Raw genomic sequence first — 71,696 nt, forward strand, 5'->3', positions numbered from 1 at the left:
TGAGTCTACTCCGCCGATACCTTCCATTTCAGCCGAGTCACAGTCTTCTGGATCTACTATCAACCTCTCCCCCACTGAACTACAGGACATCATAGCTTAGGCTATTCGTATGGCTGGTAATGCATCTCTTTCCACTCTCTCAGTTTTACTAAGTATGTCTCACATTTGGTTTTTTTATTCTGCCTGTTGCAATCACATGACACCTCACTCATCCTTATTCTCTAAACTTGACCTTGCACCACATCCTCTTAATATTCATATAGCCAATGGTTCCACCATGCATGGAAATAGTCTAGGTTCTATTTCGACCTCCAACCTTTTTGTTCCTGGGTCTTCCCTACACCTGACCTATCCTATAATTTATTCTCTGTAGGACAATTAGCTGAACTAGGATATCACCTTATTTTTTACTATTCTGGGTGTACTGTGCAGGATCCGAGGACGGGATAAGAGCTTAGGACCGATCCTAGAGTTGGGTGTATGTTTCCTATGGACAATCTTCATCTTTCACCAGTTACTCCTGTTTCTGTTGCTGCTGCAGTTACTGTGGTTTCTTCCTTACCTTCTCTCACACTTTGGCATTCTCATCTTGGTTATGCATCCGCTTCTCGAGTACAACAGTTAGCTTCTAAAGGTCTATTAGGTTTTGTGTTCAAAGACAATTTTGGTTGTACTTCATGCCAATTAGGAAAACAGCCAGCTTTGCATTTCAATAATAATGAATCTATCTCTAATAGTATTTTTGAGTTAATTTATTCTAATATTTGAGGACCTTCTCCTGTTGCTAGTATTGGTAGATCTCAATATTTTGTTATTTTTATTGATGATTATTCTCGTTATGGTTGGATTTTTCCTATAAAATCTCATTTTGAAATTTTACCAATCTACAATAACTTTGTAAAAATTGTTGAAACACAATTCTCCAAACGTATCAAAAATTTTTGATCTAATAATGCTCTTGAATATACTCAATATGCTTTTCAAGTTCTGTTGCATTACTATGACACTGTACATCATCTAACTTGTCCAAGTACCTCTCAGCAAAATTGTCGAGCCGAACAAAAACTTCATCATATTCTTGACACTGTTCGTGCTCTTCTTCTTTCTGCCAAAGTTCATGCCCCATTTTAGGGTGAAGTTGCTCTTGATGTTGTTCATGCTATTAATCACATTCCAAGTACTGTCATCCATAATCAAACTCTATATGTGCTCCTTTTTGGATCACCCCTTTACTATCATCACTTTCGCTCCTTCGATTTTGCTTGTTTCGTTCTTCTTCAACCTCATGAGCATGACAAACTTGATCCTTGATCTCAACTTTGTTGTTTTCTTGGCTATGGCAAAACTTAAAAGGGGTATCGGTATTATGATCCTATCTCTCATCATCTTCGTGTTTCCCGTAATGTTATCTTCTGGGAACACCGCTTATTTGTTGAACTCTCTCACTTTCGTTCTTCCTTGACTACCTCCTCTGTTTTAGAAATCTTTCCAGATGAGTCACATGTTCCTTTTACAAATACTCTTGATCCTCCTTCAGACTTCTCTATCCAACCTCCAGATATTTTTTATGCTTCTCCTAAACAGGTGGAAGATGAACAGGTTGATGATGAGTTAGCCCACTTTGAGCTTAGGTCCCTTGCTCCTGCTTCGCTTGAAGATCTTCCACAAGACATTCTACCTTGTCACTCAACCCGAGTAAGATCTATTCTTGCACATTTACTTGACTATCATTGTTACACTGCCCTTACTATACTCCACGAGCCTCACACCTATCGTGAGGCCTTCATTGACCATTTATGGCAGATTGTAATGAAAGAAGAACTTGATGTATTATCCAAAAACCATACTTGGGATTTGGCTATTCTCCCTCCTGGACAGTCTGTGGTTGGTTGTAAGTGGATCTACATGATCAAGACTCGCTTTGATCGGTCCATTAATCGTTATAAGACTCGTCTTGTTGCAAAAGGTTTTACACAAAAGTATGGGATTGATTATGAAGAGACCTTTGCTCCAGTTGCTCGTTTCTCATCTGTTCATGCCCTCTTAGCTATTGCCGCTACTAGTAAATGTGACATTTTTCAAATGAATGTTAAAAATGTCTTCTTTAATGGAGATTTAAGTGAAGAAGTTTATATGCAACCTCCTTCTGGTCTCTCTGTTGAATCAAACAAGGTTTGTCGCCTTCGACTTGCACTTTATGGCCTTAAACAAGCCCCACGAGCTTAGTTTGCCAAGTTCAGCTTCACCATTTTTCACTTGGGTTACACTGCCAGTCCTTATGATTTTGCCTTATTTCTTCATCGCACTGACAAAGGCACCATTTTGCTTCTCCTATATGTGGATGATATGATCATAACTAGCGATGACCTTAGTAGCATTCAAGAACTCAAGGATTTTCTCAGTTAATAGTTTGAGATGAAAGATCTTGGACATCTTAGCTATTTCTTGGGTCTTGAAATCACTCATTTCACAGATGGTATTTATATTACTCAAGTCAAGTATGCTTCTGAACTTTTGTCTTGAGTTGGACTCACTGATAGTAAGACTGTTGGCACTCCAGTTGAACTTAATGCACATTTGACTCCTTCGGGGGGGAGGGGGGAACCATTGTCTAATCCTTCTCTTTACAAATGATTAATTGGCAGCCTAGTTTATCTCACTATTACTCGTCTAAACATTTCCTACGCTATTCATCAGATGAGCTAGTATCTGTCTACTCCATAATCGACTCACTATGCTGCTGTTCTGTGTATTTTTCGATACTTGAAAGGTACTCTTTTCCATGGCCTTTTCTACTCAGCTTAGTCTCCTTTTGTCCTCCGTGCATTTTCTGATGTTGATTAGGCAAGAGATCCTGCTGATCACAGGTCCACCACTGGTTATTGCTTTCTCCTTGGTTCTTCTTTGATTTCTTGGCGAAGCAAAAAAACAAACCCTTGTGGCCCGCTCCAATACTGAAGCAAAATATCGTGCCCTTACTAATACAACATCTAAGCTCCTTTGGCTACAATGGCTTCTTAAGGACTTAGGTGTGTCCACATCCTCTACTACTCCTCTTTATTGTGACAACCAAAGTGTCATTCATATTACTCACAATAATATCTTCCATGAACGGACTAAACACATTGAGATTTATTATCATTTTATCTGTTATCATATTGTCCATAGTGTTCTCAAGCTCTTCTCAGTCTCCTCCAAATATCAACTTACAGATATTTTCACCAAGTCACATCCTAAGGGACGCCTTTGTGCTTTAGTTAACAACCTCAAGTTGGTCTCACACCCACCTTGAGTTTGAGGGAGACTGTTAACGTGTATAGTGTTATGCGCTTTATGCCCACTTAGATTTCTTGTATAACACACATACTTGCACTACATTCTTACTTGTACTGTACACATCTACCTCTTATATAAAGGCATTCATGTATATTCTTTTACTATAAAATACAATACTATTGAATTCAATATTTCTAACAGTGCCAGAGTCTAGATACATGTCCAAGCTTGGCTAAAACCCTAACAATTTAAGAAAATTGACAAGTTTCACCATTTATTTTTCTTATTTAGTATATCTATCTGGAACTAATGATGTAATCTAATATAATTCACAAAACCAGATTCCTGTATCCAGATATCAGATAATGATAGATTGGAAAGGCCAGATTCTTGACTGGGAATGGCTTCCGCAATTAAATGACTGAAAATTTAGGTCATATTCAACGATTTAGGACTTGAAGATGCCTTGAATTCTTCACAATCAATAACACCATCTCCATTGATGTCTGCTTGGGCCCATAGATTTTTCATATCTTGGAAACTCAGTCCATAAGGATGACCAATTAAATTAACCTGTATAACATCTGATCATAGTGAGTTTATCTTATAACTAAAATTTACATCTCATATGGCAAAGTTGATAAAATAAAGTACCTGGCGCAATGCTTCACGGAGAGCAGAAATTGTAATAAAATCACCATGGTTGTCACCTTTGAGAAAGGCAAATGCATCATCTTCAGCCAGTGAAGCTTTTCGAAGCAGATACTGGAAACCCAAAAAAAAATCCGCATATTAGTCGATGAAAGCTCTGTAACTGTATTTGCTAAACAAAGATAACCATATCATGTGTACTCTCCAAACTCAATTTTTCAGAATTGGCTCCCTGTCCCTTAGTTTAAATCACATCCGAGTGACAAAAGACCAAAAATTGTAAACTGGAGAGTATATATTCAATCACTTGACTCTTCTCATCAACAAGAAGCAGAGCTGATGTTCCACACACAATTCTCATGGACCATTGGACAAACATATTGGGCTATGGTCATGATCAAAAAACATGTTATATATAATATTTGTTGCATTGATCACTTATTACACATTCACTAATGAGCTGTACAATAAGTACCACTCTACCAAATCTACGAGTCAAACAGGGGAACTAAACCAGCTCAATCCAACCAAGACTAGAGCAAATATTCTACAGGCCATAAAAACAGCTTTTATGGCAAAATTTACTCGTATAAAGCTGAAATTTGCAAAGAACAGGAAAAAGGAGTGGGGCAAGGGGTGGTAAAGATAGAAGACGCCACCAGTTTTCAAGAATAACACCACTTATATGTCACACCTGATAGCAGGGAATCGATAAGCCTTTTAGAGAAAAATGAACTCGAGACCACAAAAAATTATTGTTACTGAGAAATCAATACCATGTAAAGTTTTAGATCATATTGGTGGATGGATGGCATATAGGAAATCTGTAGTCAGCAGATACCATTCTGAAATTACTTTATTTAAGTGTTTCGAAATCATAAATATGGTATTGTGGAGAAAGTTAAATGTTCACTCTATATATCTTTTCCTTTGTTTTTTTCTTTTTGTTCCCCAGTCTAAATTTATTTGTCCTTCAGGCAGGAAATAGGCATAAGAAACATTTAGAATATACATATTTACCCTAATGTCAATTAATGGGAAGTGAAAATGTAGCCATATTTTACTAAATAATAAATATTACTCACCTTTTTTATACTGAAAACTGCTTCAGCCCAACTTGTTCTTAATGGTTTGCGCGACTTGTTAGGATTACAAAGCCAAATGAAATCAACACCACAGATATTTCCCCTATGATTGCGGTGGCTAACCCACTGCAGGACATTAAGAAAGAAATAGATATAAAAAATATAGTAATTGATTAGCTTTATTTGTTTGGGAAATGAGTGGCCAGGGCACTAAAATAGTAAAATAAAATTGTAACTTGATGGCAACAAACCTTGTGAGCATCTGCATCACTCTCAGTATATTTATGGGCATCATCATATGATGATACAAATCCCTGTGACCCAAGAAACCGATTCAGTGGGCCTTGGTCGATTTCATCAATTGGGCCTAGAGATTTTGCTGTCCATGCTAACAGGCTTTGGGGCTGACTTTGTAGCTAGAGTTTATTTTAGCTATCCCCATTTTCCTGGTTCAGCGCATAAAAGTGGGCCATATTCGCTGTCTTTTTTGGGCTTTTATATCAATTTGTTGTCCAAAAAATTGCCTCTAACATGATTCGAATTCGATGCTGATATCAACCAAACCCAACTCTGGGGAATTACTACCTAATAATTTGCCTCAAAGCACATGGGAGCTAGCGGGGAGTTGGTTTCCGCTTGGATGTGTCTGAAACCTAGTTCCCATGCGAATTCCAAGCCCCAACGGATGGCCCAAAGTTCAGCAATTATTTTAGCTGTGACACCAAATTTACGACATAACAGAAATAAATTAGTACATTACAAACACCAGTATTTATATCACATGCTCAAGAGCCCCTGGTACAGTCATTTGCATGGAATAAAAGGTTATGGAATAAAGGTAGAATTTAGAGCCCCTGGTACAGTTATGGAATAAAAGGTTTTATATATATATATATATATATATATATACACACATATAATATTTTAAGTGAAGATTAGAATTCTAAACGTTTTCGGTGGAAATACTAAAAATTCTACTTGACCTAAAAGTCATTTGCATGGAATAAAACATTTTAAGGATTCTTTAAATAAGATTTTAATATACAAATTAAGAGGTACTACTTTAATTCAAAAGCTTAAATCAATAAATTGTTAGGAACAAATAAACTTTATTTGACAGTCAAAATAAATAAATAAATAAACTTTATCCATGGTTTATGAAATGTGAACAATAGAATATAGAGAACAGAAAAGATCAACACACAAATAGAAGAATTACGTGGTTCACCTAAAATTAAGGTTATGTTCACAAAGTTGCTCTAGTTTTATTATGACAGCTACAAATGGACTTACAATAATCATCAACACGTACATATACATACATGTACTACATATACATACATGTACTTGTGATGTGTTCTATACCATTAGCATTATCGCCCACCAATGGAACCAGTTATTTTTTCATTTTCTATTTTGGACCTTATAATTAATTCAAATTAAAGAATTAGAAATTAGAATCCACCCAATAAAAGTTAAAACCATCGGCACCATCTTTTTTTGCAAAGCCCACTTTAGGCCAGATGCATGATCGGCCCTAATAATTCATCTAAAATTGGTGGGTTATAAATTAATTATGTGAATGAACTTCTGTTAACTCAATAAGGTTGGGAGAGAGTTTTCTAAATAAGAGAAGGGAGGTATTAAGGACGAACTTTATTTGACGTAATTTTGGGACCTTCCAATTTCTAAGTGTTTAAATAATTTTTTTTTTTTAAAAGTATAGGGTATTTTAACATCAGAATGATTAATAAGATAATAAGTTAAGTATAAGTTAGAGTTTTATGTGGTTAATAACTAATAAGTACTTTTTAAATGAGGAGTTAGTGTTTTAATCAAACTAGTTGTTGACTTTAATATTTTGTTAAAAAATCTTTTTTTTTTTTAATTTATAAACTAGTAATATTCACGGCTTGATGAAGATTTATATATAAGCTATTTTTTTTAATTAATTCAAACAAAAATACTAAATAAAAATTAATAATAAATTCTAAAATAAGTAAGTAATTTTAATAAAAAAATCATTTTAAGTTGCGATTGTTTAGAGTTTGGACATTATCAATGTTTATCTATTTTTATATTTTAAAATTCTCTTTGTACTTTGTGTTAATTTCTTAATATAAGATATGGAATGAGTTTGATTATTCCTATTTGGGTTATGTCGTAGCCAACACAAATAATAATAAACAAAATACTTCCTCAATACAAATTTTTTTTTTTCCTAGTGATAGTCTAACTAAATAAATCAACATGCTCACAAATTAAATATAGTAATCAAAACCCAAAATCAAAACATACACACATGAGTTCAAAAATTAAGAATATAAAAAAAAATTAAAAACTTACATAAGAGAATCAAGAACTTAAATGGTGTCCATTGTTTTGCTTCTTTATAGTAAACTTCCTTTGGCATAATATCCTTCATGCAAATTCAGAAGTAAAGAATAATAAGTAAGATGAATTTATTAAATTAAAAAAAAAAAAAAAAAAAGCGTGATGAACAATAAGCGTAAGTTGCATCTTGGGAAAACAAAGTGAAAAAAAAATACAAAAACATGGGGTGTATTATGTGGAATTTAATTATATGGATGACTTTATTGGTTAAGAGTGATTAAATCGAAAAGTCATGACTAAACATACATACATACATATACATATATATGTTCCGAAAATTTTGATAATAGACTATTAGTTGGAGTAGAATTTAAATTTCTAAAATTTAGATGATAAAGTTTTATCTAAGTTAAATTATTGTTAAATCTTATCTCTTAGTCAAGAGTCTTTTAACTTAATGTCCTGATAAAATATTAATTTAATAAGACGCAACTTGAGTGGAAAAAAAAATGTGAGTTGTATGGTATTTAAGTTTAGAAAATTTTGATGATAGACTTTTAGTTTTATTTAAATTAAACAGTTGTTAAATGTTGTCCATTAATTTAAGAAAATATATTATAAATTAATTTACTAATTAATTATTCTTAAAATGTTGATAATAGACTTTTAGTTGGAGTTTATGTCAAAAGTTCTTTTTTTTTTTTTTTTTTGAGAAAGAAATGTAGATTGTTGTTTGGGATTCAAGTTTAGAATTTCTGATAATAGACTTTTAGTTTGAATAGAATTTAAATTTGTTGAAGTTTAATGATAAATTTTATCTAAATTAAATATTTGTTAAATATTATCCCTTAATTTGAGGAAATATATTATAACAAATAATATAAATTAATTTACTAATTAGTTGTTCTTAAGATGTTGATAAAAGTTAAAACCATTAGCACCATCTTTTTTTGCGAAGCCAACTTTAGGCTAGCATGATTGGCCCTAATACTTCATCTAAATTTGGTCGGTTATAAATTAATTATGTGAATGAACTTTTGTTAACTCAATAAGTTTGGGAGAGAGTTGGCAACCTCCTCCAACGACGAAGTTTAAAGTAAACTTCGATGGGGCTGTATTTAAAGAAGAAAAAAGAGCGGGGTTGGGTGTAGTGATACGAAACCACCAAGGTCAGGTCATCGCATCTTTTTTTGAGAATGTAGCGCTCCCACCGTCCATCATGGATGTTGAAGCTATAGCAACTGTCCGAGCGGTGTCTTTTGCAGCTGAGTTAGGCGTGTCTTCTATCATCATTGAGGGAGATTCTAAAGTAGTTATCAAAGCCATGAGGAGCGAATAGGAATCACTGTCAACATATGGTCATCTGATTGCTGTAGTAAGACAGATTATGGATGGCTTCAATAGCTTGAGTTTCACGCACACTCGTGGGCAGGGTAATAATTTGGTACATAACTTTGCTAGACATGTTAGCGGTTATCTTGTGTGGATGGAGAATGTTCCACCACAGTTATAAAATGTACTTCAAGCCGATTTTGGCTAGTTTGATTTAATGAAAGCTTATGATCTTGTTTCTCAAAAAAAAAAAAAAAAAAAAAAAGGTTGGGAGAGAGTTTTCTGAATAAGAAAATGGAGGTATTAAGGACGAAATTTATATGCCGTAAATTTGGGACTTTCCAATTTCTATGCGTTTAAATAATTTTTTTTAAAAGTATAGGGTATTTTAACATTAGAATGATTAATAAGATAATAAGCTAAGTATAAGTTAGAGTTTTATGTGGTTAATAAGTACTTTTTTAAGTGAGGAGTTAGTGTTTTAAGCAATCTAGTTGTTGACTTTAATATTTTGTTAAAGAATCATTTGCTTTTTAATTTATAAAATAGTATTATTCTTGCATGATACACGGCTTAATGAAAATTCATATGTAAGCTATTTTTTAAAATTAATTAAAACAAAATTATTAAATAAAAATTAATAAAAAATTCAAAAATAAGTAAGTAATTTTAATAAAAAAAATTATTTTAAGTTCCGACTGTTTAGAGTTTGGACATCATCAGTTTTTATCTATTTTTATATTTTAAAAATTCTCTTTTTTCTTTGTGTTAATTTTTTAGCCCTCGTTTGGGAGGAGGAAATGGAATGAAATAGAAATGAATGAAAAGAATAATTTTAAAATATTATTCCCTTCCCTTGTTTGGAAGTTTTTAATGGAGGGAATAGAAAGTCAATTCCCTTATTTGGGAGTTTAAGTGAGAGCGAATGAAATGGGTAAGAAAAAACACTTATTCCTCTCCATTCCTTTAAAATCTCAAATTTTCATTTCCCCTGAAATTGAGAGGAATGATAGGAAATGGAATTAGATTTAATGATTTTTTTTTTACTAAAACTCCCAAAATACCCTATATATTCAGCCATTTATTTTAAAATAGGGGTCTAATAGTAATATTGTCATAAAATGATTATAATTCATTCCCTCTGTGTTATTCCCAAACAAGATTACTTACATTCTATTCATTTTCATTCATTTATTTTAAAACATCCAATCAAGGTTACTTAATTCTATTCTATTCTGTTCTTTTTCTTTCCTTTTCCTTGCTTAAATACATTCTATTTCATTCCATTCCTTTCCATTTCTTATGATCATTTCATTCCATTCCATTCCATTCCCTTATGGACTCCTAAACGAAGCCTTAATATGAGATATGGAATAAGTTTGATTATTCCTATTTAGATTATGTCATAGCCAACACAAATAATAATAAACAAAATAGTTCCTCAATATAGATTTTTTTTTCCTAATGATAATCTAATTAAATAAATCAACATACTCACAAATTAAATATAACAATCAAAGCCCAAAATCCAAACATACACAAAAGAGTTCAAAAATTGAGAATAAAAAAAAAAATTACATAAGAGAATCAAGAACTTAAATGGTGTCCATTATTTTTCTTCTTTATAGTAAACTTCCTTTGGCATAATATCCTTCACACAAATTCAGAATTAAAGAATAATAAGTAAAATGAATTTATTAAATTAAAATAATAAGTGTAGGGGTAATAGGCCCAATAGAACATGTCTATGTACATATTGGGCTAGGGGCCCAATCTGATGACATTAAGTAGTTCGAGGACGAGTAATTACTTTCATGAGAATCCGTGTTAGTAAGTGAAGAGGTGAAGTGTGATCATGATCATCCAAAAGGGCGGTCTGAGGAGAAATGCTTCCTCGGCTAGGCAAAACCGAGGTCAGAGGATGCGGTCTACCATCAAGAGTAACATTCCAGACTATTCCATGAATAAGGATAAGTATCAGGAAGAAACTAGACAAAGGAAAGCTATGAAATTTCTAAGGAAAAACTACTACCACCACATTGAATGCTCTGTAGCTAACCCTTTGGCCGCATTAATGAGGAAGTGATACTTGAACCGTAGTTTTCATCCTTACAGCTACTATCCAAAGATTTCAGGAAAATGCTAATGGGACAAGGATCCACACCAGCAATCTGATCTGCATGTGGAGGGTAGAGATGAAAGGAGAAGAAAGTATAAAATAGAAAAGAGACCCTGAGAGAGGGGATTGGAGAATTGAGAAAAAAACACTGTAGCAATCAAAACTGTATTTGAAACCAACTTCAAGTAATATATACAAGAACTGATCTTCTCGGACTGTGCCGATGACGATTTTCCTTAGATAAATCCAGTCTATTTTTGCTTTATTGTCTACTGGATCCATTGTAACCGTGACCCAACTCATTAGAACCTAGTTTTCCAATCCACTCTCTACAAATTCATTGTACTAGGCTCTTTGGACCTAAATCCTTTTATCATTTGGGCTTAGGATTCAAACTGCGTCCTTACAATAAGCATGATGAACAATAAGCGTAAGTTGCATCCTGGGAAAAAAAAACTGAAAAAAAATACAAAAACATGGGGTGTATTATGTGGAATTTATATGGACGACTTCATTGGTTAAGAGTGATTATATCGAAAAGTCATTACTTAACATATATATATATATATATAGACTATTAGTTGGAGTAGAATTTAAATTTCTAAAATTTATATTCTAAAGTTTTATCTAAATTATATTATTTTTAAATCTTATCTCTTAGTCAAGAGCCTGTTAGCTTAATATCCAAATATAAAATATTACTTTAATAAGACGCAACTTGAGGATAAAAAAAGAAAAATGTGAGTTGTGTGGTATTTAATTTTGGAAAATTTTGATGATAGACTTTTAGTTTTATTTAAATTAAAAAGTTATTAAATGTTGTCCCTTAATTTGAGAAAATATATCATAAAAATAATATAAATTAATTTACTAATTAATTATTCTTAAAATTTTGATAATAAACTTTTAGTTGGAGTTTATGTCAAAAGGGTTTTTTTTTTCTTTTTTTTTTTTGAGAAAGAAAATGTAGGTTGTTGTTTGGGATTCAAGTTTAGAATTTCTGATAATAGACTTTTAGTTTGAATAGAATTTAAATTTGTTAAAGTTTAATGATAAGTTTTATCTAAATTAAATATTTGTTAAATATTATCCCTTAATTTGAAGAAATATATTATAACAAATAATATTAATTAATTTACTAATTAGTTGTTCTTAAGATGTTGATAATAGACTTTTAATTAGAGTAGAAGTCAAAAGGTTGTTTATATATTTAGAAATGAGTTTTTTTTTTTTTTTTTTTTTTGAGATTTAAGTTTAGAATTTTTTATAATAGACTTTTAGTTTGAATATAATTTAAAATTGATGAGTTTAAATGATATGTCTGATCTAAATTAAACAACTGCTAAATAGGATCCTTTAATTTGAGGAATTATATCATAAAAAATAATATAAATTTAATTTATTAATTATTTGTTCTTAAAATATTGATAATAGACTTTTTTTTTTTTTTTAGAAGGTGATAATAGACTTAGTTAGAGTAGAAGTCAAAATGTGGTTTTTTTAAGAAAGAAAAACGTTGGTTGTTGTTTGAGATTAAAGTTTAGAATTTTTTATAATAAACTTTTAGTTTGAATTAAATTTAAATTTGTTGAAATATAAATGATAAACTTTTACCTAAAGTAAACAATTGTTAAATATTATCCCTTAATTTGAGTAAATATATCCTAACAAATAAGGGAAGGGAGGTGTTGTGGAGAGGGGCATGTTGGAGAGTGGAGAATGGAGAATCTATTAAGATATGGGATTACCCATGGCTGCCAAGTTTAGAGCATCCTAGGGTCTTATCTCCAGTCATTGATGGCCTACATGAAGCTACAATAAACTACCTCATCAACCCAATAAATAGAAGCCGGGACAAGGATGTTGTGGCTGGTTTCTTTGCTCCTTTGGAAGCTGACCTCATACTGAAAATCCTACTTAGCCCCACCAATGTTGAAGACAAACTCATATGGCCCAATGTTCCTAACGGAGTGTATACGGTGAAGTCAGGTTACAGGTTCCTTGTTCAAGAAAAAGTTGGTCCACAGCCTTCTCATCAGGTTCAAGCTGATTCTCCAAACATTTAGCATCGAATATGGGGGCTCTCGATGCCGAATAAAGTAAAAAATTTCCTATGGAGGGCGTGTAAGGAATTACCAGTGAAGACCAATCTGATGCGCCGAAAAGTCTTGGCTGAAGATATTTGCTGCCACTGTAATTTGAAAGCAGAGGGCGGATTCCATGCGCTGTGGGACTGTGCTGCACTTTCGGCCATTTGGGAAGCTGACACGTAATGGCTGCTTTGCAGGTCAAAAAAATTCTCAAACTTCTTTGAGTTGGCATGTTTTGTGTTGGAGAATGGTAGAAACCCGGAGCTTTTTGCAGCTTTGGTGTGGACGATCTGGTCTCAGCGCAACCAGCTTAGAACAAGCAACAAACCATATCCACTCACACAAGTCACACCGGCGGCCAAACAGATGCTCCAAGACTTCAAGCAGGTACAACCAGCTATTTCTATCCTTCTGCCACGGCCTTAAAGGCAACCAGTTAAGTGGGAGCCTCCTCCTTCGCCACACCTTAAGATCAATTTTGATGGAGCGGTATTTAAGGACAAGGGAGAAGCTGGAATGGGAGTGGTTTTCTGTGACTCTCAAGGGAAGGTAATTGCCTCCTTAGCAGAAAAAATTCAACTCTCACCCTCATCTGATGAAGTGGAAGCACTAGCAGCAGTCCGAGCCATCACACTAGTAATGGATCTCAACCTACCCTCTTTTATTGTTGAGGGAAATTCAGAGGTGGTCATTTCAGCCTTAAGAAAGGAGGAGGAATCCTTTTCTTCTTTTGGCCATTTAATTTCCTCTATTAAGCACTATTTATATTCATGCAATTGTATTTCCTTTTCTCACACCAGTAGATCGGGTAACTCAGTAGCTCATTCTTCAGCAAAACTTGCGAGAGATATTGATGAGTTCTCTGTGTGGATGGAGAATGTTCCACCACAAGTCAATGATGTACTTTTAGCCGATTTTGGCTGATTTCAATAATTTAATTCAGATGTAGGTTTCTCAAAAAAAAAAAAAAAATCACTAATTAATGAGAGTAACCACTTCGCACAATATGGCTTCTAAGTTCAATTTTTATTATATAGTATATGATATTATAACTAAAATATTTCTTAAAAAAAAAAATTCCAGTAAGTTCTAAAAAGTATTTGTTATTTAAAAGAAGAAGTATTAAATAATAGTTTCTTAAAAAAAAGGCCTGTTTTTTTTTTTTTTTTTTTTTTTTTTTTTTTTTTTTGTGTTTGGAGAGAATATTATACGGAAACTAAAATAAACAAAAACAGAATTTCAAACGGAAACAAAAAAAAAAAAAAAAAAAAAAAAGAGTAAATTTACTAACCTTTTCTAATTAATGGAGTATTTTATGAGTTGTTTTTCGTTTACTTTTTGTTCAAGAAGGGTCAATTGGCATGGGGTTTGTGCAGGTGATACACCCGATACTCTTCACTAATCTACACATATAATAATAGGTGAAGTTGGGAGAAATTAAAATTAAAATTCTAAATTAGAGTTCCAATTTTGTGTCATATGTCCTAAATTATTTATTCTTAAAGAATTTTATTTCTTAATTTTAGAATCAAATGTGGGACCATATTATAAATATTCATCCAAATGAATTATTAAGTACAAGTATAAGTGCTTGTGGAGTGTGGGGGGTAAGGGCCGGGGTTCAAGTCTCCAAGAGGGAGCTTCACACATATATACACTTAGATTAGGCTAGAATAGAATTCTACCTTGTATAAAAAAAAATAAAATAAAAAGTGCTTCACAATAATAATAAATAAATAAACATGGACAATTTACATTTTATATCTAATAATATCCTTACAAAATTTTTTAAAGAGTTAACAAAATATAAAAATGACTATTATTAGTATTTAAATTATATATATATATATATATATGAATTATATTATACATATAATTGTTTATCTATAAATATATCCATGCATATGTATGGAGTTATAAGTTAGTTATCCTAATATGTTGATACCCATGAAAAGTTTAGACCACTGTTACTCATCTTTAATTTCAATTTCAGTATAGTACATACAAAGTAGGATTTAATATACATTTCAAAATTCAAATTATATTTGTCTAATTTGATGCATATTTATCATTGTGCCTCCTCTCCACTAATTATCTATGGCTTCTTCTCATTAAAAAAAAAAAAAAAAATTATCTATGGCCTCTTCTCAAAATAATTATCCATGGCTATCTTCAACTACTATTACTCACATTCCATTTTAATTTAAGTAACCGTAATAACAAAATAAGATTTAATATACATTTCAAAACTCAAATTGTGTTGACTAATTTGATTCATATTCTAATTGCCTCAATTTATTCATACCCATCACAATTCTCACTCTTCCATTTCAATTTTAGGTATAACAAAGTCAGAATTTCAAAAGTACAAAGTTTAACTACAAAATTAGTTATAATTTAAGGCTACAACCTTATTCAATATCTTTTTACTAAAGATGAATTTTGACAAATCTACCATTGGATTACATCTTATACTCTCTATGCTTGTAAAATTTTTAGAAAATTAAAAATCAATAGCTATGCTATCAATAAATTATTTAAATTGCAAGTTTTTGTAGTTTAAAATTATGTATAAAATATAAGTTTATAAATTATAGTAAATAATTCGATTCATAATTCTATTACTGTGACGAGTCTAATCGTTTCATATTTAAAACATTATTGATTTTTTTGGCTTGTTATATATATATATATATATATATATATATATATATATATATGTTAATAATTATATAAAATAACGGGATAGATAACCATGCCCCGTATAAAATAGTTTGTTAACCCTATAGAACAATAATATACTTGTGTACTTTATTAGTGATTATGTTGAATGGTCGATTATAATATGCTGTAATAAAGATGATGTAGGGACACGATTTTTAACGACCCAAGAATGACATTGGGCTCGTATGTAAAGGGCCCGAACAATATAATTTGTAGAGCATGGGCTTGAAAGGCTGGACCTTGGTCACCGGACAGTGGTCTGGTCATGATTTTTATGGAAGCTTATACGAAGGTAGGCTTGGCCTGAATAGCTAAGCCTTACATCGATGCAGCTTGGAGGGTTTAAGTCCTCGGACGAAGTCCGAGGAGCATCATATCCTTCCCATTCTCCCTTTTTGTAGGATTTTATCCTCCTTTTCTCCGGGGATCCCCTCCCCCTTGGCTTTCTTTCCCTTTTATACCAATGTTTACTTCCCGTTTTGTGTCCACGTGTCAGTTTTGCTTTTTTGGGGTATTGACTCATCCTATCAATCCATACATCAGAGTGGTTGGGGGTGGTTGGGAAAAGTTAAATAGCATGGTCTAGAGTATGGGCCTGTCAGACGCAGGACTCCATATTACGGTGTTGGCAGCTTTCTCCCTTGTACTGTCTCTGTACTGAGTTTGTCCTTTTCTTTAGGCGTTTCGTGAGGTGTTGAGCGTGAGGTCGTCCTTGGCCACATCCTTGGGCTTTTTTGGGGCTTTCATCATGCGTCCTCAGCAATAAGTTTCCTCGGCCTGGGTCTTGGGCCCTGAATGTAAAGTGGATTGGGACCTCAAATTTCCCGGCCCCACAATAGCCCTTCAAAATCCTACTGCCCGACCTTATGGTTGGGGAGGAGGGTTTTGGTAATGTTAGGCCCAAACCATGACTTGCCCAGCTCCACACTTCATTAATGTCGGGGTTTCTCTATTTGCATGGGGGGCGCGCCAAATTGTGAGACATCCCTCTAGATTTTCTCACGCGGCGTCTTTGACGTTTCAGTGTTCGAGGCGCGCCATTAATATGTCTCCTTCACGAGGCTATCCAAACTTTATGGTTGCAGATGGCGCCGGGAGTTGGGCAAAAACCGTCTCGTCTGTAGCATTTCTTGGGAACCTGTGTAGATTAAATGTCTCCAGTTTTGCCTTTTATATAAGAAGTAGGATAGGAGGTTATTCCCTTCACGTACAAAATCCTTTAGCCCCTCCAAATTCTCAACCCTTCAGCTGTGCTCCTAGTCTTCACACCCAGTGCAATCAACCCTTAGAGCAATATGTTTGGGGCACGAGTGGGTATGAAGGAACCACACCCGCTCCAGAAACAATGGGTCTCTCCGAATCTTCGGATGGCGCGGTCAGGGCAGAGAAGACAAAGACTAAAGACAGTTCTCCATTCTCACAAGGTGGGAGCGGGTCCTTCGCCTCTTTCAGTCAAAATCCGAAGCAGGTACTGGTCGCGTCAGACTTTCGGTGCGACAGCAATGGGATTTCCCGTCATCAGAACTAGCCGCTCTATCACGAGCGCTGCTAACGTGGAGGCTCATCAATACTCCGCTCCCTGCACCTTTTCTTCAAAGGTGCAGGCCTCACGTTAGGTTCTTTTGCTGCCTGAGTTATGGGCATGTAAAAGTATTGAGGAATGGTTTCCTTAAACAACATTTTGGAACTGCTGCATCCCTCTTCTCTGCACCTCTTCTTCTGCTTTTCCTTTGTATTTTTTCTCTTTGCTTATGCAGTTAGCTTCTAGTATTGGCTTACTTAAGCTCCTTTATTGTACGTCGTACGTTGTACTAGTTATTTGTCTTAATAAAAGATGATTATGTTTCATTCTAAATATGTTTCTTTTCTACAGTACTTACTTTATGAATGGATGTATTTCATGTGTATTTTTATTTAACGACACTCGGATTAAGAAACCTCATATCAAAAAGCAATTAATTTGAACCTATTGAAACTATCAAATATAATAATACCAGCTCATAGCAGATTAAACTTATGAGACTAACCGAGATAACAACTGAGTGTACCGTAACGCGCGTGAGGTAGTTGCCCGAGAATGAGAAACCCAAAATAAACCATCCGAGAAGGTTGCCGAGTAGTGTGGAACTTTGGCCGTGTTTTCAATAACACCTGGCCTCTGATCCGAGGACCGAGGTATGATTGTACCGGGTTGTGTCCAAAACTTGTATTCTTTCCTTTAAGTAGTTGGTTTTCCTATAGGCTTGATTCCGAGGACCATACAAGGTCTTGGTTCTGTCCAAAACTTGTAGTTTTTCTTTGTAGTAGTTGGTTTCCCCATAGGCTTTAGTCCGAGGACCATACAAGGCCATGGTTCTGTCCAAAACTTGTATTCTTTCTTTTTAGTAGTTGGTTTCCCCACAGGCTTGAGTCCGAGAACCATACAAGGCCTTGGTTCTGTCCAAAACTTGTAGTTTTTCTTTTAAGTAGTTGGTTTCCCCACAGGCTTGAGTCCGAGGACCATACAAGGCCTTGGTTCTGTCCAAAACTTGTAGTCTTTCTTTTTAGTAGTTGGTTTCCCCACAGGCTTGAGTCCGAGGACCATACAAGGCCTTGGTTCTGTCCAAAACTTGTAGTCTTTCTTTGTAGTAGTTGGTTTCCCCATAGACTTGAGTCTGAGGACCATACAAGGCCTTGGTTCTGTCCAAAACTTGTAGTTTTTCTTTGTAGTAGTTGGTTTCCCCATAGGCTTGAGTCCGAGGACCATACAAGACCTTGGTTCTGTCCAAAACTTGTAGTTTTTCTTTGTAGTAGTTGGTTTCCCCATAGGCTTGAGTCTGAGAACCATACAAGGCCTTGGTTCTGTCCAAAACTTGTAGTTTTTCTTTGTAGTAGTTGGTTTCCCCATAGGCTTGAGTCCGAGGACCATACAAGGCCTTGGTTCTGTCCAAAATTTGTAGTTTTTCTTTGTAGTAGTTGGTTTCTCCATAGGCTTGAGTCCGAGGACCATACAAGGTCTTGGTTCTGTCCAAAACTTGTAGTTTTTCTTTGTAGTAGTTGGTTTTCCCATAGGCTTGAGTCCGAGGACCATACAAGGCCTTGGTTCTGTCCAAAACTTGTATTCTTTTTTTTTTTTTTTCGAAGATTAGCCCCTCGACCAAGGTGGGGGGCGTTAGCTTGATGTTGGAAGCCCCTAGAGCTGCCCATGCCGTTGACACTGCGAGGCGTAGCCCCTAGCGGAAATTTATGTCGGAACAACAACAGCGTGTTGTTGGAAATGAAGGAGCCTTCGCAGACCCTTGCTTGACAGAGACTTGACTCCACCGCCACTGGTGCCAACGCGCAAGCCTCCCCACAGACGGCGCTAATTGTAGGGACACGATTTTTAACGACCCAAGAATGACATTGGGCTCATATGTAAAGGGCCCGAACAATATAATTTATAGAACGTGGGCTTGAAAGGCTGGACCTTGGTCACCAGACAGCGGTCTGGTCATGATTTTTATGGAAGCTCATACGAAGGTAGGCTTGGCCTGAATAGCTAAGCCTTACATCGATGCAGCTTGGAGGGTTTAAGTCCTCGGACGAAGTCCGAGGAGCATCATATCCTTCCCATTCTCCCTTTTTGTAGGATTTTATCCTCCTTTTCTCCGGGGATCCCCTCCCCCTTGGCTTTCTTTCCCTTTTATACCAGTGTTTACTTCCGGTTTTGTGTCCACGTGTCAGTTTTGCTTTTTTGGGGTATTGACTCGTCCTATCAATCCATACATCAGAGTGGTTGGGGGTGGTTGGGAAAAGTTAAATAGCATGGTCTAGAGTATGGGCCTGTCAGACGCAGGGCTCCATATTACGGTGTTGGCAGCTTTCTCTCTTGTACTGTCCCTGTACTGAGTTTATCCTTTTCTTCAGGCGTTTTGTGAGGTGTTGAGCGTGAGGTCGTCCTCGGCCACATCCATGGGCTTTTTTGGGGCTTTCATCATGCGTCTTCGGCAATAAGGCTCCTCGGCCTGGGTCTTGGGCCCTGAATGTAAAGTGGGCTGGGACCTCAAATTTCCCGACCCCACAGATGATAATTATTATTTTTGCTTTAATGTCCATTTTAAAAATTTTCTCATATAAATTTTTTTTCCTAAATTCAATTTCTTTCTTAATAAATTTGAATGAAAATTCCTTTGGAATTACTATTTAAAATCATATCCATGCTGCAGGATGGTGCAAAGTAGAGCGAGTCGGGTGAATTGTGCGAATTGAACAAATTGTTGCACAGTCCTATATGTAATTATTAATGGGATTTCCTTGATATGCTCAAATACTTTATATTATTTATTTTGTATGACAATCAAAATAATATAGACACTTTTTAAATAATATAAAAATTAAATTGATCACGTGTTAAAATCAATATTGTGTCTTTGTTCATTTAAATATCAAAACAAAATAGCAAAAAATCAAAGCTATCCCTTTCTCTTAATCAATCTTCTTTTTCTTCATAGCATCCTCTTAAATAGGCTATATAGCCATAAGTTTCAAATGAACTTTTTTTCAAGAATCAAATTTCAAAGTCACCTACAATTTACAAATATGAAGTGGAGTACATCACAGCTTACAACAATTCTTGTAGGTAAGCATTCAAATCAAGTACAAAACAATACCGTCAAAAGAATTTAGGTTAAGTGCTGGATTATGAAATTTCAATATGTCTTGATTTCAAGAAAGGTGTTGCAAGCAGTAGTGCTATATGCAAGATTCGGGTAGTTGTTGATGTTAGGTTCTAAGACTTTAGGAACTAAATGTATTAGAACTTCAATGTGTAATGTGTTAGCAAACCATGATCAAAACTTAAAGTCTAAATTTAGGCTGCTTAAAGTGTATTTATTTGTAAAGTTGGAATCGAGTAATTGCAAGATTTATGTGTCTAAATTTGCAAGGCTCGATCGATCGAAAATTAGGCTCAATCGATCGAACCTCAGGCAGATTAATTTTCTGCAAATTTTTTCCAACTCAGCCCAAGCCTGGTATGACATGTAGGGTTTTATATTTTATTCCAAGTATAAAAGGAAAAACCCTAGCCACGTTTTAGAAATTGTTGATATGCTGTGTGTTGAATCTCTTATGAGATCTAGAGATGTTTACCTTCATACATACTTAGAGTTATCAAAATTCATATCAAGAACTTGGTGATCGCTTCAGTTGCTGCATAAAGAATTTAAAGGAGATTTGAAACCTTTGAGTGGAGTCTCAAAGTCACAAGTAGGAGAACTTGTGATTGCAGTGGATCAAGGAAAGAAGCTAGTAGTCTGTAGACTCGGAGCTGTCACGTGGTCGTGATAGTAAGTTTTCTACACGAGGTAGCAATAGGATGTTAGTGGTCTAAGTTTTATTGTACAAATTTCAATTCTTTTATAGTGGATCTGTTTTACCTTAAGGATAGCTAGGTTAAATCATTCCTAGGTTTTTTACCGGTTTGGTTTTTCTGGGTTATCATATTGTGCATTCTTTATATTTTCGCATTATTTACATAATATGATTTGAATGTGTTAACCTAGATCTAAATAATTTATCTAAGTAATCACTTGGCTAAATAATTAGGTTAAACAACTTGTGTTTTAAGGGGTCTAAAAAGGTACAGTTGACCATTAGCAATACCTTTGGCATTAGAACATGAGGATGCCATTGCTCCTTCATCACCATGGTAAGTTAGGTTAATGTTGTTGAGCTCAATCTTCTCATAAGGTTTGCCTTTGCTACATTCAAAAGTAACTGCAATTTTTGAGCTAGAGATTCTCCTAATATTTCTGTACTTAACATCAGAAATCTGAATTTAGGAGTCACCTTATAGATTAAAAAGGATTACCAACATGGTAAATCAAATTTTATATAACATATATTTAACATAACCAAAAACCTATGTGGAAAACGCAAGCACACATGCATAAGCATAACAATATTTGAACAAGAGTTAGGTACCTTTTCACAATTGCGAGATGGTCAATATTGTTGATCAATAATGATGGGGTTGTTGACATTATCCATGATGATGTCTTCAAAGGTAAGATTGAAAACATTGCTTGTATAAGACGTAGCCCATGTTTTGACCCTCAATCCATTTTGAGTTTCAATGAAAGTGCAATTAGTCACTATTATTCCACTAACATCTTCTTCATTAGGTCCCCCACCAAGGCTTCCAACACTGATTCCATGACCCAGGCCACACATTACGTTCCTAATGTTTATGTTTTAAGAACCAGGACTCATTGATACACAATCATCTCAGGTGGCTATTGTTGAATCCAAGATTTGAATATTACTTGATGAACCAATATGTATTCCATCGATATTGGGACTATCTTTTGGTGCTATTATATGAGTTTGATCAAATTTCATATCTTTGCATGCAAAAACGTTCACGTGGGCATTCTTGCTGTTGATTGAAGTTAGTTGAGTAAACCTTGAATTGGTGACAAAATCAAATCTCAACGACTGAAAAGCATAAGAAAAACATACAATGTGAATAATATGCATTTAAAATAGAATTACAATTTAAAAGTGTTCAAATTAAATTTTGTGGTTTATTTGACTTATATTTTAAAAAAATGGGAATTTTTTTAAATAAGTTTATTAGTTGTAAATAAAAAATGTGCCAGTAAGTTAATAAATCAAATATATACCTAAAAATAAATATACTAAATAAGTCAACCTCTAAACATATTATGAAAAAGAAAGTAAATTGTATAATTTTATTGAAGAGGAAAAAAATGTTTTTCTATTATTTATTTTTAAGGAACATAATCTAAGTACAAGGAAAAAAAAAGTAGATTATAAAATTTTGAAATTATTTGACCTATACAAAAGTCTATTAGATGGAAGCATATTAAAAGAGAAGACTACGAATGACTCGTGACAAATGGTCCAAGCACATGATCATGGCTACTCCATTTTGTAACCCAATTTAAGATGAATTTGTTGGAATAATAACTTACAATGGGAAGAGCTTTGCAATTTGGATCTTTACTGCAAGTATTGTCATCCCAAGCAGAGAGACCTAAGCCATCCAATTTTCCACCACCCCTAAGTACCAACTAGTCTATGTATTGGAAGGTAATCCAATGGTTAACATTTGTAAAGTTGTGATTTCCAACTATGTTGTGTTGGCTTTAATTCCATCCCAAATTTGATTGTAATTTCTTCAATCATTTTCCCTGTATATATCTGGGATTAATTGAAAGGGATGAGTGTGAGAGATCGGTGAAGATTCAAGTTTCAAAGGATGAACAAGTGGATTTCGCAACTGGCTCAAGATTGTCTCGCGAGAAGTTTACCTGCGAAAAGAGCCACGTGTAGAGCACATGACTGGAAGATGAAAAGTTGTGTCAAGCTATATTTTTCACCAGTGTCTCGCAGGTAAGGCCAACCCGCAAAGGACCTACGAAACTTTCTGTTTGGCAAAAAGTTATGTTTTGTTTTACCATGTCTTTACCCACACTATATAAACCCTTATTACCCACAAATTGTAAAGAGTGCTTTTCAGATAGAAAACTCTAGAAAAATACACTTGAGAGTTAGAGATTGTCATAACCACAATTATCTACACATTTCCTTGTGGTTTTCCTTAACTCCTACCTCTCCATCTCTATATTCTTGAGAGGTTGCTAACCCAAACACTTACCACACCCATTATGAGTGTAAAGTGAGATTTTGGTGCTACTGGGAAGTATTAGAAGGAGTCATTCATTGGCGGATGCAATTAGGCTGAATTGTGGGATCCGAAAAACTAGAGAAGACAAGGCTCCGAGAAGTCAACTGGTAGCAAGAGCTTGGAGTGTTTAAGTACATGGGGTAGACTAAACTTGGAGGGTCTTTTGTTATTCATGTACTCCAACTTTATTTTCTAGTGGATCGATTTCAACTTAGAGGGTCACGGAGAGGTTTTTCGTTAAGTTCTTCGGTTTCATCTTCGATAACACATCTCGGTGTTATCTTGTGTTTGCAACTCTCTTCCCTACTCTTTAAGCTTTTCTTTTATTATTGATAATGGATGAATATGGCTTAGGGTAGTGATAACAGTTCTTTGCGCTTATTTACTCTTATTCCGCACTTAGTATAAGTTAGAGTAAAAGCTATCTAGCCGTAATTTTTAATTGGGAATCTAAACAAGCTCTTGTGTTTTTGCACAAATCTGAGCTTTCAATTGGTATCAGAGCCAACTTCATACGTTCAAGTCACAGAAGTGTCATTGTGAGGGAGGGATTATTGGGGGGGCCACAATTTGACTCCCTACAACCACTCTAAAAATAGGCCTGCGTGGCGTGATGTCAAATGCCATAAAAAATTTGAGTGTATTTTTCTCATCACCAATTGGTTTTAAGGTGGAATGACATAGCTCACGGTCCAACAAATGGTATCAGAGCAGGTACACTTATCAAATTTCATTATCCTAGTATGATCCTAGACCCCTTGTTTTGCTATGGATATGGCAATGGCAAAGGCCAACATGAATTGTAGTTCATGTGTTTGTGATAATGACTCTATGAGCATCTTTGGAGATTGTCCTAGCAATGAGCTCTTAGAGTTATTCAAGTCTAAGAAACATGCTAGAATATTCATACACATTCTGAAATGCCTAGAGCATAGGAATCATGAGCTTCATAATAGCTTGTGTGAGTCTAATTCCTTAATTGCAAAATATAAGAGAAGGAATAGACATTTGTGTAATAAACTTAATGGTCTAAAAAGAAAACTTCACTCATCCATGAATAATGTAAAAGAAGATGAGTCTTGCTTTGAAAATCAAGAATGTTTGTCTCATGCTTGTCTCTTTGTGCATACCGCATTGAAAGTGTTTAATTCATGTTTGTGGTATCTTGACAGTGGGTGTTCAAGGCACATGACCGGCGATAAATCACTCTTTAAGATCCTTAAGGAGAAGGAGGATGGTTCTGTGACATTTGGAGATGGCAACCACTCACAAGTCCTAGGAAAGGGAACTATTGATATTCTGGGACTTCCTTTGTTAACCGATGTTCTTTACATAAAAGAGTTGAAAGCAAACTTGCTAAGTATCACCCAAATATGTGATGAAGACTTTCTAGTTCAATTTTCCAAGAAAGGGTGTCTAATTCTCAGTGAAGAAGGTGTACAAATATTGAAGGGACTAAGGACCATCGATAATTGCTATGGCATAATTATGAAGCCAAATGTATCATGTCAAAGTGCCCAAGTTAATCTGCTAGAGTTATGGCACCAACATTTTGGACATGCCAATTACAAGCAAGTGGCAAAAGTTTCAAAGCTTGAAGTCATGATTGGTTTGCCGAAATTTGAAAAGATCGAGAAAAATGTTTGTGGCCCATGTCAATTGGGAAAAAAACTAAATCAACCCATCCCAAAGTAAATGTTGTTGCTACATCTTGTCCATTGGAGTTGCTTCATGTTGATCTAATGGGTCCAACGAGAATGGAAAGCATAGGTGGAAAAAGATACATGGTGGTTGTGGTTGATGATTTCTTAAGGTACTCTTGGGTGGAATTCCTTAGAGAAAAGTCCGAGGCATGCGAAAAGATGGAAAAACTATGCAAGAAGCTTCAAAACGAAAAGGGAGTTCACATCATCAATATTAGAAGTGACCATGGGAAAGAGTTTAAGAATGCTAAATTTGAAGCATTTTGCAATGAGCATGGTATCAAGAAGGAAGTCTTAGCCCCAGAGATTCCACAACAAAATGGGGTTGTTGAAAGGAAGAATCGGGTGATCCAAAAGATGGCGAGAGTTATGCTTCTCAACAAAGACATTCCACAAAAATTTTGGGCTGAAGCGGTGAACACATCATGCCACATTGGGAATAGAATTATCTTCCGAGTGGGAACAAAGAAAACGTCATATGAGATTTGGAAAGAAAATAAGCCTAAGATGAAATACTTCCGAGTATTTGGAAATGAATGCTTCATTCTCAATGATAGGGAAAATCTTGGGAAGTTTGATGCCAAGAGTGACGAAGGGATTTTCCTAGGATACTCCGTATACAGCCGGGCATATAGAGTGTACAACAAGCGCACAAAGACGATGATGGAATCAATAAATGTAGTTATAGATGACGTCATACCAAAAAAGAGTGCTAGTGAGGATGGAGAAGCTCCAAGCCTTAAGAAGAATGATGGCAATGGTAACATGTCACAAAGTGATGATGGTGAGAGACAATCACTAGAAAAGGAATCTGCTCCTACCGCATCGAGAAGGGAGACTAGATCAACTCAAGGGTCATTAAATCCACTCACTCCTCTAGAAGTTCAGCCTTCAATCTCTCGTGATGAAGAACCCTCCACTTCTAAGAAACCCTCATCAAGAGTGATTCTCAATCATCCCAAAAGCAACATGATTGGTGATTTGGATGAAGGGCTTTGTTTGAGAAGAGGATCGAGCTATAGTGTGAATCATGTGACGTATCATTGCTACCTTGCTCAATTTGAACCAAAGAAAGTGGAAGAAGTTTTGAAAGATGAAAATTGGGTAGAATCCATGCACCAAGAGTTACATCAACCTGTTAGAAATGATGTATGAGAGTTGGTTCCAAGGCCCAAAGACACGCACGTGATTGGCACCAAGTGGATCTTCAAGAACAAGACCAATGAGGATGGTGAAGTTGTTTGAAACAAATCTAGATTGATGGCTCAAAGATATACTCAAGTTGAAGGTGTAGACTTTGATGAGTCATTCACTCTGGTAGCAAGACTTGAGTCAATCTGAATTCTTCTTTCCATAGCATGTATTATGAATTTCAAGCTATATTAAATGGATGTGAATAGTGCACTTTTGAACGGATTCTACATGAAGAAGTGTTTGTTGAGCAACCAAAGGGGTTCCAAGATCCACATTTTCTGGACCATGTTCTAAGATTGAAGAAAACTTTATATGGGCTGAAGCAAGCACCAAGAGCATGGTATGATCGTCTCACGTCATATCTTTTAGATCATGGCTTCAAGAGAGGTTAAGCTGATTGGACGCTTTTTGTCAAACGAGATAAGAAATCTCTCCTTGTTACTCAAGTATATGTGGATGACATTGTATTCGGTTCAACAATTGATGACCTTGCTTAAGAATTTTCAGAAGAAATGAAGAAGGAATTCGAAATGAGCATGGTGGAGGAGCTAAACTACTTCCTAAGTCTTCAATTAAAACAATGTAAAGATGGGATATTCATATCTCAAGAGAAGTATGCCGAAAATCTCGTAAAGAGATTCGGTTTAGACTCCAAGAAACATGCATCCACTCCAATGAGTTCCTCAGTAAAACTAAGCTCCGATCCAGCCGGTGTGGAAGTAGATCCATCCCTTTGCAGGAGCATGATCGGCAGTCTCCTCTACCTCACTGAAGTAGGTCGGACATAGCCTTTAGTGTCGGGGTATGTGCTTGTTTTCAAGCAGCACCCAAAGAGTCCCATATGATAGTGATCAAAAGAATCATTCGCTATGTCAATGGAACATCCGACTATGGGATTTAGTACTTAAGAGACTCAAATGACTGTCTAGCTGGATACTCGAATGCTGATTAGGCCGGGTGTGTTGATGATAGAAAAAGCACTTCAGGAGGTTGCTTCTACCTTGGAAACAATTTGTGTCATGGATGAGCAAGAAGCAAAATTTAGTGTCTTTATCAACTACTGAAGTTGAGTACATTGCAGCGGGTAGTTGTTGTGCTCAACTCTTGTGGATGAAAAAGTTTCTTCCTAATTATGGGATCTCTCAAGACACCATGTGCTTCTTCTGTGACAACACTAGAGCCATTAATCTATCCAAGAACCCTATTTAACACTTAAAGTCAAAACATATCAAAATTTGATGTCATTTCAGTCGAGACTTGGTGGAGGAGAAAATTGTATTGCTGGAATTTATTAACACTGACAATCAAAAGGTTGATATTTGCACTAAACCCTTTGATGGTCCACGGTTTGAATCTCTTCGTAAGACCATTAGTGTCGGTATCATCTCTTGACTCATATCTCTTGTGTGACCTACTCTTGTTTATTGGTTCATCCTTGTTAAAAAGGTCTCACATGTTATCATGTTTCTTTTTCAAGCCTTTGTTTGTTTTCCTTGTTTTTGTTGATCTTACTTTATTTGTTTTGTTTTTTAGTGTGTTGAAAAATTCAAAAACCCATAAAAAGTGAAAAATCTCAAAAAGTTTGTTCGCTTATGTTGTGTATATCACATGTGAATTTGGCCTAGTACCTCCATACTAATGACGTAGTGCATTTATGAGCTTAGCTTATTATGTGTGCACATTCTTTAAGTGTGAGCGACATCTAGAAATCTACATTTGAATGTTGTAAATAGATCTTCAAGTTTGCCATGAATGATTGGTCAATAGTTTTGCTTGATCTTGATACATGCGTAGACTTGTTCTATATATCTCCTCACTTTTTTTTTTTTTTTTTTTCAAAAGAGCTCTCTAAATGTCAATCTCTAAAAGGAGAAAGAGCTGAAAAAGCCTTACTTCGAAAACTAGTTTGACTAGAAAAATGTAGAGAAAATTTGTATTAAAATGTATGGTGACAAAAGCCAAAGGCTTATTTGTCAAAGAAATATCAAAAAAGTTCATGGCATCGTTTCTCAAGAAATTAAGTTGTGTTTGATCAAAAGTATGAAAAATAGAAGCCAAATAAAAAGCTTTCAATCAAGGACTCTTCCACCCAATACATTTTACACTATGGTTTCTCTACTTTTATAATGAATTTTCATAGATAAAAATGGAATAAAATTAACAATATAGTTAAGGACACAACAAAACTTCACTGCAATTTTACAATAATATTCCTAAATTTGCTTACCACCTCACACATGTGCTCACTACAATTTGCAATTTATTATTATTATTTTTTAGTGGCCCATATGTGAAGTGATAATCTAATTTAGGAATGTTAGGGAAACACTATGCATTTTTATATTAAACCCATGTTTTCAACCACTACCACTTGATTGTTATGGTTTCTCTGCTTTTAATAATGAATTTTCTTAGATAAAAATGTGATAAAATTAACAATAAAATTAGGGTCACAACAAAACTCCACAACAATTTTGCTACAATATTAATCTTAAATTATCCTACCACCACACATGAGATCACCACAATTTGACATTTAGATTTCTATTTTATTAATAGCCCATGTGTGAGTTGTGTGAGGTAATAGGTTAAATTGGAGATATTGTGAATTTGTTGTAAATTAATTTGTGTTATGTCCTATAAGGACTCTAAAATCTAAATAAATTATCTAGTACATATGAAGGACCACCTCATCAATGTCTAGCGGTTCTCCCACTCAATTACTATAATGCCATGTGTACAATAGAGCCCCATGGATGATTAGGGTCTTTCAATGAAGTGGCTTAAGGTTCATCCTATTGTGAGGACTATATGTCTCAAACTTAAAAGGTTCCCGATAAGCAGCAATGCACAAATGGTATGTGAATGAAAAATGGAGAGAGTCAATGAATATCCTAGGGTTCTTATATGGAGTATGGACCTACTATAACAAGCCTTTGACACATTGCAAATTATGAGGCTACATTCAAGACATGTTTCTTGTCTCTACACTTTCCATAACAAGCCTAGACGTATTGCATGCATTACCTATAGAGTTCAAAGTTCAAACCTTCAAATACAGGAGTGTTGGAGATTCTATGAATTGATCATTAGATCTTTATAAATATATATATATATATATATATATATATATTAACTATACAACAGTATTTCAAACATATGAAGTTCTTTTTATGATTTTTTTTTTTTTTTTTATCCTCAAGCCCAAGCATCAATTAGATTTTAGTGTAGACGCGTGAAATTTGAACCCTATATCCATTATTTGCCAACTTTTGATTTTACCGGTTGAACTAACTGAAACCTGCAAGTTGGTCATTTGATTAAAGAATATTTGAGAATTAGAATATGCGCATGCACCTCATATAATTGAATTTTAACATTAAAATTTGGAATATTTTGACCAAATTTAATCGACAATAATTTCAGTGTAACTTTGAGAGAGATTATGATCAAATTATTTGAGACGACAACTAAAATGGTGTCTTTTTTTATATTTATGTATTAATTGAATTAATATTTTTATATTATAATATATTTAATTTAAAGTTTATTTTTCTTGCATTTTGAGATGCAATTGACTAATTAAATTTTTATATTCAAATTATTTTAACATCTCTTTTTCAATCGATAATATAGCTAATCCAATTAATCTTTCTTGGGATATTGTCAATCTTAGATATAATTTTATTAATTTTAATTTTGAAAAAATTAGATATGATCTAAATTTTGTGTTGTATTTTGTTTATTACTAATAACAAATTTTTCCATTGATCATTTTTTAGACTCAATTAATTTTTCATTTTTAAGTTTTTTATATCTAGATGCATATTTTTTAGTAGGCGTTTCTAATCAAGCAATATTTACAAATAAAAGAAACACCATCTATAATATATTTATAATAACTAGAATGAAAAGTAATTTTCAAGTGTAGACTATAGAGCAATAGAACCTGGTATTTATAATATAAAGTTCTATTGCAACCTCATCGAATAATATGTATCTAGCAATCTCATCCTACATGTATAAAGACATATTCATTTTATTATTCAATGAATTAACAGTAATAAAAATAATATATATTTATTCTAAATATCCATTATGGTACTGGTATGTGCAAGAAAAAAAAAAGTGTGCTACAACATGTGTGGTATTCTTCACTCACATATGTATAATGTTTTATTATGTAACTTAAAGGATAGCCACAACTCATTTTTAAAACATGTCTATTCCTAAGAATATTTTTTTTTCTTATGATGAAAAGGAGACCAAACAATTGAGTGATGATTTAAAATGAATACCTATTCCATTCATAAATCTATTATTATGTTCTATACTTCCATGAGTAATGCTATAGACGTAACAATTTTCACAATAGTTGAATTGATAAGTTTGTACAGATTTTTATCTGAGCCTACTATGGGCATCAATTTTTTATCAACTAATAATAACTTGTTATCTTAATAATTTGTGTAATTTTTTGTGTCTCTAAACTTATACCGGTGTTCCATACGTGCACTTATTATCTTTTAACTTCTATTGGTCCTTTCACAAAGCCACCAATATGTAGTGACAAGTGACAACGCCCATTCTTTACCATTTCTCCACCGAAAACCTTGAGTCATGATTTAATTGTCTATGATTGCAATCAAAGACTTAGCAAGTTCCACACGAGACCGAGCTCTTGCTGGCTAATTTTGATAGCGACCAGTCCTGAAATATGGCTAGATTTGAGCTGTGTAATTTTTATTTTGTAGCCTGTGTGAAAGCAACTTCTGATGAGAGTAAATGTGAATTAGGAGCTATAGAAAGCTATGTGTGTATATATATGGAAGGGGCATGTGCTTACCAGCGACTTTCAGGGGAAGTACCATGGTCTTTTAGCTTCGAAGTGTATCTGAACTTGATTTTTTTTTTTTTTTCATATGCTCTTTTCAAGTAACCAGATTTTGAGGGAATGAACCATTACCAAAAGCTCGGTTTTAATTTGCTTGCCAAAATGACAAAGACTACTGACTACCAGCTCATTTTGTATAAGAAGCTTGATTTACAAACAATTAAACTAGAAATCTAGGGGCGAATAGGGCTTAGATTATGGCCGCATTCCAACATTTAATCAACCCTTTGGGTGTAAATTAAGGCATTTACATTTGGTACCTACTTTGCTTCTCTCTCTTTTTCTCCTTAGTTTTGGCGTTTGTCTATGGTGACTGCAGTTTCTCATTAATTCGCAAGTAACCAAGAAAAAATATTTTCATTGGAAAAATTAATGGCTACTACAGTGCATGTGCATAAACCTAATTAGATAGGACATAAACGTAATGTTAAACTCAGCAAAAAAGAAAAAGAAAAAAAAGAGATACGAGTATTGTTGTAAAGCCCGATTTTAATGAACACCAAATAACCTATAGTTATATGAGGCAAAAGCTTTATTTCACACTTTATTCATAGAATCCATTAGTAAACATACGCACATTATATCAAAAAAAAAAGTACACATGCACTGAATCCCCAAAATACAATTTATTTATCAAGTCATTAATTATATATAGTATTGAAAAGGGAATCAATTCTTCAATATTATATATTAAAATGCCATAAAATACAATTTTTCATTCTAATAGGAAGAAGACTATTAAATTTCTATAACAAACAAAATCATGTAAGCTATTGATAATTAGTAATTGATATATTTACTCTTTTTTTTTCTTGTTGCTAATAATCGATTCATATTACTTAAGAACTCTTAATAACATTACATTTATAAGACACTTGAGTATTGTAAATTGGAAAATAATTCACTGTAAGTATATTGTTTGAGCAACCACCAACATGTGGTATTTTATTGTATTATGAATAAAATAACGAACCTCATGCTCCAATTATTGGACCATCCTCTAATTATGCATAGTTACACAGTGCATATACGCAGAATTCTCCTTTTTTGCATCGATTGTTACATTTCCCACAATGCCTCTTATCGTAAGTCACATCCACACATTTACCTCCGCAACATGTCTCGGTATACTTGCATTTCTTCTTGCATGCACCGCAGTTGTTCTTGTCAATGGACAAGTCTATGCACTTGTTGTTGCAACAGGTGGAGTTTTTGCCTCCTACAGTGTTGCATATTTCTTTGTCTTTGTGGCAATGGTCAGCTGCATTTGGGTTCTTCTCAGCAAGGAAGCGACTTAGTCTTTTGGAAGGAAATATTAGTTTCTTTTCCTTAAAGGGAAGCTCCTCTTTATGATAAATGTATGAAGTACTCTCGGTGTCTGGAAATGGTGGTTTTTCCTCCACTTCACCAATGCTCTTCATAGTCACTGTGATGGATAAAGCCATGGTTATGGCTATAATGATGATCACCTTCACAAGTTCCATGGTTGTGTGTGTGTGTGTGTGTGAGAGAGAGAGAGAGAGAGAGGGATAGTGGTTTTGGGCTTGAGAAGGTGGTCTTATTCTTTATGCTTTGTTTCTTGGAAGAGAGAGAGCTTTGGTAGCAAATGTGGGGTGGAAGACTTTGGGGTTTATAAACTTTATAGTAGGAATAAAAGGAGGGTTGACGCGGACAAAGTGGTAAAAGGTGAGAGAAGCTCTTTGGGATGTGCCAGTGTGCCACACGAAGAGTATACTCGAATTATAGGCTAAGTCCTTAATAAAGTTCACTATTTTGGGCACTCCTAACTTTGATTTTTAGGTCCTTCTCTTAATAAAATGACTATCCTAGCCTATAATTTTATATATATATATATATATATATATATAAATGGACAAAACTTAGGTACAATATCTTAGGTGATATTCCTTAGATTTCTCACTTAAGATTAAACCATATGGCTACTTAACTAAAAAATACATTTTTATCCCATAAGAAAAAATCTACATGGCAAAATCTTAAAAGGAGAACCTAAGGAACAACACCTAAATACTGTACTTAAGTTTTACTACATATATATGATTTAACCTAACGTTTACCTTAGAATAAGTGTTTCTTACTATCAAATTAAGATATCAATGAATTTCTTATATACATATATATAATATGATATGATTTAACGTAACATTCACTACATAATAAGTGTTTCTTATCATCAAATTAAAATATCAATGAATTTCTTATTGATACAATGAAGATTTAACTCAAATCACTTCTGTTGAACTAGCTGAAACTTACTTATGCTCTTCTTTAAATAATGTTTCATTTCATCTAAATAAATGCGTATGCATATTGACCTCCAGCTATATGAAAGTCAAAGGGTGATTATGACCTTTTAGCAATGAAGGGGTGCCCCATTGATTGAAATCTAATGTATGTCCAAATGGCTGAACTGAAGAAATTTAGGCATGCTGTTAGGGGAAGCAAAGGGGGTCGGTCCTTGAAGGAAACTACAATTAAGCAATCACACCCTGAACATCCTACTACGTGACATGTTTACTTAGTTAAACAAAACTTGAGCTCAAAGGTAGGCATATGTTACTATGTACAAATAATCTCACTTTTTTTATTCAGCAAATAAGTCATGCAAGTAAACTAGCCCTGAAGAATTAATATTTTCACGTTTTTTGTGCATCAAGTATGAATATGATACCAACAACTCTATGATAGAATGCCACATGTCACCATATTATACGCAGAGTTTGACTCAATTTTTGATATATTTTGTAAGCCCACGTTCTAAGCTTAATTTATGTTTTGGCGTGTACAATTTCGAGGATGTTGTGTTTTACAATCATGGAGGGCTCTTCCTTTCTTTTCTTTTTTTTAATCTTTTACATTTACATATAAGAAAATTAGATGATATTTAGTCAAATTAGTTTTTACTCAGCGTGAACATATCAAAAAAAAAATGGTAAGGCAGAAATGATAACTGATAAGTGATAACGGAGCCTACCTCTACTTTAAAAAATGACGGAACAAGGTGAGGCAGCGCGCTCTTCCCAAATGGCTAAATCCTAAATCTACGTCTCCAGCTCACAATAGATTTGAACCATGGCAGTAAATATAACATGTGGTCTAATTTTCCGATACAAAGAAATAGTTAGAGGACAAAATTTAGTTATAAAATTAATTGTAATTTAAAGTTACAACATTTTTTTTTAAGAGAAAAATGTTACAACTTTACTTCATAAAATAAACATTACTAACAATAAATTGTCTTATCATCTGGCCAAACACACACACATAATTAAGGGAACAATAATTTTTTTGTTTTTTTTGTTTTTTGTTGTTTTTTTGTTTTTTTTTTATAAGATAGAATTTCTACTCTATCCTAATCTAAGTGTATATAAATGTGAAGCTCCCTTCTAGAGACTTAAACCCCGGCCTTTGCCCCCCACACCTCACAAGTATTTATATTTGTGGAGCAACCACCGTACCAAGGGTGCACGGTGATTTTAAGATAGTTTTGACCTATGGCGTCCGCTCTTGATGATAGCTCATTATCATCAAACCATGACACTAATCAATTTTTAGTGTAGGCGGAAATTGAATCCCAAATCACTTATACAACCATCAGAGACTTTACCAGTTGAGCTAACTGAAACCCACAAGGGAACAATAATTTTAAAATACCCATTATTAAGGAAAAAAGTTTACCACCAGATTATTTTAGAAGAAAATTCTACCCACTACAAGCAAAAGACTATTTAAGTGTACTTTTAGTCACATGAATAATTTATGAATCATATAATTTATTTAAATAATATTCATAGATGATCTTATGAATCACAATGTAGGTAATTAATTTGAGGAGATCCCTCTTAATTAGTTTGGAGAAAAATTGTTCTTACTTTAAATTCATAAATCATTAATATAGAAGTGCAAGCAAAACTTTTCATTGCTTATGCATAATTTCCTAATCGGGTTTCTTTTTTGTGTGATAATTTGATAGTTATAATGGGAATGAGAGATTTTTTTTCTTTTTAATACAAAATAAAAATTCTACTCTAGTTTAATCTATGTATGTATGTGTGTAAAGCTCCCTCCTCAAAACTTAAACAATTTTCCCTGAGAATGGGAGATTTAAACATTGAATGTCTCCATTAAAAACACTAAAAAATGTCAGTTAAGTTATAAGACTCTTAACAATTAATCTCTTGTTAGAATTTGTTTAACATTAAAAATATTTTTAGCGATAAAAATGCACTAGTTATTTCCATATGTTGCTTATAATTATCAAAAAGCAAATACTCTAAGTTGCTTACTAACAAGTTTTTCTTTTTGCTACATACATCACGATGATTCTGAACTGCACTCTGTTAACTACCAGCTATTCCTAGCTACACATCAAAATCCTGATAAACAAAAAGTGCCTCCTCTGATGGTGAAAACACTAAAAGTCAATCATGACGACCATGGGTCCAGTTTGGCTTCCAATTGGTGACTATAGCTTGCATTTGACGACTATAATGAGATCCCATTTTTATATTCCTTAGTGGAATGCCAAATGTACAGGGAAAACTGGAATGGAATGGAGTACAATTGCAGTCTCACATAAGAGGAATATTCAGGTCAATTCTTGTGCACATTTCACCACTTTTGATCTTATTACGCTTGGAGAAGTACAGATTCTCCTTCTAGCGTTGGAGAAATTATAATTTCTCCACATCACTTGTCCACTTTTGATCTTATAATTTCTCCTAGCGTTGGATGTAGATGAGAACTGTTTAGACAATTTGCGTGCAGATCTGAGATCTTAATCAACTGAATAGCTTTTTTTTTTTTTTTTTTTAGAAACAATCAATTGAATAGCTGATAAGTCGATGTGATTTTCATGATCTTGAGAAGACAAATCCCACATAACTATGCTGAATCTCAACAAACTAAACAATCATAATTTATTATTAGCTTTTTTTTTTTAATTCTATTTTTAATCTTACGAGGCAATTAAAGTTGTCAAACATCCACATTAATTACCTATCTTGGTTGATTCAATTATTTTTTTGAAATTGGGAAAAAAATAGTTTTGATAATCCAATTATTTTATTTATTATAGTATAAATTAATACCTCATCCAATGAGGAACTCACACGACAGAACCTCAATCTATCTTATTTTTACACGGTGTGATTTCACTGATTTGAGCTAAAACACAGGTAAATTGCAATATCCATTCTAAACTGTTACTTAAGTTGCGATGTACTCCTATAATTTTTTATTTATTTTTTAATAATTCAGTAGTTGCAAGGGGTGAAAGAATTAGAATCTTGATGTCATGAACACATGAAGAAGTACCAATTAGTTGAGTTACAAGATTTTTGACATACCCCTTTTATAATTTGAACTTGAGCAATCCACCCCTTAATATTGACACTTCAAATTCTAGATAGCTCATTATAATCAATTGTTTTTAAATTATGAGTAAAGGTGATTCTTATAATAAAAATAAAAGGAAAAAAGAAGAAAAGGTGCTTAAAAAATAATTGACGATTGTATAGAGCTCCTGAGTTATTCTTCTTCCTCATACTAGTACTAGTTACTCTACTTTTAATTTGAAGGCAATTGAAAAATGTGGTGAGTTATTTGAAAATTAATACCACCTCAGTTTTCCATTAGGTCATGTATGATAAAAGTTAACAGAAGTAGAAAAATTGATATAAACTGGAATGTGTATTATCCAAAAAAAGAGAGATATAAATTGGAATGTGTACAAACTTTTAGAAATGAAAATGAACTTTGTAGAAATTTTAGGGATGAAAATAATATTTTAACCAATTTTTTTAATAAAATGTTATATTTATACTTGATAGGAGGCAAAAGAATCTATAAATCCAATCCAAGATAGGGCAAACTAATCTTAGCTCCCATATTAAATGAGTTTTTGCTACCCCCCTTTTTCTCTCGTTTGGCTCAGCCTTTGACTATACCAAGTGTTACTTTAATGACACATTCCCTAATACTTAATCAAAATAACTTTCTTATAAATCAAAATAAATGAAAACCATATTGAAAATACCTAACCGAAACTTTAAGTAAAATCCCACCTCAAAATTAACCCATCACCCATTGTTATTACAAAGTCTATTATTTTGTTAAGAGTATTGTAATCTATTGACATTGTCCGATTTTTCCCATGAGAACAATTGAGTTTCAAATTCCTTCACTTTCACTCGTTGTAACTTGTAAGCACACAAAAAAAGAAAAGAAAAAAGAAAAGAGAGAGAGAGAGAGAGAGAGAGAGAGAGAGAGAGAAGTATGTAATTTTAACTAATTAATGTTGAAATTACAATTTAAGAGGTCCCCGCAACATGAAAAATATTAAAGCTTGAGAGCTAAGCAAATTATAAGAGAGAGCGAGGTAGGTTTTAAATTACATACATAAAATGATGTCATTATTCATTACCACTCGCCATCACTGGAATCCCAAAAAATATTAATGATATGTTTGGATGACAAGATTAGGGTACATGGATTTGAATTTAAGTAATTAAAATCAAAATACCTTGTTTAAATCATTTACAAAGAATCAAGGATTTGAATTTGACAAATCCAACAAGTATTTTTTTTTTTTTTTTAAAGAGAAAATGTGGATTTCATTCAAGAAGAGAAATTGAAATACAACAAAGAGAAAGTACAAGACAGCCAACAAATTCATAAATTAGGGAGGGTGTTGATGGTGTAGTTGTTGGAGCAATTGAGGGAAATTCCCTCCAGACCTGTGAGGTTCCAGTTGACCTTGTAAAAGGAGCAAGATCATGAGCTGCTCTATTGTGTTCCCTTTCAAGTGATGAAATTTCCAATTGCAAAAGGAGCGGAGAGAGTTGAGGATCCCTTGGAGGATGTGACCGAATTCTCCATAAAGTATTTTAAATTTTAAAATTCTTGAATTTCAAATAATTTCTTAATCCATAGAATTTTAGAAATTCCTTTAACATACTTAAATATTTATGAATTTCGAATTAAAACATTTCAAATTTATCACTTTAAAATTAAAATTAAAATTTAAGTATCCAAACGCAACTAAAAAAGTCACCATATAAATCTTACTAATTTTTAACAATATAATAATAAATAAATTTAAGAATCAGAAAACTCAAATTCGCTTCCCGTGTTCATATTTCTGCGTCCACGTTTTGCTTCCAGCGTTTTCTTTGTTTTTTTTTTTTTTTTTTTTTTTTTTTCTTTTGTCCGCATATGTTGACTTTAGGGAACAAAATACACTGTTATGAACAGTGTATATATTGTTCATGTACTGTATATATACTGTTTATATATTAAAAAATATTAAAAATGGGTCTCACGATACTATTCACACATTTAAAAATTATTTTACTACAGTGTTTTCAGTTTTCAGTTTCAGCAACAATAATCTCAATCCAAACGGACCCACGGTATTGTTTCTTTTGTACGAATTTTTTTTGTAAATAACAATAAATATTAAAAAATTTAGTTAATTGTCACATTTCAAAACAATTTTGAAAACTAGCATCTCGAGTGTCTAAAACTCGAGTTCAAAGATAAAACTCGAGTTTTTAAGTCTCGATTTGTAAGTGAATTAACTTAAAGTGGGAAAAAAATCAGGCTGAAAATCGAGTTTTAAAAACTCGATTTCCATTAATTGAGAAAAAACGCTGCTATAGGTCAGTAAAACGTCACTATAGGTCTTAAAAACGCCACTATAGGACCCCCTAAACCTATACTTTAAAAAAATTTTTGCAGAAAAACGCCGCTATAGGGATTTAAAACGTCACTGTAAGGCTTAAAAACGCCACTATAGGTAAAATTTTTTTCATGGAAATCGAGTTTTAAAGACTCGAGATCTATGTGGCATTTTCACAATCGCAAGTCGAGTCTTTTGGACTCGAGTTATAATATGGATCTCGAGTTTCTAAAACTCGAGATGTTAGTTTTCTTAATTGTTTGAAAACGTGCCTAACTTACTATTTTGAATGGCTGAAGGAATCTAATATGCACAATACCTCCTTTTGTACTTCTTGCCAAAACCTCCTTTGGGATCTCCATCTTTCCCACTGAAAAAATCACAGGCTTTTCCATCCATGGAGTTCAGACCCCGCAATTACATTGCCGAACGACAGTCCCACGCGCTTCCTCGCCTACGCGCCCAAAACCATCCTCTCTCCGCTCCATCCTCACCTCTCCTTAGCCAGGTCCAACTCACTGTCTCTCAAATTTTCCGTTTCTTTTTCGTTGTCCTTAAGCACTTGTTTGGATGCTAAGAAAATCTAGGGGAAACAAAAAAAAAAAAACCTGTTGCAACCGAAATTTTTAAATTTAGATTAATTCAGTCTCTGCAGCCAGTACGCCCAATTGGCTTAGTATTTTGGCGCCAGATTCTGACCATTATTTCGTTTTCTCATGAATAAATTTCTCAGCAACCAAACAGAGCATACATTATTTTTCGTTAACTACAATTATATACGTGCTACTTAAGATACATAACAAAATTGATATTAAACCAAGTAATTTTTTTTTTTTTTTTTTTTAATTTGGCTATGGCTAGGTGGTGAAATTGTTAAATCATGAGTATTCAATTGCACCAAATAGGACATGGATGTGGTACTGTTTAATATGCATTCTATAGACTAAGCCATGAGTTTGGGGGTTACAGTAAGACTGCCTACTAATCACCGCTCTCAAACCCCGCAAAAGTGGGAGATGGGTACACAACCTTTTTAGACTAAGCTATGAGATGCATTGCAGTTGTGTCGGAATATTTGAGATATATGTATATATGTGCACTTGTGCCCACGCATGTGCGTGGGTGCCTATTTATGCATGCGCTCGCATGTTTGTCTATGTGCGTGCATATGTGCTAAGACTACCTACCAATCATCTCTCCCAGACCCTGTAGAATTGGGAGTCAGATACAATCTTTTCGGACTTAGCAAAAAGATGCATCGCAATTGTGTTGGATATTTGAGATATATGTATATATGTGCACATGTGCCCACACATGCACATAGGTGCCTATTTATGCATGTGCTCACATGTTTGTTTGTGTGCGTGCGTGTGTGCTAAGACTACCTATCAATCACCTGTCCCAAACCTTGCAGAAGTGGGAGCTGGATACAACCTTTTTAAACCAAGCCATGAGATGCATTGCAGTTGTGTTGGAATATTTGAGATATGTACATAGCTGTACACATGCCCATACATGTGTGCGGGTGCCTATTTATGCATACGCTCACATGTTTGTGTGTGCTCATGCGTGCGTGCCTGTTTATGTTTGTATGTTGTGTTGGAATATGTGAGGTGTATGTATGTATGTGTATTTATTTATGTATTGCATGCCTGTCTTTTCTGATCTTAAGGTGAATTTTGAGGTGTTACATTCAATGCATCATCATGTTATAAATGTATTGATTTGTGGATTGAGTTTGGTCAACAAAGTGTAATTTTCTCTTGACAAAGTTCAATTATGTCTTGTAATAGGTTGATGTTTTGGATCATGGAAACAATGACTTTTTCGACCCACTGAGGAGATCAGATAATAATGCGACAGTTTCTAAAGATGATTTTCAAGATCATGAAAATACTTCTAGTGAAACTTCTACTCAACTCCCGACAAAGGAATGGATGTCTTTCAAGAGATTCTTAATGCAGAGATTTCCTGTCTCCAAAATGGTTTCAATTTCTTCAGTAAGTATACGAATAATTTCCCTTGGATTTTTCAACTTCCTAGTTGATACTTATATGTCTTGCAGTTTTTGCTGAAGACCGAGGACATGTCAAGTGTTTTTAAGCCTTGCATACTTGTGTTTTGGTGGTGCACTGATGTCTATATCATCAATTTTAACTTTGTACAGTTTTCATTATAAAATATTGCTTGATTATGGTTTCTTTGATGAAAGTTACTCAATTTATTACTGGCCAATTTAGGTTTCAGAACCATTAACGATACTGAGGTATATAAAATTATAGTCACGTTTTACCTATAAAAATAAAGTTATAGTCACGTTTTGTTGCCATAAGGGCTTTATTTATTTATTTTTTAATCATTTGATGTTTTATGCTAGGATTTATAAAGACTACTATAGTGCTGAGGTAACGTATTACTAAATATTATTCTTTGGTTAAAGGAGTGCATTTAAATTTATTACTACTCATCAAAAGATTTGGATTATATTAAAATGGCTGTTCATAATGATAGTCTAGATGTTGGTTTCACCTTCTAGTCATTTCTAGCATAAATTTAAATAGAATCCTGAAATGTTTGAAGCATTGTTGATGCATGGGAGACTACTTATAAAAAAAATTGTTGATGCATAGAGACAATGCACTTAGATGGTACTTTTTTTTCGTAGTTCCAAAAAGGCCAATGTTAAAGAGTTTACCTGAATTCAAGTTTCCGGTCTTTGTTGGGCTGTAATGGTTCAGTTCATCTAGTTTTAATATTAATGAGTTGACCATCAATCATTATAATACTTTCTTTTATGGCTTCCTAGTTAAGCATGATCTTCCTAGCATTATTGAATCAAAAATTCTGGCAAGAATATGTTAGGAAAACTACAACTCGAAAATGTTGTGGTGAAGTAGGGAATACATATGGTTGTCCTGAACAGTTTAATCAGCTGTATTATAGGGTTGAGAAGGATATCTATATGGGTCAAGATCAAGTTACACTTGGTGTAACTCTTTATTTCTGCTGCATCATTTAATAACTTTTTCTTGGACAAATATATTGAAAACTCATCATGGGTTACATGTTTTCTTTGTTCTTAATATGCATGCAAAATCTGTATTACCAATCCATAAACTCATTTTATTATATAATTTAAAAAAAAAAATTGGAATGTAAATTTTTTATAGATTAGATAGTTATTGATCTTTGATCATATTGATAGTTTGCAAGCATGGAGGGAGGATATAAGGAGACAATGTAGTCTAACAGTAGATTTGTAAAAAAAAAAAAAGGTTATTAAATGGTGTAACATTCACAAAGGTTTTGGTAATTTAAATTTGGACCTATACCTCTGTGTGTGTGTGTATGTGTATAGTTATCAGATTTTGTAGTAGAGCTGCTGTTTTTTCTCTTCAAATTTTCTTCTTCTAAGACATAACATTTTCTCCCTTTTAAATTTATTTACAGATATCCAATGTGATAATGAAAGGTGCAAAGGGTATGGTGGCTTGCTCTCCTCTGTTTTTTTTTAGTTGATATTGTTAGAATTATGATTAAATTATTAAATTTACCATTTCTAAACAACTTAACTTTTGGGGGAATTGGTAAATTATCATGGTATTAGAGCAGCAGGTCTTGACTTTGATCCCTATCTGCACTCTACCTCCTATTTAAAATGTTAAAACTCCCACGTTTTAGGCTTCACTTATTAAGGGGGAGTTTGGACTCACACATGTGGGGGAGTTTTAGAATTATGGTTAAAAGATTAAATTCACCAATTCCAAACAGCTTAAGCTTTTGGAACAAATAGTAATTTAAAATATATCAAGTTTTATCAATGGCAAGAATGCTTTGTTTATTTTAGTTCGAATTGCTTAAATTTTTGTCAGGAGCAACCATATTACTTTTAATTGCAGTTTTTTGATGATGCCAATTTGCAGCATATGATAAATCTTCAACAAATATGCATCTAGAGGAACTAGAAGATCCGGAAAAATATGCTGAAGAAGGTGTCAAGGTCATCACTCGGCAAGAGTATGTCTCTCGATTGCATGAGCTCAAAGATGAAATTAATCGTTCTTGGCGTGCTAATGACCGTGTAACATCTTTGAAGTTATCTATAAAGGTGAGTTTAATATGATATGGTAAACTTTTTGTATATATAATTTTTTTATGCCTTTTTTGATTATTGAGAATTTGTGGGAATGATCAAGCATCTTTTTGTTATATATCTCTTGTTCTATAATATATTTATTAAGAAATCTGTAGCAGTGGCATATTATTTATTCACTAAGAAACAGTTGGTGAAGTTAATTTAGCCATGCTTCATTCTCACTTTGGCTGAATGTTTCCAATTAATTGGTATATGAACTTGATCTATGATGCCTCATATTGATTACTATTTGAGTGTGTGTGTTGTGGGTGTGTATTGAGCATATATTGGGTCAATCTAGTCTTTATATATAACTACAAGGAGTTTCAACTATGACTACATTAGTCCATTTGGGTATAATGCAAATGTAGTCAGCATTTTTGCTTGCGTTGTTACAAATGGTATCAGAGCAAACATGGTAACCTCGTGTGGGCTTGAAGACATTCCACAACGTGGGGGAGATTGTGATGCCTCAATTTAAAATTGAGTTGGTTGAGTGTGTGTTGTGTGGATGTGTGCTGAGTCTTGCAACGAGCATATACTGGGTCGATTTGGGCTTATAAACAACTACAAGGAGCCTCAGCTATGATTAGACTTGTCCTACCCATTGTTACCTATTAAGTTAATATCTTTTTCCTTACATTACCAAAGGAGAGTGAAATAAAAAATAAATGATATGTCATTAAGTGATATCACATTCCTTCTTTCTGCAGGTTGCTAGGCTTTTGATGGATACATCAATTTTACAATTTTATCCTACGCTTTTTGTTCTTGCTATGGATATAATGGATATGCTTGGGGATATGGTATGGGAGCGAATCATGTGGAAAGCTGAATTTGCTGAAGATGGAACCAGACTCTGCTCCTTACCAGGTCTTTCATCATTTTGTATCTCTCTCTCTCTCTCTCTTCTTTTTCTTTATAGTAATGCAATGGGGATTTATGCATCTAAAGAATTGGAAATATTAAGGCAGGACATGCATAAATAGCATGTCTCAATTGGAACAGAGTTATGAGATCTGAACTGAGGTGGCCATTGAAATGGAAACCTGATGTTCTGCTTAGCCATTGTTTTCAGTCAGCTAATCTGACTGCTTATGATGAAAACTTGTTGGAATCTGTGTGAACCATCTAGAATTTGCATAGGTTGTGAAACTTAGTCTTTATAGAATTGGTTGGGTATGGATCTCATGTTTAAAGGGTTTGCCTGGGGCATCTTAAGCTCCAGCTATCTGGTGACAAAGTTGAGTCTTTTAAAAGCAGATTGTGTTTGGTAAACCACTCACATTCTTAGGGTGGTTCAGCATTAGGCTAAAAATTGCTCCTTATTACTTTAAAGTTTGAAGAGTCTCATGGTAATTATCATGGGCTCCACACATTACTAGGGCGGTTCAGGACCAGGAATTAGAGTTTGTGGTCTTATTTTTTTGACTTTTTATGTTCCACTTTTATGTGTTGGGTTGGTGAGCATAGATTGTTATGGTCACATTCCAGAAATCATGGTTTTGAAGTTGGCCTTGAGGTCAAATAGAAGTGTCTTTCTTCCTTGGAAGGCATTTGGAAGGTCAAAGCTCTGTCAAGAGTAGCTTTCTTTACTAGGACTGTTGCATTAGAGAAGATTTAGTGACAGAGATTCTTAGAAAAACAAGGATTGTTGTGGTTGATTTGTGTTGCATGTTTAAGACTAGCAGGGAGACAGCATACCATCTTCTTATTTATTGTAATATAGCAAAGGTCCTTTGGTTTTTTATGCTCTGGTTGTTCAGTAACATGTGGACTATACCTGGAACAGTAGTTGAATTATTGGCATGCTGGATACGACAGTTTGGAGGACTGTAGTGGCGAGATAGAAAAGGTTGTTCCTTTATATGTGTGGTGAATTTGGATTAAGTGGTAGCTACAAGTTCTTTCATTTTTTCAAATTTGTTGGTGTTCATTGAACTCCTAAACTCAGGGGTCTCAGTGTCATTTCCATGTACATATTGTACTATTAATTTCTAATAAAATCACTACTTCTCTGAAAAAACAATGATAAAGAAGAAAAAACAATTTTCTTCTTTAATCATTTTTTTTCAGATGGAAGAAAATGGGTCAAGCTCAATGTGAGTGTCAATTTCTATGAGTTGAATCTAAATTCTTGATGGATTTATAGGAGAAACATTCATTCTATTTTCTGGAGACTACTCTTTGAGTGCGAATGATTGATGTAAGAAGCCTTGAAGTGTTCTATGCATATTTGGGTAATCTTAGGATAATAACATGTAATGATCTCTCAGTTCATATCATTCATGCATGGTTTTAAGAATTTATTGCTGATATTTTCTCAAATCTTATGACTGTATGTCAACATGATTAAAGGGCATGATAAACTGCCATGTTGTGAAGAATGAATGAATGAAGTAAGAGCCTGTTGGGTGGTGTTTTTTTGTACTGGTAGCATCTAGAACAGAGCAGCAGATCTTCAAGGCCTTTGATAATTCAAACTTAGTTGTGGCTCTTCCTCTTCTGCCCTTCTTTGCTTTTTTCCCCCTACTTGTTGCTGAATATTTTATTTAATCCTTCTTCAACAAGTTAGGTCTACGCAACACAACATTGTTAGTTTTATATTTTTGGTAGTGGGTTGATAGTTTTTCCTGAGCTTTTATTTTTTATTTTTATTTTTTTGGATTTATGGCAGATAACTTTCAAGCAAGTGACATTTGCTCTGATGCCAAAGAAACTTGCAATAATTGGTTCTGCAAAATTGGTTCCATCCGGGAGCTTCTTCCACGCATGTGAAGTCCTCTTTTCTTAGTCTCTATATTTAGTATCCTTGTAGTATTGACTGATGCTAGTAATGTCAAGTTGTAATCTCTTCTACTCCTCTTGCTCGTCATTTATTATGGTTTTTTTTTTTTTTGCCTATGCTTTTCTCCCTTCCCCCTGGTTCCTATGTTTTGTTAAAGAAAGTGTCATGTTTGTTTCTGGTTGGCAATTTATTTCAATCACTAATAATTATGAAAATTACCCATATGCATACAGGAGCAGCACACACTGGACCCAATTTCTTAATATGTGATTGTTCCAATAGACTTCCAAAGTTATTTGGCAGAATTTCTCTCTATATCTGCCTTGTATTTTTCATGCAAATGCTTATTAGAATTTATTTTGGCTTTTCTCCTCAATCTCTCTTTCTCTGAGATTTTTCTTTCTTTAATTGGTTGTTTACTTGATGTTGGACTTCAGTTATTTAGAGCTGGCTTTATTGCCTTGCTGGCGTTTCCTGGTTGACAAACCTGAAGACTGTGTCCAGCGTTTGGTTATGATGACAAGAGGGTTAGCAGATCCATTGGCATCTGCCTACTGTCGTCTGTATATGACCCACTGTGCCCAGAAGTTGCCCTCATGTGATATAGGTACACATTTGTATTCTTCATGCATACAGAAAATGCATGCATAACTGACCAATGACATACTGTCCATTAGTTGCATTCCTGCTCAAATATGCAAACATTATTAGCATGTGCCATGGATAAGGCATAACATGGAGTGGGTTTGGCCCAGTGTGGTTCAGGTTCATATATCCTAGATTCTGTTGACATTGGCTGGGCAATGTGCTAACAGTGGATTAAAAACCCAAATTAAGACTGAGTTGAATCTAGTTATTGCTAGAATTGAAACTGATACTTGCTTTGGTGGCTATACAGCTTTAAATCTATCTTACTACTTTTTAACTCAGAATATCCATTTAGGAAAAGATCCTTGTTGGTTAATGGTTGAATGGAAATTATGCCCTCTGAAAATATTTTCTGCAGTTCTTGGTGAAATTCATATGGTAATTCCTGAACTACATATTCTTTTCTTATTTTCACTGAATATTGGGCTTCTCTGATTGCCCTATTTTTAGTTTGTAACTTCATTAAAGAAAATGCTGCACCAGTGCAACCCAAGATGATTCCCACTTTTATAGAGGCAATTTAGACAAGTGTAAAAAATTATTAATTGGAATCCTGCTAATCTGAAGGTGTGCCCAAATCCTGTGGCTTGACCTGGATTTTTGTGCTGTGTTCTACATTTAGTAATTGATAATCCTGTTGAGACATGTTCCATTGCGGATCATGTGTAGCAGGCTATTCATATGTCCACCACCCCCCCCCCCCCCCGGTCCCCCTTTTCTTTCAACTCTTATCTACACTTGTATGTCTGACAATAATTTGACAGGATACCTAGTTAAATGTGTTAATGACATCAAGATTCTAGTGATGCGGATCATATCAGCCAAGGAAACAACACAAGGAAATATTACAAACAACAGAAGATTGCTTGTCACTCTGATGGAGCCAACCATTGAGTATATTATGAAATGCATATTTAAGGATGCTTCTCAGGTATATGCGGAGTTTCATGTGATACTCATACTTCCTGTCTCAAACCCTACCGTATGGTAGGGTTCTACATATCACTGTTAATATGTTTTTTCTGAACTCCTAAAATGCAAGAGTGAAAATATTGATTTATAAGAATTGTTTTCAAAATTCTTATTTTGATTCTTCTGAAGCCATTTCTTCCATTACATCTATCTAGTAATCTAAGAGTGCGCTAATGAAGTTATCTTAACCTTAATAGTAGGTTCTCTGACATGAACTAGTTGCTTTCTGCAATAGCTTATTTGATGACATTTGTACTGTATGTTTTGCAAGAGGCAAGTAGGTAATGTGCTTGTGGAGCTTGGGCTAGGAATGAATCAAGTGGAGTTGTTTGGGAGTTTCTGTTGCCTCTCAATTGTTCTGCATCATCTACTTAAGGAACTTCCTGCTGAAGTTGTTACTGCAAGTGCTGTGGAGATCCTTCATACCATTGAATGCAGCAATGATTATTCCTTTGATCAGGTGTTGTTCTTATGCTAATGACTCTTTGCGTAAGAAGTGGCACCTCCTTTACTTTGGCTGTTAATTTATTTATTTATTTATCCTGATATTTGATAGGCAGTTTATTTATTCATTTATTCTGTGGTGGGAGTAGTGTTTGAATTACAGGTTACTAGGATTCAGGCTTTCTGAAAGGAAATCTCAAAGGGACATTGTCCATGCTGTGGTTGATAAAGTTACTCAGGTCTGTAGAGTAATCTACGCCTATTCGCTTGATTTCAACATTTTTTTTTTTTTTTTTTTTTTTTTTTTTTTTTTTTTTTTACATTCTATGAGTTTTTGTAACATAGTTAGTTTTCTTACATAAAACCCTACTTTGGTATGTTAAGAGTAATCTTAGGTTTGGGTTCTTTCTCTTCAACTCATTATTGTTTTTTTGGAGTGGTATTTGTGTTCATTCTATCAAAGAGTCACATCTTATGTAACCTTTTGAAATGTAAATTTCACTATTTTTTAGATTACGCAATTATTTATTGGCATTTATGGTAGGGAAGAAATAATATTTAATAGTAATGGTTGATGTTGTAGCTATTTAAATACATTATAGGTCCTAAAATTCCCAATGCTATGCTGTTTTGAAATATTTTATTTATCTTTGTTTTATGAATGAGTCTATGTGTTTCAATGATAAATACAATATCAGGTTATGAGTGAAAGGAATAGCCTTGATGAGTACCTGAAGGTTGTGGATGCTTATGTGGATATTGTTCTTCAAAATCAGATGGTAAGTTTGGGTGGCCTTTGACACTGTCACACCTTTGGTTCTGTTTTTCACTTCAGTTCTATGAATAACTGTATTTATTGTGACACTTTTTGAGACTATCTTTGTTTGATGTGGCATTAAATTGTCGCAACTCTTTCCTACATGCAACAGTCTTAACTAGAACATTTGTTTGGTGCTTTTACTCATTATGAGTTTTTGTTTCCTTCTTTTATTATTTTTTCCCCTCAATGCTATTGCAGCACTGGCGGTCTTGTTCAGTTGAAGTAAACTGAACTTAATTCTTAATTCTATGTAAAATTAACATGCTCTTTAATTGCAACTGAGTCCCAGCACAGTCTAAAGTAATTAATTCTTTAAAAGCAACTTAGTTGTATATAATTCTTTAAATGCAACTGAGTCCCAGCACAAGTTAAAAAAGTAAAATCAAATGCCATCATTGTAACTTTGCATGTCGTTTTTAATTATTCTTTCTCTTGTTTTAATACTAGTTAACTGTAAAAAAGTTAAATGTTTGAAAGGATAATTCTACTTTCTTTTTTGATCTTATATACATCCAGATTCCCAAGTACTAAGGTAGTAAGGTTGCACCCCTTTTGTGCTATTTAATGAAATTTATTGCTTATCGAGAGAGAGAGAGAGAGAGAGAGAGAGATAGGCACTCTTCCCTTTTTGGTACAAGAGTGACTAATTTGAATAACCTCAGTATTCTACTTTGCTAAGTTCTACGGCTTTTTTGTTGGAATTTTTATGACATAGGTATAACTTTGGGTCCAAGGCAGTAAGAATAGTTAGGCTATGTTTTCTAGGATGAAGCTTGTTTGGGCTCTCTCTGCAATGTTGATATTTTTATTTGATATCCTTCCAACTTCAGTTGTTCTGTTATCAAGCTTGCTTACAGTATCGTGGATGTGAGCATTTGTATATCCTCTGAATCTATTCATTTGTGGCAGGACAACCATCTGAACACCATTTTAGGAGGTATTTCAAAGAGAGCATACAATAAAGTGGTCACTGAAGATGAATTGGCAAGCTTGCAATCCATCTTGGTGAAGATTCTTACTCATTTCAAGGTCTTAGAGGATGTATTCACCTTGGTATGCTTCTTACTCTCATAGTAGCTTTTATTTATTTATTTATTTTTCATGTGTATGTGTGTCTTGAATCTAATCTCTTGAGGAAAAGAATTCATGCGACCGACCCAATCTAATCTGATAAGGATCAATAGCCACCCCCAAATTTTGGAACTAAAGCTTTGTTGTTGTTCATATTTCATAAAATTGTAAATGAATAGTAATTTTATTTGCCTTTTTTGTTTCATGTTGTGTAGTTTGAGACACTTATATTTTTGTGAACTAAAAATGGGGTGATTAATTGTAAATGCTACTTTGTAGAACCATTTTCTGGAGATCTTAGATATAATGTATGGGAGCTCACGGAGCATTGTCAATATGCATATCCTCAACATGGCAACAAGGTACATTTTTCAACAACTATGTTTTCATACCCTGCTTTGTCTAGTTAAAGCCTGATCTTTATGTTGATGTGCCTCACTTTCCTATGCTACCCTTCACTGGGATTGGTTCCACCTGCCTACTGGACCAGCCACTACCTGTCTTCCCCTAGGTGGATAGTGGTAGGTAGGTAAGAAAGGTCTTCATAAGCACTCAGGTTGAAAAGCAGGCAACTGCACTCAGGTTGAAAAGCAGGCAACTGCTGGGGATGGATGGATTTGGAGCCAAACTTCATGGGGATTTAAAAAAATAATAATTAAAAAAGCAGTAAAATTCCACCCAGTTCCTCATCCAAATTTTTCCATGCAGCCAAAGACAGCCTTGAAGTAACACTAATGGTCCTTACTATGGAAATTGAGTTGTATGTGTAAGAGGAATGGGAAGACTATTGCTTATTTACTCCTACACAGCCCTGTAGCTAGAGATGTGGACTATGATGTTTTCACTATTTGGGGTTCATTGGTTTATGCCATGGGGGTTGTGGAGCTTTTAGCTAGCTGGTTGAGCAAGTTCAATAGACACAAAAATGTGGTAATTTGGAGCTTGATCCGTTTGAAGGGAATGAGAGGTTGATTCATTTTATTTTTATTTTTTAATTTGTTGCATGATTTGCTTGATTCTTGTACTTTCCTTGCAATTTAGTTTAGACATTTTGATGGTTCCATAGTACACTGCCTATGTGCTTTGGTTTTGTATTTTTTTCTTCCTTTTTTCAATGAAGCTCTTTACCTTGAAAAATAAATAAATAAATAAAAGAAGGATTGATGACACAATGCGATTGAATGATTTTAGGTCATAAAGTAACTTTTAGAACATGTGAGGCACTGATTTACAGAACAATCTGAACCAAATGTTATGTGACAGAATTTGGGTTTCAAAAACCTGGTAGTGTTGGAATCTCTCTTTTATTGGGTTTCAATATTGTATACATATAGATGCCTTAACTTAAACGTAGAATGTCATCCTCAGGGTAGGTTTATTATTGGTTCATATCTGGAATTTTTTTTCTTTCATAAATTAAACTTCTATTGCAAAAAAGAGATACTTCAGTACAGAGGAAATGTACAGGAGAGCCAGGTTCATATATCTGGAAACACCAACTACCAATCCTTCAAGTTTCATGATTTGATGTATTTGTATTTAGTATCTGGTAGATAAAATCCAGTGAGTACCTAAATATAGATATCTAGTTGGCTCCTCATACTTTATGACCTGGATTTCTTTCTAATTCTTGGTATGTTTGAAGATTTGATTCGATTTCCAGGTAGCAGTTATAGTTTATGCTTATTTCATTGTGCAGGAACGGTTCTATAAGTGATCCAACATCCATACAGCTGCTGTTTGAAATTTCACAAAATCTACATGATGATGGTGATTTTTTGAATATGAAAGATGATGATAACCAGCCAGCACGGTTGATTTCTCGTTTCGTCCATATGGTAAATAATTTCAAGCCCATGCTGATTTGCCCCCGGCAGTTGCTATCCTGTGACTATTTTGTGGCAATTCATATAATTGGATTGACATACATTGCTGCTCTTTATTTGTTAGGTTGACTATGGAACAGAGATGGAACGCCATTTATCATTTTTAGTTGAATGTCGTGGAGCTTTTAGTAGCTTAAATGAACTTAAGGTATGAATTCTTTCTTTTCTTTTTCTGAAACATGGATGAGCACAGTATCTATTTTTAATCTTATGGTCTTTGATATTGTGATATTTGTTAAATAGAAATTTTAAGAAAAAAAATCTTATTTATGTATCTGCATTGTGCTTTCTGATAACATGGCATTACTTGCTTCCCTTGTGAAGCTCATCTTCCTGAATTTTCGTACATTATGCAGTTTTAATTTATAGGATTATACTCAAACACTGAATCTATAGATGAAGCCATCCAAACATTATGCAGTCCACTTGTTGTCTGGAAAATTATGTGTTTCAGAAAAGAAATAGCATCAACTCAGTTGAGGTAGAAGGATTCTTGAGGATATTCTCGTACTTAAAAACTTTCATGCCCATATTTTTAGGGTAACTTAGAAGTTAAAAATAGGAAAAAGGATTGCTTTGTATAAATTCTTTTATGTAGATAATAAGATAACACAACCCAATAGCTCATGCTTTCATGTTCAAGAGAAGGGTTCAATGTATGCAGGGGTTAAGACAAACTGGTTGCTACTTGCTACCTGTAAGGGTTGCAGGGGTACATGCTACACCCAGAGAATTTGGTCTTATTCATGTAGTAAAGTGAGGAGGTACAGCTTGGTTCTTTTGGGGCAGTCAATCTTATTTATTAGGATAAAATGGCATGTAAGTATTGAATGTTTCATAAGGCAAAATAAACCAACTTCAGAAAGAGCTATAATTTGCTTAGAAGAATAAGAAAAAGGGAAGGAAAAAAAATGAACTCATGTAGACTTAAGGTTTTTTCCCCCCAATATGTCTTGTTCAAATGCCTGTCTTAGCACCATTTCAGGTTTTGCATTCAAGAAGGAAACAGTTACTAGAATGTCCATTTAACATTTCATACTAATGATAAATGATCATATTTGTTTTAAATATGCTCACACTTAAAAAGTATTCAATGTTTCATAAGGAAAAATAAACCAACTTCAGAAAGAGCTATAGTTTGCTTAGAAGAATAAGAAAAAGGAAAGGAAAAAAAGAAAAAGAAAATGAACTCATGTAGACTTAAGGTTTTTTTCCCCCCAATATGGTTTGTTCAAATGCCTGTCGTAGCACCATTTCAGGTTTTGCATTCAAGAAGGAAACAGTTACTAGACTGTCCATTTAACACTTCATACTAATGATAAATGATCATATTTTCTTATCAAAAAAAAGAAGAAGTAAATGATCATATTTGTTTTCAACATGCTGACACTGATTCAGCACTTCAATTTTCTGGCAGGAAACCCTTGTTCACTCCAGCAATTGTTTAGTGATTAAGGCTTTGAAAGATGCAAAAAAGCATCTTAGTTTTGTCAAATCTTGCATAGCATTTAGTGAAGTCACATTGCCTTCTATTTCAGCTGGGGTTAAACAGTTATATCTTTATCTTGAGACTGCTGAGGTAATTTTTCGTCCTTTGACATGATTAAGTTATTGAAACTAATCTGAATATTGATACTTATTCACTTCAACGTTTCAGGTTGCCTTGTTATGTGGTTTAGTCTCTCATTCAGATGGACTGATAGATTCCGCAATCAACTGTTTGCTAAGTTTAGACCTGATGGATGGTTAGTTCATCTCTATTTTGTGAAGCTTTGCATAAGTAGATCTTCAACAGCATTTGTTCTGTAACTTATGTGTGAAAACCAAGGATGACCTCCCTCCTTTAACGTAGGGCCTATAAGGCCATTCCACCCACCACCCCCCCTTGTTTCTTTCCTACATTTTCCTTAACATCTAATAGAAACATTTGCAATAAAAAATTAACGTTGTTTTGTGTGTGGGGGTCTAATGTAATGACCACAAATTTAGTGTATTAATCTATCTAAATGAATAGCAGATGTTGCACCTATTCTGGAAGGTCCTTGGCACTTTGGTAGCTGATTTTTCTCTCTCTTGCTCTAAGCAAGCTGAGAGTATATTTTTATACATATCAAGCTACATTAGCATTTAGCACATAGATAAAAACAAATATACAGAAATATGTGACATTGTAGTAAGTAGCATCACAAATATTTACACAAATATGTGTGAACATTAATTAACTATTGCTGGCTATTGAAATGAACAAAGCTCTGCAATGGGATATGGTTCTTGAATACAAACCTATGTGCATATTTATATGCATACATGTTCAAGTGTGTGTGTGTGTGTGTGTGCGCGCGCGCACATGTGTGTACATCTTTTAGGAAAATTTTTTTTTTTTTTTTTTTTTTTTTTTTTTTTTTTTTTTTTTTTTTTTTTTTTCTGTTGCTTTATTGTTCCTGTTTTTTTTTTGTTAATTTCTTTACTAGGAAGATGCACTTTAGAGCTCAAAATTAGAAAAAAAAGATTACATGGAATCTCAGACAAATAGTACCCATTGCCAATGTGTTTTATACATTTTTTCTTTAAAGATTTCCTTTCTTAATCTTCCAACTTGCTAATTTTTTATGTGTTTTTGCTTGTTTATGATTGCTCATAAATTTTATATTTCTTTATTTACTGATGTTGTAATGGTCATTTTGGTTGTAAATATATCAAAGATGAACATTTCCAAATTAAATTCATTGCTCAGTTGGATTAATTGCATCTGTAGGGTCCCGGACATCAATTGATGTTGAAGGCATACTCTCTGCAATTCAAAAGTTATGCAGCCACTTGGTTATGGTTCCAGGTGATTAATTCTTCTTTTTAATCCTCATCTTATATCCAAAATCTGTTTAGACTATGGATAAGTTTAGCTTAAGTTGCATGTTTATTTGAATGGTTTTCTTTTGGCCATTTTCCGATCTCTATGACTAGATCTAATCTGAGAGTGGAATCTTTCTTAATTTTTAGTTTTCTAACAATGTTTGTGAAAATAAAAATTTCTTAAAAAGAATGAAAAATGGAAACTCATTTTCAGATCATTAGCCAAATCTAATCTCATTTTGAATGATCAGAAACACTGATGAGCCTTTTTCATTTTTTCTTTTTTTCATGGTAAAAGGCTTTAGGTTTAGCGTATTCTACATAAGGTCCCTCACCTCCGTTTGCCACCCCAAGGGTAAAACAAATCCAAAGTAAATGAAATTTAAGGACTTTTACGTTGAGTGATAGAAGTGAAAATGACGGGCTAGTTATAACTTGTTTCTGAAATAAACATCAAGAAAGAGTACTTGAATTTATAAAGTTGGTGATTCCTTATTGGCAGTTATGGATGGTATCAATTTGAACGACAAAAGTAAGTTAGGATGCTGAAAATGCAAGTGATTGTGTTATTCTAGTCCATCTAACTGAGTTTTGGTATATACCCTCTAAGATGATATATGAACACCTATCGAGGTAGCTCTATAAATTCAGATATATAGAAAGACAAACAATAAACTACATTGATGCACAGAGTCGTCTTAATGCATTTTTTCCCTTTCAGTAATATTTTTGGAAAAAGTATTGATAGTTTGATACACAGAGTTCTCTTAATGCTACTTAAATTTTTTTTTTTTTTAAAAAGGGGGGTTTTCTTGATGCTCCAAAGACAGGGCTTTCACTTAAGAAAGGGGTTTTCTAAAATGAGCTAAACAATCGTATATTTGGGAAATTTTCTGTTGATGTGACGTTGTGTTACAATTAGTGCAATCTGTGTGTTTTCCAAGATCACAGTTTGAGATATCCTTCATACACTTTTTTTCCCTCACTTCATATGTTCCATCTGAAGGTAATTCTGAGCAAGGAGTCACCTACTTCCCAAATAACATACTATCTCTTGTTAATTCCAGATCTTGGTAAGCCTTCCATTGCATATTATGTCAACAACATTGCTCCATTTTCTCTTCTTTTCTTTTCCGTCTCTTTGTTATGGCTGTAGGTATTAGTTTGATAGTTGAAAATGTCACTGCAGGATGACACCAAGAATGAGGACAAGAGTTTTTTGCACAATTCTTACATTGACAGCTACACTATCTCAAAATAAGCTCCCATACCATGCAGATCATGGAGAGGTATATCTACACTCTTCTTTTTAAATGTGTTAATTTTACAATTTGAGAAATCCAAACTTTCAGACTTTTAAAACACGGTCAGAATACTGAAAATATGGGTCAAAAAGTTTTGAAATGCATGGATTTGAATTTCCTTATTATCAAAATGGAAGAAGATTTCATGTCTTCATAGTTTTTGCTTATGCTGGTGTCATCTTTTGTAAATATATTAGTTTCATTAAGCTTCGCAGGGATTTGCTACTGACATGATATAGACTCTCGCCAATGGCCTTTAGGCCTAATGGCTCTTCAATTCAGCATAAGTTTGGAGAGGTGAGCAAGTTTGTGGGTGCAAATCCCACCTGGTGCATTAATTAATTACCAAACCAAAAAAAAAAAAAAACCTTTTTAGTATTGACGGTTTAAAAAAGAGCTAAAAAAAGATGAACAAATATTAGTTAAATTAAAAATGATTAAGGATTTGATTTTGTTTTATTCCATAAGGCCACAATTGGGCCTTGTGGTGCCTAATTGAGTTTGATTCAAATTATGACCCGACCCAATATAAAATTGCTACGGTTTATGGGATTTTTTCTAGAGGTTTAGTCCATGGAACAAAGGCTTGGGCTAGCCCAAGCCGGAGTGCTCATGGACAAGCCTCCCTGGGGCCCCTGGGAAAAAAAATTTGGCTCGTTTTTAGCCAATTGGTGAATCTGTGAGCAGGATAAAAAAAAAAAAACTGTTGTTTGGAGATTAGGGTTTGGTGTGTTGTTGTGAGAGAGAAAACTATATTGTTGCATCTTATATTTTTTTCCAGTGAATTGTGAAATCCCTGCAACTCCATGGACGTAGACAAATTGCTGAACCACGTAAATATTGTCTTGTGTGATTGTTTGCTTTGATGCATATTTTTTTCTCTATTTTGCATCTCACAGATCTGGAAATTTCGTGTATATTCCCTATAGCCACTACTTAATATGCATATACAATTTAAATTTAGCTAACTCATACATGAATTTTAAATTTTGCTCCTTGTCAAATAACATGTAGTCCATGAAGAGTCTTTGGAATTTGCATGAACGGGTTGAAGTAATCATTGTAAAGAAAAAGCCTAGTTGTGCTGTTATATCTCATGTCTCCTAATAGATTCTTTCTTTTTCCTCCCAGATTCCTGGAAATGACCTATTATTTTTTGGTGATTCATCTTACTTACGAGAACTTGTGTCCTTTGCTGAGTATGTTCTTCAGAACCTGGTTGATACCATTCAGCAAGAGCCTTCGCAGGTAACTATGCCTTTCACTATATTATTGTATAAATTGACAATTTTAGATTTTACTGATGTATGATGCTGAATAAGGCGGCTCGTGGAAGCATGGCACTTGAAGCTTGCAATTGCATTGCATCGTCTTTCATGGTAAGCTCCTCTGTCATCTTTTTGACTAGCTATCAATTTTAGTAGATCAATCATCAAAAGGAATGGTACATGGCAAAGCAAGTGATCTGTGTGTAGGTTTCCCATGATGGTTCTTAGGCAGGCTTGTCCAGAGGCAATCCACTTTCAAGCAATTAAATAAACATGGAAAAATGTTGGTTTCCTTTCTCATGAATCTGATAAACCTTGGATGCTCTACTTGTCCTGCAATGCTCTCTCTCACAGCTTTGCCGTGCTGTACTGTGCATTGCCCTGCGATGTATACTTTTTTATTATTTTTTATTTTTATGTTTGTTTTTCTTCCTCATGGCTTTCTCTCTCTCTCTCTCTCTCTCTGGCAGTTAAGCAATGAAATATCCCAAGTCTGCTCCAAACTCATAGAAACTGCCAGGTTGTGTTTGAGCGCCAGTGACAAATATCTGCAGTCAACCATTACATTTTTAGACATAAACTTGCCGACGCCCATGGTGTCACCATCCATTACTGTCTGAATGATAGATAAAGGTATTATGATTTGTTAAATTGGAAGTCCACCTTGGAAATGTTCATTCTAATTCATAATAATTCTTTGATTGTGTGACAGTACTCTCAGTCTTTTCACAGGGTATAAAGTTTGTAAGAAAATGTATATTTTGTTCATAGAAGATATATGTCTTTATGGAAGATGGGGGAATCAACACAATTGTAGATGCTATTGGATTTAATAATGATTTGGGCTCTTGGAAGAAGCAGAGACAGTTCTTTGGAGAGTTTTGAAGCCTTGCAAAGGAAATTAGCTAGATTTTATAGTTTAGATGAGTATAGTATTCGTTTTCGTTGTACAGAGATACTAACTGGGCATGGTTCTCTTATTTCCATCTAATTACTTTTACATGATGTTTCACAAATAATTGAACATAGCTCCAATCATTTATCTTTCTTCTTTCTATCTTCCCTCTTTTTTTTTTTTTTTTCTTTTTTTTTTTCTGTTAAAGATATGTCAAATAGAAAAATGGTGTGTTAAATAGATTAAGAGTGCGTTTGGATTGCGCTGAAAACCAGCGCGTTTATGTTTTCCTGCTTTTTTTTTTTTTTTTTTTTTTTTCACACGTTTTCTAACTTTGTGAGGGCTGCGGTTACTGTTCATTGAACAGTACATGAACAGTAACCGCAAATTTTGACTTTTTCCATTTCTTTCAGCCAATCACAGCACGTCGTGTACTGTTCATGGACCCACAAATTTCACTTTTCAGCAACTTTTTCATTAAAAATGGGTCCCACGATACTATTCACACATTTAAAAATTATTTTGCTACAGTGTTTTTCAGTTTTCAGTTTCAGTTTTCAGTTTTCAGCTGTATCCAAACGGACCCTAAATGTCATTGTAAGTGATCAACTAAACTAAAAACTTATTCAAAACTTACAGATATGTCAAATAGAAAAATGGTGTGTTAAATAGATTGCTTTAAGTGTCATTGTGAGTGACCAATTAAAGGTAAAAAATAATTTAAAATGACCATCTCATCAACTTATTAGTGGGAATAGAATTTCGATCTCATAAGCTTAGATAGCATTTCTTTTTTTATTTGGTTTTCTTTTTCTTCTCTTTTTATCTTGTTTATCCTCCGCTTTCATTTTCTCCCTCCACCAAGTTCCCCGGCCAAGTCTTTCTCCTTATTCACAACCATCTCTTCATCTTCCTTCATGAGACTGAAAAGTTTTCCCAATCCCATTTGCACACACGGCTATTTATGCAATATAAGCTAATGATTTGACACAATTAATTAATACGCATAAAGTTTGTTGATGACACTTTTTTCAAATCTATACCCATATCAAAATATTAATTTCAAAAGAAGGCCAAAGTCCAAACCCGACAAAGCCCATATATACTTTTTTAAAGGGAACATTTTTGAGAATTATGTATTTTTATTTCTATTTTTATGTGAGATATAAATCTTACTTTAATCTAATCTAAATGTATGTGTTAAATTTTCTCTTAAAGACTTGAACTTAGCCCATACTTCTCACCCCACAAGAACTTCAAACTTGTGGAGTGATTATCACGTTAAGAATGTGCGACAATGAAATTTATGTTAACACGTGGGCAGTGAAAATTATGTATTGAAAGGTAAAAGATAATTTTTGTCATTTATCTTGGATTTAATTGAAAGCTTTGCAAATGGGCTTGGTATATTTGCATAGTCCACCAAACCCATGTATAGTCCACTGTGCTAAAAGCCGAACACATGGAGATGACTTATTGTATTTGCTGAATTCTTTCACACCCATCAAACTTAGTTCTTGTTTGGCTAACTTATTTTATTATTTTGCTTATTTTTTATACTATTCATGAGTCTCATTGCACTTTTTAATACTATTTATGGGTTCCACTGTATTATTCAACTAATATTTACATTTATCTACAGTATTTTCAACAAAAAATTTACAATTTTAATAAAATAAACGGATTTCAAACAAACTTTTGACTTGAAACTCAACTGTTGCTTATTTTCGTGATTTCTCGCATTTAGCAAGTCTAGGCGTAGGAGGCATCATTCCCCTTGGGGAAACACACCAAACCAAGACAGATTAACTGAATTGCCTTAATCATTTCCAAAATCATTGCCACTTGCAAAACTCACTGCCCAAAGTCCAATCAAGTTGCCACCTGCGAAAAACCTACAAAATCAGTTGAAAAATCACAACTTAAGACTTAGCCATCTTAAACAAAGTTTCTCTTCAAATTTCTCGTATATCTTTATATTAAGTATAAATTTTGAAAATCTAATTGTTAGATTGCAAATTTTTTTTATCACATTCTTTATGTTTGCAAGATTTAAAAAAAAAAATTAAAAAAAAAATCAATTGTGATATCATTAAACAAATATTAAAATTTTAAGATTTTGTGATCTAATATTGTCTATAAAAAAAAAAAAATTATTGATCAAATAGTAAATAACATCCTATTTGAATGAAATTTAATATGCATGATAAGAATATAAGAAACATGAAATTCAATAGTTTAATTTTCAAAATCTACACAAATATATATATAAAAGAAGCTCGAAGAGTTTACCATATTTTGGGCTAAAATACAAAAAATGTCTGCAAGGCATAGGGGAGGGACTAAAAACATCTTGTGACCAACAAGGCAAAAGCCAAAATTCCTATTCAAAACAACTTACACATTTAGGCTGCATTTGGCTCTATGTAAAACGTACTCCAAGCGTAAAATATTTTTAGGTGTTTGGCAGCATTTTAAAAAATGCTTTGAAAAATATTTTTAAATGTTTGATTGTGTTCTTGAAAATGCTATAGAAAACACATTTTCTATTGGTTGTTCACATTTTCTCAGCTTCCAAACAAATATATAATATCATTTCTTAATATATAAACACAAAAGAAACAAAACCAAACAAAAACATTCATTAAATCTGGTCAAATTGAGAGAGAGAGAGAGAGAGAGAGAGATCAGTCATGGGCTAGCCGGAGGTTCAATCTAGAGGCAGTGGAGGCAAGATTGCGTGGCAAAGGCAATTGGGTCACAATAGGTCGCTCGACTTGCGGTGTTTTGCTCGACATGGGTAGAGAGAAAAATGATAGATTGGTGACATGGGTGGCAAAGGGAGGAAGAGAGAAAGAGGGCAGATCGGCAGTGGAGTCGAGCTTTGTTTGATTGGTGGTGAGAGGCACAGCTTAGACGGCAGTGGAGTCGATCTCGAGTTCAAGTGATTGGCCTCTCTCTCTCTCTCACTGGGTGGTTCTCTCTCTCTCTGGGATTGGTTTTTTATTTTTTATTTTTATTTTTTTCTCTGAAAATGATTTGAAGGTAAAATAGATGTGTAATCTATTTTACACTTTAGGCCTTCATATTTTACAGTTAACGGAAATGATTTTCCGTTTGACTTAGTTTTCCAGCCAAGCCAAACACCCCTAGTGGTGTAAAATATTTTCCGTATTCTTTTTACACTCGAAACAAACGCAGCCTTCACGTCACTTAGAAATCTCCAATACCAATTATCTCAAATTTAATAGGTTACTTGGAGGCGATGGGATGGAGCTAATCAAACAATCGCAAACTGTATAAAACCAAAACAACCTCAAAATCTTCATAGCTTCTAGACCTATCTCCATCTGATGTTGATTTTCACAATTTTACAAATTTAACAGGTGCAGAAAGTTACCCTACCCTTAAATGAACTAATTAGATGGGGATAGACCAATCAAATTGCCTCAAAAGACATAAAACCGCAATAACAACTCTTTATGAAATCCCACTTCTCTAAGCTGGTATTTTGCTAGTACTTGCTGATCAAAGTGGTCCTCTTGAAAAAGAAGGTATAGGAGGTACCTCTCACAATTTTATTTATTTTTTAGCTGAATCTCACAAAAGTTTTTTAACTCCTCATTAGTTATTACATAGTTTTTGTCAATCCAATACATTCAGTAGAAACTAAAACGAATTTTCTATATTTGGAAGCACAAATAGGAAGTCCTCTTTCTCCCTCACCACATCAGTTTACTCATTTTCATGATTAGAAAATACTTTGTTGGAAATCCTCTCTTCCTTCTATTGCAAGTTCACTGACTCAAGTGTTATTATTATTATTTTTTATTTATTTTTTTTTTTTGAGAGAGACTCAAGTGTGATTTTGAGGTGCACTGTTAGCCTTCTTCACTCTTTGTATTAAAGTGAGTAGCAGACTCGATTCCCTTGACTTGAACCCAAATTTGAAAGCCAAGCCAATTAAAGCTCAACACATGGTAACACAATAATAAATTATAATAATGACCCTTACAAAGTTGAATGCCAAGTGAATTTCAAACGTGACATGTTAGTATTTAGTTTAACATATCACTAGATTTTGACATTTGTTAGTGAAATGGCTAGGACAAGCACAAAATTAAAATGAAAAAAAAAAAATGAAAAACAATTAAATTTCTAAGGACTAAAATGAAACAGTACTAAAGAACAAAAAGAGATATTTTGGGGACACCAAAATGTATTTGTATTAATCGCTATATTAACCAAGTATTCTGCCGTAGTAAACGTCTTTGGTAGCGGTCTGTAATTTATTAAAGTCGCCTTTACAAACTAAAAGTCGCGTTATTACAACCATTTTAACGTTGTGAATCTTGTGATTAAAGAAAGAGAAAATAAACACGTATATATATCATATCCCACCCGCAACGCAATTCGCAGAAAACACATTTCTTTTTTCCAATTCGAATCCAACCCTCTCTCTCTCTCTCTCTCTCTCCGTGGCTTGGCTACACAATATCTGATCGAATCGGAGGGTCGAGAACAGAGCAGAATGGATCTAGAGGTGGTTGGGCGCCACGCGCTGCTCTTCGACGACGACGCCACCGCCGCCTTTATCAACACCAGCGACGCCCTCGTCGAGTGGAACTCGCTCTCCATCGACCGCTACGACGTGCGCCACCTCCTCTCCAGTCCTCCGCCGCCGCGTAAGCTCCGCCGTCACCACCGCTCCGAAGATCCTTCGCTCGACTCCGAGCTCGATCGCGAGCGTTACCTCGATTTACCGTCGCCGTCCGATGAAGATCAAGAACAAGGTAAAACAATTACGGCATGATTTTGCTTTTAATTGTTATTTATATATTTGGTTTTTTTTTTTTTTTTTAAAATAATTTAAAATTGTTTAATTCTCGAAAATGAAGAAGATGATGGAAATGAAATTCGTTGGATTGGATGGAATTAGATTGTTCATAATAACCTTACTCCAATTGTTCTTTAGGCTTCGGTGGATCAGGGTTTTAGGTTTTATTTTATTTTATTTATTTTTTAAAATATTATTTTAGGGATTAAATTTGTGTTATTGTGGTGACGACATGGTCATGTATGCCCTTTTTGGGATAAGATCCTCTCATTTGATCCGAGATAGTCTAGGGACACTAGTGTTGTGCCACATCTTTTGTTGTAACTCAAACTCTGACATGGTAGACGGTGAGTAATGGAGAAAAAGTGGCAGAATCCACTTGAAAGTGATTGTTCACCGCACATAGCCTACCATTTTAGTACTTTGCGGCAAAAAGTTTTGGTTGTAGAAGAATTGTTTAAACCTTCCAATTCCCTCCAATTTTAATTTAGACGCGCGGCACATGGAATTTATTTGATTTTTATGGTTTACATAGGCATTTTAAATGCCACTTGTCTTATACTTGTTTTAGTGTTCGTTGTACACGTTCTACACTTAGTTAGTGGAATGATAGAGTTGCAAATGTATTAAAAAAAAAAAAAAAGAAAAGGAAAAAAAAGAAGAATGTAAATTATGTCTTCAACTTGATATTTAGGGGTGGTTTTGATAGCAAACCCTATAGTTTCAAAAGTAGCATTAAACCTTAAAGTTTACAACTGTTACAGATTAAACCTTACAGTTTCACTAGTTTTACGTAGAACTTTGGACTTTTGGGTTTGATTAAGGGTTTAAATTGATATCATATTTTAAAAGTTCAAGGTTCAATTTCACACTATTAAAACTTCAGTGTTTAATTTGTAAGTTTTAAACTTCACGGTTTAATATTAAATGACCCCTAAAAGTATAGGGTTTACTATGTAATTTTTTCCCAAAAGTAAGTTTTTAGGACTTGATTGATTGAAATAGGGTTGAATTTCTGTGAGGGCTAGCTCTAATGGTGAAGCCTTGGTGTACCAAGTTTGAGGTCTAGTGTTTGAGTCGTCACTTACTTGATATAGGTGGCTTAAGGGTGGTTGCCTGTATCCTAGGTTTACTTCAGTGCCACTGCCACCAAAGGTGGGGTTGGAGGTTCCATGTCATAAAAAATAGTATGCTTTGATCAAGGAGAAAAAGGAGATGTAAAAGTTATAGAAGTGAAGGAATTGACAGACCTCGGATTTTAATCACCTGGATATGATTGTTAGTGGTGCAATGTTAACTCGGTTTCTTTTTATTTTATTTTATTTTATTTTTGGGTGGGGGGGGGTGGATTTAGCTGGAAAATTCAGAGTGTACTCTGTAATGCTTGTTTGATTATTGTTGAACATTTTGGTGTTGTCATTCTTAGGTTCCAAGAGGAAAGGTCAATCAAGTACCAATGAGTTCCTGTTTAAATGATACTTCCTCCTTCCATTAGAATTTTATAGGTATTCAAAATCCTCTGTGTGAGAGAGACTTACCAGTTAAAAAAAATAAAAATAAAAAAAAGAAGGGAAAGGCCGAGTGGCTGGTTGTTATGTACTGTTGCCTCATGGGTGGGGCTTATACACTAACCTTCATAAGTTAATTTTTTTTGTTATTTTATATTACTTAGACTTTTTGCCACAGGGCATAATGCCCCATCTTATATATATTATATATGTTCTTGGGTTGAATATAATATTTTGGTGAAGTGAGAGTTCCTTTTGGAGGGGAAACATTTTTGTAGTGCTCTCTCTTTTCAACTGCAATTTTGCTGAGTGATGGGGGCCAAGAGCCTTGTAGATCAACTGGCACCTTATGATGTTTCCAATGGAGACATCTAGGGTTCAAATCCTCCCACCCCCATTGAAACTATAAAATTTTGTTGAGTGATGGGTTTAGCTGCTTGTTTGCATTGACATTATAATTTTTAGCAACACACATTTCCCATTTGTAGGATGTGGTATAGTTTGCAACAGTTTCAATCTCAGAGAGACTACTTAGAGTATTCTTGCCTCAGTGTGTCGTTTTTTAGGTTCTTGTCTTTGCCTTCTCCCACTGATGTATTTATGACAACCTTATGGGCACAAAAGTCTATTTGAGATTTGATTTTAATATTTTTTGTTTCCAGATTTACAAGATGGTACCAAACCAGTAGTTGCTGGCGGCTATAGTGCTGTTGCCTTTTCATATGGGAACACTGATGAAGCAATCGAGCAAAAGAATAATGATGCTGAGTCTGGTTTTCGTCCACCCTTCCAAGTACCGGAGAGCTTACTTCAAAACCTAGTAAGTAACCTGCCCCTGTATATACCATTCACCTTTTACTTTCTTAGTATTATCTGAATATTGTTGTGTTTTCTTTTTTTGGATAATTGAACAGTCTGGCCAAATGATAATTGACTAAGGTGCATATGTTATTCTAAGGCTTACCATGTCTAAGTTTCAGATGCTCGGAGCAGGGATGGACTTCTTGTGAGTTGTGACCCAAGGTTGCCATCACGGGCACCTTGTTTCCTTTTGATGTCATGACAAATGGGCCGTGCAGGTGGGATTAGGATGATAGAAAATTGTTACTCTGTCAGGAATCTTTAGTACTCGACAGCAAGTTGGATGAGGCATATCTACATGGAGTTCTGTTTCTTGCTCGTTATGGTTATCCATATATATACATATAGATATATATCAGATTTAATGCGCTAATCTTGGGCTATAAGAATTATATTTTTTCAGACACTTTGCTATGAAAAATTCACATATTGAAAACGAAACTTTTTATTTGTTTTGTCTGTGTTTCCAGCCACCAACAGAGAAGGTTCATCAGATCATTGCAAGAACTGCTATGTTTGTTAGCAAACATGGTGGTCAGTCAGAAATTGTTTTGAGGGTCAAACAGGGGGACAACCCTACATTTGGGTTCTTGATGCCAGATCATCATCTCCATGCCTACTTTCGGTTTCTTGTTGATCACCAAGAACTTCTCAAGCCTGACAGTGGTGACAAATCTCTAGTAGAAAAGAATAACGCTGGTCTCGATCAGGCTGGTAGTGCTTTGTCTATCCTTGGTTCTGTATATGGGTCTGGAGAGGATGAGGATGGTGCAACTGAGGAAATTCCCGAATATAAAAGAAATGATTTAGAGGAAGCCGTCAATGCTGGTAATGTTACTGTTTCTCATGGATCAGTGCAGGCAGTCTCTTCTGTAAATGTAGCTGGGAAAGATGTGGCGATTGCCAAGGGTTCAGTTATGAGTTTGAAAGAAAAAGCTCCTATAATAAAACGGAATCGTTCCATCAGTACAGTTATGGTTGGAACTAGAAGTGGGGTCAGAAAAGAAGCTGATGCCTTGGGCTCACTTTGCACTGCTGGGGACAAATCACAGGCTTCTTTGCTTAGCACGCCCAAGGTTGAACAACCCATTGTGGAGCCTCCATCTGATTTAAAGAGAGTAGTTGACAAGATAGTCGAGTTCATCCTGAAAAATGGTAAACAATTTGAAGCTGTTCTTGTGGAACAGGATCAAAAACATGGAAGATTTCCGTTCCTTCTGTCATCCAATCAATATCACCCTTATTATTTAAAAGCTCTTGAGAAAGCTAAAGAGGTACGATTATCTGTTCCTTGTGCTCTACTAATTTTAGGCTGTTTCCATGAATCCATGAGATTCTTGTTGATAAAATGAAGTTTATGGGTTGCCATTTGCAAGAATATAGAAAAGGAAGAATGTGGTATAAGCATAATTTGTACAACTGCTGCTTGATAAATATGTTTTTTCTGTCTATTTGGTGCCAAAATTTGGTTTCATGTCAAACTGCATCTATAAATCATATTATTATGTTGCCTTTTAATGTTTTTCAGTGTGCATTGAGCGTACCATGTAAGTACTTTTGATTAATGAGTGAATATGTTTGGCACCGACTTATTTGGCATTTTGTTGAAAGTAGGTTAAAGTATGGTTGTACCTAGAAAAATTGAGGCTTTCAAAAGCTGTACATAAGCAAATAAGCTTAAAAGCTAAATGGAAAATCCAGTGACAAAAGGATACATCTTAATAGTTGAGGCGAGCACCTATATTTAATTCTATCTGTTTTTAATTTGACTTCAAATGCCAATATCATTGTCCTAAAGTTTTGTGGTTTGTTGTAATGGCCAATGACCTGCTCAAATGGAATCTCTTCCCCTTGTGAGAGCAAGGTGGACTGGTGGAGCGTGAGGTCATGGATTCAGGAGCCACTGCATCCTTATGTAATTACAAACAAAAAAGTTATGAAGTTTTTGTAACCTTGATGTTGTTAATCATATTGAATTTTGTTGTACTAATCTCAATGTATTTTGTTTTGTTGGAGAAATATTATGTACTGAACAAATTCCATGGGTTCTTCTTTGACCTCAAATTTAGTTGACCTATAAAATTCGTGAAAATCAAATCAAAATGGGTTTGAGTCTGTTGTTTTTGATAAATATTTTCAAGTTAGAAGCTCTCAGCTACCATGATATATCTGACTGTTTTTGCTAACTGATATCTTTTGTCGGTCCTTTCTTTACAGTTGAAATTACCTGGCAAGGGCTCTGATTCAATGGGGCATCAGGTGGAGAAGAAAACTGCTGTACCAAAAGAAGGTGATACTCTGTCCAGAGGATCTGCTGATCTTGATATACCATATAGTTATGACAGGAAAGAGAAGTTTAAGATGTTTTTTGGCAAATCAAAGAAGGATGGGCAGGATCCTCCTTCCAAAGCCACTGAGCCACAAATTGGAATAAGTATGGATGCAGCTTCTGCTGCTGCAATTCTCCAGGCTGCCACAAGGGGCATTAAGAATCCTAGTTTAGAAAATTTTCCTATGACATCATTAAATGGTATTGGTCGAGGCCCTAGCAGTGATGGTGGACACACCTCAAGCTTTGGGAGTCTCCGTTCATCTCAACACCAAAGTTCCATTTCAAAGCCAGATCAAAAGGGGGAGCCTAGTGTTTCTGTCCCTGTTGCCAAGGCTATTGCAGAGACAGCTGCTATTGCAGCTGCAAGTGAGGCTGACTCCTCTGAAGCATGCCTGACAAGAGAGCAGAAGCTGAAGGCTGAGAGATTGAAACGGGCAAAGATGTTTGCAGTCATGATAAAAAGTGGAGCTGCACCATTGAAAACGGAACCATTGCGTGGCTTATCAGCAGAACCATTAGGGTCTGGAATTTCTGGATCAGGTACTGAGGTTGAAAATTTTGTGGGCAAAGAAAGAGAAGGCAGTTCAGTTCCAATCGATGTGGATGATAAGATTGAGAAGTCTGAAAAGAAAATTTCTGTTGATGAATATAATGAACGGCGATCTAAGAGGAGTTACCGTTCTAGATCTAAAAGACATGAAGAACAAGAAGAAGGGGAAGTTGAGGAAGACAAAGAAGAGGAAATAGAGGAGGAACAAGAAGGGGAAGATAAAAGGGCTCACAAGCACACTCGGAAAAAGCACCGGTCTCATCGGTCTTCATACCACAGTAGGGAAAGGCATAAGCACCGGAAAAGACATTCTTCTAAGGACAAAGATTCTCGACATCGGCGTAAGTATGATGACTCTTCTGATGATGAGCATCAGTACTCTCGACATCGGGATGAGCATGATACTCCCTCCAATAATGAGCATCGGCGTTCTCAACATCGTCGACATCGGGATGAGCGTGACTCTTCTGATGATGAGCATCAGCACTCTCGACATCGGGATGAGGATGATACTCTCTCCAATAATGAGCATCAGCGTTCCCAACATCGACGTAAACATGATAGTTCCTCTGATGATCAACATCAGCACTCTCGACGACGTAAGCATCATAGCTCTGATGATGAGCATGAACACCGAAGCAGATCTGTTAGGCATAGGAAATCTCAGTCTGACAAAGAAATGGACTTGGAAGAAGGAGAGATTGTTACAAAATCAGATCAATCAAAAGCTAGTCAGGGTGATGTTGCTAGTCGGGAAGCTTCTGTTGAATTATCAAAATCATATCAAGATGGAGGGGCCCCATCTCAGCCCTCTGAAACCACCGAGATTTCTGATGATCTTAGAGCTAAAATTCGAGCCATGTTAATGGCAACCTTGTAAGTAGCATCACACATTATAATTTTCTTGTTTTGTAATGGTAAAAGTTTTAATCATTACCCTAATTTTAATGAGCCAAGAGTTCTTATATATTCTTGTTCCTTGTGAGTCATGGTTCTTAGTAAAATCTGTTGTGAATTTGAATATCTTGTGATGTTAGCTTTATTGTATACTAATTAATCTAATTAAGTTGTTCGTGGTATCATCAAGTTAATGTTGGAAATCAATACCTTCACTTCCACTTAGCACATCTTTTAGTTTCTTTATAGAAGTATTTGCAAGGAATGCGCATCATTAGAGAATCCACAGCAGTGGATCTATAATTTTAGCTATTTAGCACCAATAAAAAATTTACTTTATCTATTTTACCATCACACATGTTGCGGATTTATTTTAGCTTTCAACACAATAAAATAATATAAATATCATAATAAAATATTATAACCACTACAATAAAATAATATATCTTAATACCAAAAAAACCCACAGTACCAACTACAACCACCTCTACCATCAGCCACAACCACCACCAACTCCACCAGTCCATAGCAGGGGAAAAAAAAAAAAAAAAAAAAAACCCAAATCTCCAATCTTTTTCCTCAGCCATAGCCACCACCATAACCAGGAGGGGGAAAAAAAAAAAAGCCCCCAATGCTTGGATCGACAGAAAAACCCACAACGAAGAAGGTAGTGGCGGTTTCGACGATGAAACCCACGAAACCCACGACGAGAAAGGCAGTGGCAACGTTGACGATGGTCGGGCCGGCGGTAATAAACAGAGTGAGCTTGAGAGACCGGAGTTGAGAGAGTGAGCTTGAGAGAGATGAGCTTGAGAGATGAGATGACAGTGAATGAGAGAGAGGGAGAGGCACGGTCTGAGAGAGAGAGAGAGAGAGAGAGAGAGAGAGGGAGAGGCACAGTTAATATTTTAATCAACCGGCAAAATAAAATAATATATATTTTTGTAGCTCTCATGAACAGTGCACATCTATATGTAGATGTGCATTGTAGCAGTGGAGCTAAAAAAAAATAGATTTAGCTCCACTGCTGGAGCATCATTTTAATGTTTGTGGAGCTAAAATTTAGTATTATAGTATTATACCTCCACTGTTGCAAATACTCTTAGAATACAAGGTAAAACATTATCACCTACTTTTTTTGCATTGCACTTGCATTCGAGAAGTGATTGAAAGCTTTGAAATTCCATATAGGCTTTCCTTGGAAGGACATGAGTTGGAACTGCCTAACCCACTGAGTGTTCTGTTAAGTATAGTTCTTCTGGGTGTTCTGTATTGCTGTTAAATCTTGGGTCTGATCTGGACCACTGAAATTCGACAATTGTTGTTTTTCAGACTTGGAGTCTGCCTGATACAATCCGTTGGTTTTTTATAAGACAGTTTTGTAAAGATTTGTGCCATAACAGTAAGGTTCAGACTGAATGTTGTGATTTTATGGTTAGGCCCAGGCTGAATTTGACCAATCGCTCTATGGAATGTCTTACCCTGGCGCGGACACCAGACACCCAAGGGAGCAAAATTGCTCTCTTTGGTGTCCTTGTTTGTAATGCACCAGCACTCTCCTCCTTAAAGCTCTCTAGAGGTCATTATTTTTCTCCATCTCAAATTAAGTTAAATGTTTTTCTACTTTTCTATATTTTCGAAGCCTTGATATGAAGGAATCTCCGATTAGTTTGTTGAAGGAAAAAAAAGAAAAAGAAAATGGAAAAGAAACAAACCCAAATATATGGTAAGGAAAGGAAGGTTCTCAACATTCTTTATTGACTACCCAAAGCTTTTTGGAAAACTCTCTTTTGGTTTTTTTTTTTGAAATGTTCACAAGAACGGCATAGGTGATTTGTTAAGGTTATATTAAAGGGAATCTCATTTAATAAAAAAATTAAATAAATAAAAGAAAATGACATAAAACTGGTCATTTGGATTATTTTAATATTTTTTTTTCTATAAAGTTGGCCTTACACTGAAAAAAAAAGACATAAAACTACTGAAAAATAAAAATTTGTACCCAAAAAAAGTGTTAAAGGCAAAGGCACTTTAACTTTTTTTCTTTTTCTTTTTTCATCCCCAAAACAAGAGAATAGGACAATGTCATCGAGTCAAGTCAACAAGCGAAATTCTCTGTGTGCTTGCTCTATGGTGCAGGCCTCGGCCTCTCCCAAACAAGTAGGCTCCACAAATGTGGGACCTACATCCTTGTAAGAGGCCCATCCTATTTAGCGGGCCCAAGAGAAACTTTCTCAATTACAAGGTTTTGAACAATTCTCTTTGGGTAAGGACAATATTTATTTATTTATTTTTTACAATTATTATGAAATGTTGTAATTGGAGCAATATTATTTTTATTTGAGTTTATTACTGATACTATTTTGATTTGGGTTGTGTTAAGGTGCTTGTTAACAGCAGTTTTTTTTTTTTTTTTTTTTTTTTTTTTTCAGTTTTATAAGCTATGGAGCCAACTTCATAGAGAGAGAGAGAGAAAAAGAAAAAAAAAAAAAAAAAAAACTCTGGGGGTAATTTTATGTCTTTTTCTTCTATTTATTCAATTTTTTTATTAAGTGAAACCCACATTAGTCCAACCTTAACAAGCACCGTACGGTGTTTATTAACATTTTCCTTTTAATTTTGCACCAATTACCACATATCATATTAAAAATTGTAAAAAATTTCCCCATTCTTCGTGTGTGAAGGAACATGAGGCCACAAAAGTTGAAAAAGAGTAGGGGTAGTTTCACTAAAAGGTCAGTAATAGCATATAGATCAGACTTGGTTGATTGACTAGTTCGTTACGGACAAGAATTCTGAAGTTTAAGGAATCTCTTTGAACTTTTGTAGTATACATCTCAAAGTCAAACCG

General features: G+C 34.4%; 5 protein-coding genes across 9 annotated transcripts; 3 read left to right on the top strand and 2 right to left on the bottom strand.

Annotated features, from left to right (window-relative positions):
- Positions 1-3,705: 3,705 nt before the first annotated feature.
- On the bottom strand, positions 3,706-5,454 carry LOC115956299 (uncharacterized calcium-binding protein At1g02270-like). Its single transcript, XM_031074720.1, has 5 exons — positions 5,422-5,454; positions 5,264-5,326; positions 5,013-5,138; positions 3,931-4,041; positions 3,706-3,849 (listed from the first exon to the last, which is right to left on the bottom strand). The coding sequence occupies exons 1-5, from the start codon at positions 5,452-5,454 to the stop codon at positions 3,706-3,708; spliced, it is 477 nt and encodes a 158-aa protein (XP_030930580.1).
- A 7,430-nt stretch (positions 5,455-12,884) lies between these two features.
- On the top strand, positions 12,885-13,811 carry LOC115956300. Its single transcript, XM_031074721.1, has 3 exons — positions 12,885-13,066; positions 13,142-13,274; positions 13,386-13,811. The coding sequence occupies exons 1-3, from the start codon at positions 12,885-12,887 to the stop codon at positions 13,809-13,811; spliced, it is 741 nt and encodes a 246-aa protein (XP_030930581.1).
- An 18,270-nt stretch (positions 13,812-32,081) lies between these two features.
- LOC115955368 (stigma-specific STIG1-like protein 1) lies at positions 32,082-32,561 on the bottom strand. Its single transcript, XM_031073478.1, has one exon. The coding sequence runs from the start codon at positions 32,559-32,561 to the stop codon at positions 32,082-32,084; it is 480 nt and encodes a 159-aa protein (XP_030929338.1).
- A 6,547-nt stretch (positions 32,562-39,108) lies between these two features.
- LOC115955712 (VPS35 endosomal protein sorting factor-like) lies at positions 39,109-58,015 on the top strand. Of its 5 annotated transcripts, none has more exons than XM_031073976.1 (24): positions 39,109-39,287; positions 40,573-40,779; positions 42,230-42,260; positions 42,703-42,887; positions 43,628-43,787; positions 45,592-45,688; positions 46,140-46,309; positions 47,115-47,281; positions 47,594-47,782; positions 47,916-48,005; positions 48,465-48,545; positions 49,496-49,639; positions 49,937-50,019; positions 51,357-51,495; positions 51,608-51,691; positions 52,961-53,122; positions 53,201-53,288; positions 54,299-54,376; positions 55,400-55,466; positions 55,583-55,682; positions 56,829-56,945; positions 57,020-57,076; positions 57,436-57,598; positions 57,678-58,015. In XM_031073976.1, the coding sequence occupies exons 1-23, from the start codon at positions 39,177-39,179 to the stop codon at positions 57,583-57,585; spliced, it is 2,757 nt and encodes a 918-aa protein (XP_030929836.1). In that variant the 5' UTR covers positions 39,109-39,176; the 3' UTR covers positions 57,586-57,598; positions 57,678-58,015. The 5 variants fall into 5 exon arrangements, with proteins under 5 accessions (XP_030929836.1, XP_030929838.1, XP_030929837.1 ...); XM_031073978.1 differs by having other exon boundaries at positions 57,687-58,015; XM_031073977.1 differs by having other exon boundaries at positions 57,698-58,015.
- Positions 58,016-62,219: 4,204 nt separating this feature from the next.
- Positions 62,220-69,027, top strand: LOC115955168 (splicing factor, suppressor of white-apricot homolog). Its single transcript, XM_031073224.1, has 4 exons — positions 62,220-62,653; positions 64,868-65,025; positions 65,537-66,340; positions 67,284-69,027. Exons 1-4 carry the CDS (start codon positions 62,392-62,394, stop codon positions 68,826-68,828), a joined length of 2,769 nt encoding a protein of 922 aa, XP_030929084.1. The 5' UTR covers positions 62,220-62,391; the 3' UTR covers positions 68,829-69,027.
- The last annotated feature ends 2,669 nt before the right edge of the window (positions 69,028-71,696 follow it).

The sequence above is a fragment of the Quercus lobata genome, chromosome 8 (genome assembly GCF_001633185.2).
Source record: "Quercus lobata isolate SW786 chromosome 8, ValleyOak3.0 Primary Assembly, whole genome shotgun sequence".
Taxonomy (NCBI): domain Eukaryota; kingdom Viridiplantae; phylum Streptophyta; class Magnoliopsida; order Fagales; family Fagaceae; genus Quercus; species Quercus lobata.

Bases quoted from the DNA above. Each gene is read 5' to 3' on its own strand.
- LOC115956299 (XM_031074720.1), bottom strand. From the start codon at position 5,454: ATGGGGATAGCTAAAATAAACTCTAGCTACAAA. The intron at 4,042-5,012 runs GTGAGTAATATT...TTGGGTTTCCAG, and splicing joins CAGTTTTCAGTATAAAAAAG to TATCTGCTTCGAAAAGCTTC. The intron at 3,850-3,930 runs GTACTTTATTTT...GATGTTATACAG, and splicing joins TCCGTGAAGCATTGCGCCAG to GTTAATTTAATTGGTCATCC.
- LOC115956300 (XM_031074721.1), top strand. From the start codon at position 12,885: ATGCCGAATAAAGTAAAAAATTTCCTATGGAGGGCGTGTAAGGAATTA. The intron at 13,067-13,141 runs GTAATGGCTGCT...GGAGAATGGTAG, and splicing joins GCCATTTGGGAAGCTGACAC to AAACCCGGAGCTTTTTGCAG. The intron at 13,275-13,385 runs GTACAACCAGCT...GCGGTATTTAAG, and splicing joins TGCTCCAAGACTTCAAGCAG to GACAAGGGAGAAGCTGGAAT.
- LOC115955368 (XM_031073478.1), bottom strand. From the start codon at position 32,561: ATGGAACTTGTGAAGGTGATCATCATTATAGCCATAACCATGGCTTTA.
- LOC115955712 (XM_031073975.1), top strand. From the start codon at position 39,177: ATGGAGTTCAGACCCCGCAATTACATTGCCGAACGACAGTCCCACGCG. The intron at 42,888-43,627 runs GTGAGTTTAATA...TTCTTTCTGCAG, and splicing joins CTTTGAAGTTATCTATAAAG to GTTGCTAGGCTTTTGATGGA. The intron at 49,640-49,936 runs GTATGCTTCTTA...GCTACTTTGTAG, and splicing joins TAGAGGATGTATTCACCTTG to AACCATTTTCTGGAGATCTT.
- LOC115955168 (XM_031073224.1), top strand. From the start codon at position 62,392: ATGGATCTAGAGGTGGTTGGGCGCCACGCGCTGCTCTTCGACGACGAC. The intron at 62,654-64,867 runs GTAAAACAATTA...TTTTGTTTCCAG, and splicing joins CGATGAAGATCAAGAACAAG to ATTTACAAGATGGTACCAAA. The intron at 66,341-67,283 runs GTACGATTATCT...CTTTCTTTACAG, and splicing joins CTCTTGAGAAAGCTAAAGAG to TTGAAATTACCTGGCAAGGG.